General features: G+C 37.1%; 1 pseudogene; it reads left to right on the forward strand.

Annotated features, from left to right (window-relative positions):
- Window positions 1-28,225: 28,225 nt before the first annotated feature.
- On the forward strand, window positions 28,226-47,622 carry LOC149120041 (UBX domain-containing protein 6-like; annotated as a pseudogene).
- Window positions 47,623-70,301: the final 22,679 nt, after the last annotated feature.

The raw sequence follows: 70,301 nt of genomic DNA on the forward strand, positions 1-70,301 counted from the left end.
AATATTAATTTTGTAATCTACCTGTAACTGTTTATTTGTATGGAGTGTAGAGGGGAATTTTTAGGAGGGAAAGTCAAAAGGAATATAACAGATGGTAGGTTTTAAAAGGATTAGTAGAACGATGCCAACTGTCTAAGCCAGGAAAGGGTGTCTCAGGAGAGGGAGCAGCAGAAGTGGTGGTACCCCATTTTTGAGTGAAAAATATATATACTGTCCAGATCACAGATGTTTATTTTTGATATCTTGGACTCATTGATTAGAGAGACTGTCTAGGCAGGGTCAGAATAAGATGTTGAGATGAACAACACAAGTGAATACAGACAGAAGGAGGAGTATTGGAACAGGATCCACATTCAGCTCAGGGTGAAGGTAGATTAGGCGGCAGCACCGGGGAACAAGAGCAGGAGAGGCAGTCAATTCAGTTCTAGAAGACTCCACCCTGCCCAGTTGAGACTGTTGAGGTCTAGATATGATGCTGTCTGTTCACACGTGTTTAAAATTCTCCCCAGCATCTGACACATAAAGGCTGAGATGGATGTAAATTTTGCAGATACAAAATTCTTTGTACACTTTATTATGATTACTTCATTTCTATTAGTAATGTTTTATTGCAACTCAGATAATCAGTATGTAAGGATAAATGATAAACAAAATAAAAAATGTTGAATCCAGTGATTTTTTAGCTAATGACACCAAGTGTTGTGCTTTAGAACATAGATTGTCAGTATGAATTGAAGCACGGATAATTGAGACACAACCTGTCCATTTCCCAGTTGATTTCACAGTACAACAGTGGGCCTGCATGGTTGCAAAAGAGATGGTGTGCACTGCCATGCCTGAAATATTTTCTATCAGTCCTTCCATAGAAAGTTCCCCAGCTTGTGATTTAAAACCTAGGGCAAATGGAACAAGCTGTGTTCTGATTAACTAACATGAAAATAACCACCATAAATTAACCCTATCTTATGTGCCTAGCTCATCATAAGAGGTACTGTCAGTCTCATGGTACTGAAAAGGAAGGCATGCCTCAGAAAAGTTAATATTCTGAATATAATATAACAAGTTACCTGTTTCTACCAACTAATTTCTGTTCATTTTTTTACTTAGCTCCAGTTTATATTTCTGTAATCTCAAAAATGTGATATGAATTCATTTCTAAAGAGAAAATATCGCATGTAAAGCTTTATTATATCACACGTTTTAGACAAGAAGCATAACATGATGAAAGTCATGTTGCACACCAGAAAGCAGCTGTGGGACCAGACCATCATTGTGGAACAGTGTGCTAAGCCACTGCTTGCTGTGCTGACATCCTATATCAGAGTGCCAGTTCAAGTCCCGTTGTTCTGTTTCTGATCTATCTGCCTACTAATGTACCTGGAAAGGCAGCAGGGGATGGCCCAAGTGCTTAGGACCCTAACTCCAATGTGGGATGCAGGATAGAGATCTTGACTCCTAATTTTAGCCTGGCTCAGCCCTGGGTGTTGTGATCATTTGGGGAGCAAATCAGTGGATTCTGTCATTCTGCCTTTCAAATACATAAATCTTTTTTTTAAAAAAAAATCTCAGTGAAATAGAGGTAACAATTAATATAAATGAATTGAAAAGAGATGTTTAAGATTTAAATGTGAAGTAGAGCAACGTAACTAAGCTAGAAATCAGACATTTTATTCTTTCATAATGAACCATGATTACAAGCTAGTGTTTGCAACATATAAGGTTCTATTGAAATCAATCATGTTTTTGTTACCTCTGCCATCCATGGCGGCCTTTTCCCACCACAGTGTGTCATGCAGAGGTACAATAAGTCTTGTTCCCTTTATTCTGTGATTCTGTGATTTTTTTATCACTAAATATTGAGCACTAGACACTACTGAGATAAGAGCTATAGCACTTGCAATTAGTAGTAAGTGGGTTTGAAGAGGATAACTGCCTCTATAGCATAATTTAAAGTAACATCTATAATTTGTGGCAATTTCTTCCAATTGTAACTAATTATAGGAGAATCTAGTGTGTAGCAAGATGCCAAAATTTCCAAATGTGAAAACTCTGGATAGAGTATAGTTCAATAGTAAAATTGTTATTATTTTTACATGTTTTACTCAAAATTCAATTGAACAGTTGATTGTGTTTTCTTTTGCCAAAAGTAAACACTTAACACTTTTAAAATGTTTTGTTAATATAAAGAGAACAGATTTCATATATTTCATAGGAACAATTCTAAGAAGGTAACCATACTTCCTTCCCTCCCCCTTTTCTCTCCAATTCCCTTCCTTCCTTCCTTTTTAAAAATTTTATAATGATATTATTTCAATCCACTGTAATCATAGCTTTAATGCATCACTACCCATAATATTCAACAAATAAAAAGTATAAAGACCACAATTCCACCAGTGTATAAACAAGGGCTAAAAACAACAATGAAATCACAAGATGTTCATTTCATTTTTACATTTTTTTTTGTATTCTGTATTAACTGCCACATATCAGAGAAAACATATTTGTCATTTGGGAACTGGCTTATTTCGCTAAGCATATTGATTTATAGTTGTGTCACTTAGTTGCAAAAGACAGGATTTCATGCTTTTCTTTTTTATGGCTTAATAATACCCAATAGTGTATAAGTACCACATTTTCTTTATCCAGTCATCAGTTAATAGATATCTGGGTTGATCATAACTTAGCTATTGTGAATTGAGCTGTAATAAACATGGGGGTATTGATAACATTTTCATATGCTGATTCAATTTTATTTGGGTAAATTACCAGGAGTAGGATGGCTAGGTTATATGGTAGCTCTATTTTTAGATCTCTGAGGAATCTTCAGATGGTCTCCTATTATGCTTGTACTAGTATTCATACCCACCAATAATGTATTAGAGTTAATTTCCCTCCACATTCTCACCAACATTATTATTTTTTTTAATTCTCCAGTAGTTGCAACTGGGGTGAGGTGAAACCTCACTGTTGTTTTTATTTGCATTTCCTCAGGGCAAATGATCCTGAGCATTTTTCTTGTGTCTGTTGGCAATTTTTATTTCATGTTTTGAAAAATTCCTGTTCATGTCTTTTGCCCATATCTTTACTGTTGTTTTGTTGCTGTTGACTTTCGTGTGCCCTTTATAGGTACTGGATGTTAATACTTTTACGGTTGCATAGTTTGCAAATATTTTATCCTATTCTGTCAGTTGCCTCTTCACATTTCTGTGTGTTTCCTCTGCAATGCAGAAGCTTCTTAGGTTGATGTCATCCCATCTGCCAATTTGGGCTTTCTTTGCCTGTACTTCTGGAATCTTTTCCAAGAAGTCTTGGTTTATGCCAATGTCTTGCAGAGTTTCTCTCTGATATTTTCCTCTAGTAGGTGAGTGGTATCAGGTAATAGATGTAGATCTTTTATCTATTGTGGTTGATTTTTGTGTAAGGTGTAAAATAATGGTCTTGTTTCATATTTCTGCATGTGTAGATCCATTTTTTTCCAACACCATTTCTTGAGGAGAATGTCCTTTCTCCAGGAGTTAATTTTAGCTCATTTGGATTAATTTCTGGAGTTTCTATTTTGTTCCATTGGTCTACAGGTCTCTTTTTGTGCCAGTACCAAGCTGTTTTTTTTAATTAGGTAGTGTTATAGACAGTGAGAGAGAGAGACAGAGAGAAAGGTCTTCCTTCCATTGGTTCACTCCTCAAATGGCTGCTACAGCTGGTGCTGTGCAGATCCAAAGTCAGGAGCCAGGTGCTTTTTCCTGGTCTCCCATGCGGGTGCAGGGGCTGAAGCATTTGGGCCATCCTCCACTGCCCTCCCTGGTCACAACAGAGAGCTGGACTGTAAGAAGAGCAACCGGGACTAGAATTCGTTGCCCATGTGGGATACTGGCACTGCAGGCGGAGGATTAACCAAGTGAGCCATGGCGCCGGCCCCAGTACCAAGCTGTTTTAACTATAAATACCCTGTAATACGTCTTGAAATCTGGAATTATGATGCCTCTAGGTTTAGTTTTGTTAATATTGCATTAGCTATTTGGGGTTTCTTGTGTTTCCATATGAATTTTAACTTTTTTTCTTCATCTGAGAAGAATGTCATTGGTATTTTTTATTGGGATCATATTGGATGTATCAATTGTTTTGAATATTAGGGGCATTTTGATAATATTAATTCTTCCAATCAATGAAAATGGAAGATTTTTCCATTTTTGTGTCTTCTTTCATTTCCTTTAAAATGTTTTCTATTTGCCATTGAAGAGATGCTTCACATCATTTGTTAAATTTATTTCATGGTATTTAAATTTCTATAGATATTGTGAATGGTCTGATCCTATAAATTTGTTCTCACCTATGGCCTTGTTTATGTATACAAGCAAATTTGGTATATAAGGGAACATTTGTTAACACAGTCAAGACAATATATGACAGACCCACAGCCAACATCTCATTGAAGCAGAGAAACTGAGAGTATTTCCACTAAGATCCAGAAACAGACAAGTATGCCCACTTTACCATTGCTATTCAATATCGTTATGGAAATTTTCGCCAGAACCATTTTTCAAGAAAAAGAAATCAAAGGGATACAAATTGGAAAGGAGGAAGTCAAATTGTCCCTGTTTGCAGATGATACGATTCTATCTATAGGTGGACAAAAAGACTCAAGTAAGAGACTATTCAAAGTTGTAAGAGTTTAGTAAAGTTGCAGGATACCTAAAACTGTAAGCCTGAGTTCCAGCCACTGAGTTAACCTTTTTGTTAACAGGGAAACTATTTCATAGACATTGACACAAATAGACTACAGATGAACCATCATAAGCATAGAAATAGTTTCACTTGAGTTTTTATTGCTGTGAAACAGACTATCCCCATAGCCATTCATGCATTAAAAATATGTAGAAACATAATAACAATATCCAGTACATGACATAGGCAAATTGGGTCATCAGTGTTTTATCTCCGAATGGGAGAATTAATAGTTAGAAGGACAGGTTCCTTGTTTTAGATACGGACTCCAAGAAGGCCTATTTTCATTTCTGTTTTAATGGACACTCACCTATACATCGACAAAAACAGGATTTTATATTTTATTTCTTTTATACACTTATCTCTCAGGTGTATTAAAGTAGAGGTTATTTTTTTTTTCTGTTGGAGAACTTTGAAAACAAAAGCTCAGAAATAATGTCACACTTTTGTTTTTGCCAATGATTTTTCTCAGTTAGTTGTCAGAAATTATCCCAGGCTTTGATTTTATGTACAACTCTAAAGTCTTCAGACATCAGAATACAAATAAAACCAGATAGAAAATTAAATCTACTTTTGTGGAAGCTACAACATCGACCACACAACTTTGCATTTTATTCCTATTCCCCTTCTCAATGACTTCTTGGCTTTATGTATCTACCCTAAACTGTCTACTCAGTCAGTAGGGTGCACTCTCATTCTTCTTACCTTGTTGTTTTTCCCATTTCGTTTGATAATGTGGAGCTCAATTTTTCCTTGCAGCATTAGCTGTTTCCCCACCCCAAAGCAGCAGGCAGGACTGATCAAGAAAAATTCTCCCAGTGTGTAGAGATAGGTCATGATCCAGTCTCCTTTTCTGTATGAGTACCATGGGAAGAAATTGATTGGAACCCACTTCCTACTATAAAATCCTTTCTTCTGCTTTAGTATGTGCCATTTCCAAGGTCTGGCTTTTGAGGTCTCCCTTAATTCTCGCAGTTCTTCACTATTCTTCCAATATATCCAGCTTTTTTCTGAAATTTATTAGACAGTAGGTTTCATCTGAGTTGAGTTAAAGAAATATAAATAGCCCAGTCATCTGTCACTGATAGTTGCAGCAGAAATCTGACTATAATAACAATTACTTTGGCTTTCTCACAATAATTAAGATGGAAAATGGCCTATATATGCAAAACTCAAGGAAATTATTTTCTAAATCAAGACATTATTTCATTATTTATAATTACCACCCTGTGGAGAACTAAATGGGATAATTCATTTCAGTTTGAAGGAATGTAGCCTATTTCTAGAAGTATAATATTGGAATTTAAATACACATTTAGTCTCTTAGTGTATTTTTTGATGTTAAAAGTTAAAATTTTACCCACCCTAAATTGACATCTGGTGAACTTCAGATTGAGTCCTGACTGTATTTAAATGAATAGAAAATAATATCTACATTTGGAAAAGCTGAAAGTCTATGAAAAGAAAAGGAAAATTTTAAGTATGTTGTGGCTATATGATAAATTCACCAGAGGATTAAAACAAAGTAATTTTCACTTCCTCTAAAGTTGCTTAAAATTTTAACAAAAATTATTTTTACTTTATATTCTTATTTATTCACCAAATGTTTATCAAGTTTCACAATGATCTAGGCATTATCTAGATGATGAACTTTCTACCCTTCTCAATGTTACATTCTGGTTATAAATTGAAAATATTGTCATCATGTAATAAGAAAAATGGTAATATGTTTGACAATGATAATTCCTAAGGGGAACGAAGTGAGATCAGAGATGCATGTCTGAGCATGAATAAGGAAGGGGCAGATGGAAGATCTGCATGAAGGGAGGGAGAGAGTAATAAGAGATATTGGACACAAAACTGAAAAGCATGAATTTTATCACTACTTGTTTCTTTAAAATCTGTTCCTAGTGCTATGTAACTAGTCATTTAGAAGAGTAATGAGGGGATCATTTTTGACAGTGAGTTGCAATTATCTGTCTGTAGATATAGATAATTTGATGCAGTTGTAGAAAAAATGGTCAGTGTTGGAACTTGGTAAGAAGAGCATTTAAGTTGGGTAGGACTAAGAGTAGTAGCCTGAATGAGAGGCCCAGATCACAAAGGGCCTTGGAAGACTTGTCAGAATACCACTATGTATTCTGAATGAGGTGAGAAGTGGTAAAAAGAATTCTTACAGAAACAGACAACAGTCAAGAAGTAAACATTTTGAAGAGAGATGTACTTATATCTTTGATTACATTGATGTTTTCATAGGAAATGCCCATGGTAATACCCATGAAGTTGTGCACATTAAGGGTGTGCATGTTTTTATGAATTATATCCCAAAAAAGCTTTGAAAAACTTTGTCAGGGAAGTGGTATGATTCAATTAATATCTTCAAAAGATCTTTCAGGAATTGGACAGAACTAGGTAAAGACATAGAATGATAAGTTAGGAACTGCTCCATTTAAGACTTCTTTGTTCACACAAGTTGAAAATTTAATTTTGAGGAAAATGTCTGGAAACAGGAGTCTTTTAAGCAATATCTGATCTTAATTCACTATAAATGTAATTGAAGAAACCTTCTTTAACCATGGGGTTTAGAAGTTCACAGCCATCCCCAATTATTATCTATCAAGGTGGACACTTTGCTCATCCACATAGCATTTATCACCATCTGTATTCATCTGTTTTGCTCTTCATCTACCTCCCCTTACCATAATGCAGTTTTCATAAGTGTTGGAACTGGCTTATCATGTTCACTTTAATAGTGGAATTTATTTTTAAGGCAGAAAAATGTTTATGGAAAAATCACCTGTAAAATGCAGAATATTCCCATATATCACCCCCACCCCCGCACCCTATTATTAACATCTTGCTTTGGTACAGTACACTTGTTACAAGTGTTAAGTCAATGTTAGATCATTTTTGGCAACTAAGTGCATAGTTTTCAAGAAGGTAGTTACTCTTGGTGTTTTATGTTTTGTGAAGCTTGAAAAATGTATATCATATGTGTTCCTCTTACATGTATAATAGTTTAATATAGAATGGTTATACTACACTTTGTTCAACCTCTTCATCTCTTTTCCTATCTGAAATCCTACAGCAACCATTCATTTTTAGAAATGTCTTTTTAAATATAAATTCACATATAAAATTCTGTTTACTCTCTCTAAATTATATAGAAAGAAGACATGCAGATAGAATGGGACACTTTAAATAAGTAAAATATGCCTTATTTCACATAGTAATTATTTTTTGGTGAGAACTTTTACAAATTTAGTAATATAAAAAGAATAGATTCCATGTATTGCATAGAGAGCATTTAACTGAGCATGGTTCAAGCATGCAACATGTGGTCATTAATTATTGTAACACAGTGTGCTGTAGAACTCTTAAACTTAGTATTCTGTGTAACTATGATTTTGTATCTTTTGATCAACATCTCCCCAGTCTATCCCTCCAACAGCCCAACCTCTGCTATCCACTACTATTCTACATATGATTGTACATATGAGTGATAACCTGTAGCATTATTACAGTACCTAAGATATGGAATCAACTTGTGTCCATAAGCAGATGATAGGAGCTAGTATTAGGATGCAAAGGGTTAGGTTGCCACTTGCAATGCTGGCATTCCATGTTGGAGTGTTAATTTGAGAGCTGGCTGCTGTGCTTCTGATCCTGCTCTCTGCTGGTGCACCTGAGAAGGCAGCAGAAGATGGCCCAAATAATTGGGCTCCTGCCACTGATATTAGAGTCACAGATGGAGTTCTGGGATCCTGGCTTTGGCTTGACCCAGATTGGGATATTTCAGCCATCTGGGAAGTTAACCAGTGGATGGAAGATTGGTTTCTCTCTCCCTTCATTCCTACCTGCTTCGTCTCTCCTTCTCTCCATCACTCTGCCTTTCAAATAACTAAATTAATCTTTAAAATGTATAAAGACAAAGTGGCATGTATACACAATGGAATAATTTTCACCCATGAAAATGAAGGAAATCTTCTCATTTGCAGCAATGTGTATGAATCTGGAGGACACTGAATGTAATAATCCAGGCACTAAAACACCTAACACTGGTATTTTTTACTGTCTCCATAATTTTGCCTTTTGAAAAACCCCATATAAAGTCAAACAGGATATAGCTTTTTCAGATAGGCTCCTTTTACTTACCAAAATGTATTTGAGGTCTCTGTTGTTGGTTTATAAATTGATAGTTCATTTATCACTATCACATAAAAATACTCATAGTCCACGATTTAGATTTAATACAGTTTGTTTATTTCTTCACCTCTTAGGAATGACTCTATTGTAGTCAAGGCCATTTGACCTAGTACTTAACATGTCTGCACCCCATATTGAAGTGCCTGCATTCAATATCCAGCTCCAATTGCTAACTCCAGGTTCTTGTTAATGCAGACTCTGGGAGCCAGTAGTGGTGACTCAAGAAAATGGGTTCCATTCACCCATGTGAGAGACCTTAACTGAATTCAGCCTGGCCAAACCCCCATCTTTGAAGGCATTGGGGAGTGAACCACTAAATGGAAGCTACCTCATTCTGTCTCACAAAAATTTTAAAAGTTACTATAAAAAAGTTACACAAAAAAGTTATTATAGATGTCACTGTGCAGTTTTGTGTGAATGTACATTTTCAGCTAACATGGGTAAATAACAAGCAATAGAATGATTGACTCATGATAAATTTGTTGTTGTTTGTTTTGTTGTTGTTGAGTTTCTGTGTATTAATCCTTTATCAGTTGCATATAATTTCTTCCATTCTGTCAGTTACATCTTCATTTTGCTGAATGTTTCTTTTGCAGTGCAGAACTTCCCAATTTGACATAATTCCATTTGTCAATTTTGGCTGTGATTGCCTGTGCCTCTGGGGTCATTTCCAAGGACTCTTTGCCTATGCCAATATCTTGCAGGGTTCTCCAAATTTTCTGTAATAATTTCATGGTATTGGGTTGTAGATTTAGGACTTTGATCCATTTTGAGTGGATTTTTGTATAAGTTGTAAGGTAGGGGTCTTGCTTCATACTTCTGCTTGGAGACAACCAGTTTTCCCAGCACCATTTGTAGAAGGGACTGTCCTTGCTCTAGGGCTTGATTTTAGCTCCTTTTTCAAATATAAGTTTGTTGTAGATGTGTGGATTGATTTCTGGAGTTTCTATTCTGTTCCATTGGTCTAGCCAGGTTCAGCGTAAGGTAAAGTAACATTTAAAAAGAGTTCATCAAAAGTTCAACAAAGGTTAAACACAAGAGAAGTAAAAATTCCCCACAGGGAAAGAGAGAGAGAGAGAAAGAAAGAGAGAGAGAGAGAGACCATTGTCTTTCATTTATGATTATTCTCAAAATAAATGTGATTATTTTCATTTTTCCTTGATTTTTCCCTTTTTAAATATAATTATAATGGTTTCTTTTTCTTTTTTTTTCAGCAACTGCCTTTATATATGGTTGTTGCTCTTATTATTCCTACCAGATTACTCATTTCTTCTCACAGTAATGATGATCAAGATGTCATGAACACATATTACAAAAAAAAAATCTTAGGACTTCTGATAATTCACATTTTCTATAATTATTTTTGCCTGTTCTCTATTTTTGTGAGAATTTATCTTTGATTTCTAAGTGTTTCAATAGAGTATTTCTGTCACATTTTCTTAATTGCTATTCAGGTAACTGGAGTCATATATCTTATTTATTTATTTATTTGAAATCAGAGTTACACAGAGAGAGCAGAGGGAGGGAGAGAGGGAGGGAGAGAGAGAGAGATGTGTTCCATTCAATGGTTCACTCCCCAATTGGCTGCAATGGGCTGGTACTGTGCGGATCTGAAGCCAGGAGCCAGGAGCTTCTTCTGGGTCTCCCACATGGGTGCAGGGGCCCAAGGACTTAGGCCATCTTCTACTGCTTTCTCAGTTCATAGCAGAGAGCTGGGTTGGAAGTGGAGCAGCTGGGACTCAAAATGGTGCCCATATGGGATTCCAACCCTGCCAGCAGCGGCTTTACCTGCTATGCCACAGCACACAGCCCCTACAGGACACCATAAAAAGAGCCAATATATGCATTCTATGAGTTTCAAAAGGCATGGAAAGAGAGAAAGGATTAGAAGGCCTTTTTAGTGAAATAATAACAGAAAACTTCTCTAGTTTGGAGAAAGAAAGGGACATTCAAGTACAGGAAGCACATAGAACTCCTAATAGACATGACCAGAAAAGACCCTCCCATGACACATTGTAATAAAACTCACCACAGTAAAACATAAAGATAAGATTCTAAAATGTGTACGAGAGAAATACCAGATTACTTTCAAAGGATCTCCAGTTAGACTCACAGCAGATTCTCATCAGAAACCCTACAGGCTAGGAGAGAATGATGAGATATAGTAAAAGTCTTAAGAGAAAAAAAAACTGTCATCCCAGAATAATATACCCTGCAAAGCTTTCATTATGAATGAAGGTGAAATGAAGACCTTCCACAACAAACACAAATTGAATTTGTCCCCACACATGCAGCCCTATAGAAGATGCTTAGAGATGTGTTGCACACAGAAACATGGTAATCACCACGAAAGAAGGTAAAGGATGAAAATCTCTCAGTAAATGTTGAAAGGAAATTCCAAGTAAAAAATAGGAATATTTTTGGAAAAATGGCAGAGAAAGTCGTTACTTATCATTAGCCCCTTTGAATGTAAATGACCTCAACTTCCCAGTTAAAAGACAGAATGGCTGAAATGATTGAAAAACAAAACACATCTATTTGATACCTACAAGGAACACATCTCACCAACAAAAATACATGCAGACTGAAAGGGAAAGGATGGGAAAAGATATTCCATGCTAACAGAAACCAAAATAGGGCTGGTGTAGCCATCATAATATCTGACAAAATAGATTTTAACACAAAAACTGTTAAAAGATCAAAGAAAGGCATCATTTAATGATTAAGGGATCAATTCTACAAGAATATGTAACTATTATAAACATCGATACACCTAATTACAGGGCACCTGTCTATTTAAAAGAAAGGTTAAGGGATCTAAAGAGAGACTCGGACTCCAATACAATAGTAACGGAGGACTTCAAGGCCCCATTTTCAGCAAAGGACAGATCAACTGGACAGAAAAACAGCAAGGAAACAGCACATTTAATCAACACTATAGACCAAATGGACCTAACAGATATATACAGAACTTTTCATCCTACAGTTACAGAATACACATTCTTCTCAGCAGTGCATGGAACTTTCTCTAGGATTGACCACATACTAGGCCATAAAGCAAGTCTCAGCAAATTCAAAAAATCAAAATCATACCATGCACCTTTTCAGACTACAGTGGAATGAAGCTGGAATTCAGCAACTCAGGAATCCCTAGAGCATATGCAAACACATGGAGAGAGAACAACGTGCTCCTGAATGAGCAGTGGGTCAGAGAAGTAAACAGAAGAAAACTCAAAACTTTCTGGAAACAAATGAAGATGACAACACAACATATCAAAACTTATGAGATACAGCAGAAGCAGTGTTAAGAGCAAAGTTTATAGCAATAGGTGCCTACATGAAGAAACTGGAAAGGCACCAAATGAATGAGCTATTAATGCATCTCAAGGATCTAGAAGAACAACATCAAACCAAACCCAAAACTAGTAGGAGAAAAGAAATAATTAAAATTAGAGAAAAAATAAACAAAATTGAATCCTAAAAAACAATACAAAAGATCAGCAAAATTAAGAGCTGTTTTTTTGAAAAAAAAAAATTGACACACCATTGGCCCAACTAACCAAAAGAGGAGAGTGAAGACCCAAATCAATAAAATTACATATGAAAAGTGAAATGTAAGAAAAGACACCACAGAAATAAAAAGATTCATCAGAAATGACTAAGTAGACCTGTATGCCAATAAACATGGAATCCTAGAAGCAATGGACATATTGCTGGACACATATAAATATCCTATATTGAGCCATGAAAACATAGAAAACCTAAACAGACCCATAACCAAGACAGAAATCAAATCAGTAATAAAGGCCCTTCTAACAGAGAAAAGACCAGGAACAGATGGCTTCACTGCTGAATTCTACCAGGCATTTAATGAAGAACTAACTCCAATTATTCTCAAAGTATTCAAAACAATTGAAAGATAGGGAATCCTCCCAAAGTCTTTCTATGAAGCCAGCATCACCTTAATTCCTAAACCTGAAATGATGCAACCGAGAAAGAGAATTACAGTCCAATTTCCCTGATGAACATAGATACAAAAATCCTCAAAAAATTCTAACAAATAAAATCCAACAACACATCAGAAAGATCATCCACCCAGAGCAAGTAGCATTTATCCCTGGTATGCAGGGATGGTTCAACATTCCAAAATCAATCAATATGATACATCACATTAACAAACTGAAGAACCAAATTCATATAATTATCTCAATAGATGCAGACAAAGCATTAGATAAAATACAACACCCTTTCATGATGAAAATTCTAAGGAAATTGGGAATAGAAGGAATATTCCTCAACTTAATCAAGGCAATTTATGATAAACCCACGGACAGAATCATATTGAATGGGGAGAAGTTGGAAGCATTCCCATTGAGATCCAGTACCAGACAGGGATGCTCACTCTCACCAGTGCTATTCAATATATTCCCAGAAGTTTTAGCCAGAGCTATTAGGTGAGAAAAAGAAATCAAATGGATAGAAGTTGGGAAGGAGGAAGTAAAACTATACCTATTTGCACATGACATTATTCTATATATAGAGGATCCAAAAGACTCCACTAAGAGACTATTTGAACTCCTTGAAGAGTTTGGTAAAGTAGCATGATATAAAATCAATACACAAAATCAACAGCCTTTGTATACACAGACAATGCCATGGCTGAGAAACAACTTCTAAGTCAATCCCATTCACAACAGCTACAAAAAATCAAATACCTTGGAATAGATTTAACCAGAGATGTCAACGTTCTCTATGATGAGAATTACAAGGCATTAAAAAAGAAATAGAAGATAAAAAACTGGAAAAAATCTTCCATATTCATGGATTAGAAGAATCAATATAATCATAATGTCCATTCTTCTGAAAGCAATTTACAGATTCAATAGGATACAAATCAAAACACCAAAGGTATCTCCATACAGTATTCCACAGTGGCTTTACCAGTTTAAATTCCTGCCAACAGTGGATTAAGGTACCCTTCTCCCCACATCCTTGCCAACATTTGTTGTTTGTTGATTTCTGTATGTAAGCCATTCTAATGGAGGTGAGGTGAAACCTCATTGTGCTTTTGATTTGCATTTCCCTGATGCCAAGCACTACTGAGCATTTTTTTCATGTGTCTATGGGCCATTTGAATTTCCCCTCTTGAAAAATGTCTGTTCAGGTACTTTGCCCTTTACTTATTTGGATTGTTTGTTTTGTAGTTGTTGAGTTTCTTGAGTTCTTTATAGAATCTGGAAGTTAATACTTTGTTGGTTGCATTGTTTGCAAATATTTCTCCCATTCTGTTGGTTGCCTCTTCAAGAAGACTTCCAAGAAGTATTTCCCTATGCCAATGTTTTGTAGGGTTTCCCCAATGTTCTCTAGTAATTTGATAGTATCACTTCATAGATTTAGACCTCTGATTCATTTTGAGTGGATTTTTGTGTAAGGTGTAAGGCAGGACTCTTGTTTCATACTTTTCTGTGTAAAGAACCAATTTTCCGAGCAGCATTTTTTGAAGAGACTCTCTTGGCTCCGGGAGTTGATTTTTGCTCCTTTGTCAAAGATAAGTTAATTGCATGGCTTGATTTTTTTTCTGTGGTTTCAATTATGCTCCTTTGTTCTACAAGGTTTTTTTTTTAAGGCAGTACAGGTTCTTTTGATTATAACTGCCCTGTAGTATGCCTTAGGTCTGGTATTGTGATACCTCAGGTTTTATTTTTGTTATTCAAAATTGCTTTAGCTATTTTGGTCTCTTGTGTTTCCATATCAATCTTAGAAATTTTGGGAATAATTTCTATATAAATTGTGAGAATAATTATGTAGAGTAGTTAATATTTTGATTGGGATTGAAATGAATCTATAAATTGCTTTCAGTAGTTTGCACATTTTGAAGATGTTGGTTCTAACACTACATAACATGGAAGATTTCTCCACTTTATTATATCTGCTTTTATTATTTTCTTAAATATTTTGTAATTTTCACGATACAGATTTTTGATGTCCTTCATTGAATTTATTCAAAGTTATTTAAGTTTTTTGTAGTTATCATGAATGAGATTGATCTTAGAAATTCTTTTTCAGCTATGGCATTGTCTGTGCATACAAAGGCTATTGATTTTTGTGTGTTGCTTTTAACTCCTTCTCCTTTACCAAATTCTTTTATGAGTTCCAATACTCAAAAGATGCTTAAGGACGTGTTACACACAAAAACACAGAAACATGGTCATCAATACAAAAGAAGGTAAAAGAAGAAAATCTCTCAGTGAAAGTTCAAAGGAAGTTCAATGTAAATATTAGGAATATCTTTTTGAAAAATGGCAGGGCAAAGTCATTAGCTATTGTCACCTTGATTGTAAATGGCCTCAACTCCTCAGGTAAAAGGCACAGACTGGCTGAATGGATTAAAAAACAAAAGCCTTCTATTTGCTACCTACAAGAAACACATCTTACTAATGAATATGCATGAAGACTGAGAGTGAGAGGGGAAAAAGATATTCCATGCCAACAGAAACCAAAATACAGCTGACATAGCCATATTAATATTAAACAAAGAGATTTTAACACAAAAACTATTAATGAGACAAAGAAGGGCACTATGTATTGAATAAGGGATCAATTCAACAGGCAGATGTAACTATTATAAACGTATATGCACCAAATTACAGGGCACCTGGCTATTTAAAACAAATGTTAAAAGATTTAAAGTGTGATTTAGACTCCAATACAATAGTATTGGGGGTTTTCAATACTCCACTTTCAGCAATGGACAGATGAACCAGAAAGAAAATTATCAAGGAAACAGCAAATTGAATTGACACTGTAAACCAAATGTTACATGTATCTTACAGACATCTACAGAACTTTTCATCCTACAATTGCAGAATACACATTCTTCTCAGTAGTGCATGAAGTTGCTCTGGGATTGACTACATACTAGGTCATAAAACAATTCTCAGCAAATCCAAAAAAATCAAAATCATACCATGCAACTTCTTAGACCACAATGGAATGAAGCTGGAATTCGGCAACTCAAGACTCTCTAGAGCATATGCATACACATGGAGACTGAACAACGTGCTCCTGAATGAACAATGGGTCATAAAAGAAATCAAAACAGAAATAAAAAACGTTCTGGAAACAAATGAAGACAACGCAACATTTTCAAAACTTACGGGATACAGCAAAAGCTGTGTTAAAGGAAAGTTTATAGTAATACATGCCTACAATGAGAAATTTAAAGACAACATATAAATGAGCTATCAATGCATCTTAAGGGACTAGGAAAACAACAAACCCAACCCAAAATGAGTAGGAGAAAGAAATGATTAAAATCAGAGAAGATATCAACAAAATTGGATCTAAAAAATTACAAAAGATCAGCAAAACGTAGAGCTGGTTTTTTGAAACAAACAAACAAACAAAAACAAAACTGACACACAATTGGGCCAACTAGCCAAAAAAAAAAAAAAAAAAAGAGAAGACTCAAATCAAAAGAAAATTAGAGATGAAAAAGAAATGTAACAAGAGACACCAAAGAAATAAAAAGTCATCAGAATTACTACAAAGAGTTGTATGCCAACAAACTGGGAAATCTATCAGAAATGGATAGATCCCTGGACACATAAAACCTACATAAATTCATAAATTGAGCCATGAAGAACTAACTCCAGCTCTTCAAATAGTTGAAAGAGAGGGAATCCTCCCAAGTCCTTTCTACTAAGCTAGCACCACCTTAATTCCTAAACCTGAAAAAGATGCAATAGAGAAAGAGAATTACAGACCAATTTCCCTGATGAACATAGATGCAAAAATCCTAAACCAAATTCTAGCCAGTAGAATCCAAAATGCAACAGAAAGGTCATCTACTCAGACCCAGTGGGATTTATCCCTGATATGAAGGGATGGTTCAACATTCACAAATCTATCAATGTGATACCCCACAATAACAAACTGCAGAAGAAAAATCATAGATTGGGGCTGGCACTGTGGATCACTTGGTCAATCCTCTGCCTGCAGTGCCAGCATCCCATATGGGCACTGGGGTCTAGTCCCAGTTGCCCCTCTTCCAGTCCAGCTCTCCGCTGTGGCCTGAGAGGGCAGTGGAGGATGGCCCAGGTGCATGGGCCCCTGCACTTGCATGGAGACCAGGAAGAAGCATCTGGCTCCTGGCTTCAGATCGGTGCAGCACCGTCCGTGGTGGCCATTTGGAAAGTGAACCAATGAAAAGAAGACCTGTCTCTCTCTCTCATTGTCTATAACTCTACCTGTCAAATTAAAAAAATCACATTATCTCCATAGATGTAGAGAAAGCATTTGATAACACACAACACCCTTTCATGATGAAAACTCTAATAAATTGCTATAGAAGAAATATTCCTCAACACAATCAAGACAATTTATGACAGATCTACAGCCAGCATCATACTGAATGGGAAAAGTTGGAAGCATTTCCACTGAGATCCAGTACCAGACAGGGAGGCCCAATCTCACCATTGTGAGTCAATATAGTACTGGAAGTTTTAGCCAGAGCCATTAGGCAAGAAAAAGAAATCAAGGTCATACAAATTTGGAAGGAAGAAGTCAAACTAGCCCTATTTGAATATGACATGGTTCTATATATAGGGGATCTAAAAAACTCCACCAAGAAACTATTGGAAGTTTTAGAAGAGTTTGTTTAAATAGCAGGATATAAAGTCAATACAAAAAAGTCAATAGTCTCTGTATACACAGAAAACACCGCAGCTGAGAAGAACTTCAGAGATAAATCCCAATCACAATAGCTACATAAAAAATCAAATACCTTGGAATAATCTTAAACAAGGATGTCAAACATCTCTACAAGGAAAATTACAAAACTTTAAAGAAAGAAATTGAAGAAGATAGAAAAAATGGAAAATCTTCCATGTTCATGGATTGGAAGAACCAATATCATCAAAATGTCCATTTTTCCAAAAGAAATTTACAAAATCAATGCAATACAAATTGAAATACCAAAGGCATTCTTTTCAGATCTGGAAAAAAATGCTGAAATACATATTTAGGCACAGGAGACCTCACATAGCTAAAGCAATCTTACACAACAAAAATAAACCTGGAGGCATTATAATACCAGATTTCAAGACATACTACAGGGCAGTTGTAATCAAGAGTCTACTACTGGTACAAAAATAGATGGATAGACCAATAGAACAGAACAGAAACACCAGAAATCAATCCAAACATCTATATCCAAATTATATTCGATCAAGGAACTTAAACCAATTCCTGGAGCAAGGACAGTCTAATCAACAAATGGTGCTTGGAAAACCAGATTTCAACATGCAGAAAAATGAAGCAAGACCCCTACCTTACACCTTACACAAAAATCCACTCAACAAAGATCTAAATTTATGATCTGACACCATCAAAATATTAGAGAACACTGGAGAAACCCTGCAAGATATTGGCACAGGCAAACACTTTTTGGAAAAGACCCCAGAGGCTGGCCAGCGCCATGGGTCACTTGGCTAATCCTCTGCCTATGGCACCCGCACTGCGGGTACTAGTCCCTGTTGGAGTGCCGGGTACTAGTCCCGGTTGCTCCCCTTTCAGTCCAGCTCTCTGCTGTGGCCTGGGAGGGCAGCAGAGGATGGCCCAAGTGCTTGTGTCCCTGTATCTGCATGGGAGAATGGGAGGAAGCACCTGGCTCCTGGCTTCAGATCGGTGCAGCGCTGGCCCTGGTGGCCATTAGGGGAGTGAACCAATGGAAGGAAGACCTTTCTCTCTGTCTCTCTCACTGTCTATAACTCTCTCTCTGTCTCCCTCTCTCACTGTCTAGCTCTGCCTGGCAAAAGTAAAAGTAAAAATAAAAGACCCCAGAGGCACAGGCAGCCAAAGACAAAATTAACAATTGGTATTACACCAAATTGAGAAGCTTCTGTACTGCAAAAGAAACAGTCAGGAAAGTGAAGAGGCAACCAAAAGAATGGGAAAAGTATTTGCAAATTATGCAACTGATAAAGGGTTGATAACCACAATCTACAAAGAGATCAAGAAACTCCACAACAACAAAACAAACAACCCACTTAAGAGATGGGCCAAGGACCTAAATAGACATTTTTCAAAAGAGGAAATCCAAATGGCCAACAGACACATGAAAAAATGTTCAGGATCACTAGCATTCAGGGAAATGCAAATCAGAACCAAAATGAGGTTTCACCTCACACTGGTTAGAATGGCTTTAATACACAAATCAACACACCACAGATGCTGGCAAGAATGTGGGGATAAAGGTACCTTAATCCACTGTTTTTGGGAATGCACACTGGTAAAGCCACGATGGAGACAGTTTGAGATATCTCAGAAATCTGAATATGCCCTACCCTACAACCCAGCCATCCCAGTCCTTGGAATTTACCCAAAGGAAATTAAATAGGCAAATCAAAGAGCTATCTGCACCTCAGTGTTCACTGCAGCTCAATTCACAATAGCTAAGAAATGGAATCAGCATAAATGACTATGAACAGAAGACTGGATAAAGAAATTATGGGATATGTTCTCAATGGAATACTACATAGCAGTAATAAAAATGAAATCCAGTCACTTTCAACAAAATGGAGAAATCTGGAAAACATAATGCTGAGTGAAATAAGGCAGTCCCAGAGGGACAAATACCATATGTTCTCCCTGATCTGTGGCAACTAACTGAGCACCTAAAAAGAAACCTGTAAAAGTAAAACTAGTACTATGAGAAGCAATGACTTGATCAGCCCTTGTCCTGACTGTTGAGGAATAGCTTACTATTTTATTCTTTTTAGTATTTTCTTTTTCTACTTAGTACTATTCATTGAAGTCTTTACTTAACACAGAATTATTCTCAGGTGTTTAAATCCAATTGAAAATCCATTCCTGTTAAAAATAAGAGTGGGAATAAGAGAGGGAGGAGATGTAGGTTAGCATATGTTCCCTCTGACTTACCCCTAAGGGTAAGTATGTCAGTGTGGGTGCAAACTGTTAAAATCTTTACTTAGTATGCAGTTGATCTTCTGTATCTAATGATATTTAAAAATGAATCTTAATGAAGAATGGGATGGGAGACAAAGTAGGAGGTGGGATGTTTTGGGGGTGGGAGGGCGGGAATGGGGGAAGATACACTATAATCCATAAGTTGCACTTACAAAATCTATATTTATTAATTAAAAGCTTTCTATAAAAAATCAAGGCTCAAAATGTCAATTTCACTTTGATTTATTACATTTTAGATGCTCTATTACATACAAAACATACAGTATTTATCTGTTTAGGACTGGCTTATTTCACTAAGTGTAGTGGTTTCCAGTTCCATCCATTTTGTTATAAAAGATAGGATTTCATTTTTTATCACCGAGTTGTATTCTATAGTGTATATATACCATAATATGAAATGCTTTTTAAAAAGCACCTTAAAGAAGGATATACTTTTTTAAGGTTAACAAAATTAATCTACTAGAGTAAAAATAATTAAGGAAACACAGGGGAAAGTAACACTAACATCCAGTTTCAGAGAATTAAAACAATGCTTTACAGAGAATGTAGCCTTGTCAAGATGCTAAAATTTTATTACAATGTTTAGGAATAAAAATTTAACTTGAGATTAAAATCTACTATATTTTGGACATAAAAGTCTCCAAATCAAATATAATTTAAAATAGTTACACTCTTACTTAAAACAAGCAAATAAAATCACAGTATGAAAACTACCAACCAACCAATTAAAAAGTTACAGAAGCAAAACTTTTGTAAAGAAATACAAAATATTCCAGGGCCAGTGCTGTGGCATAGGGGATAAAGCTATTTCCTGTGGTGCCAGTATCCTATATGAGTGCTGATTTGAGTCCTGGATGCTCTACTCCTGATCCAGCTCTCTGCTGATGGCCTGGGAAAGCAGTGGAAGATGGACCAAGTGCTTGGGTCCCTGTACCAGCGTGGGGGACCTGGAGAAAGCTCCTGCCTCCTGTCTTCAGATCAGCCCAGCTCTGGCCCCTTGTGTCTATTTGGGGAATAAACCAGCAGATGGAAATTCTCTCTGTCTCCCTCCCCCGCCCCCCGCTGCTCTGTACCTCTGCCTTCCAAAAAATAAATAAATCTTAAGGAACAAAGAAAGAAATACAAAATATTCCAAACACTTCTATGTTTCTCAGATGTACCAAGGTGAAATAAGCAGAGAATATTTTCAAATTTATTTGGAAACCCAGCATTACATAGATGATGATGTAAGTTGACCAGAACTTTAAATATGAATTAAGTATAAGCCACTCTTTCATAAACAGATGCATATATTCTTAGAATTTTTATAATAAATAAAATCAGATATGAAAATATAATGAAGGACAAGTGAGATATAAGAAAAAAATGCAAAAGGTTAAACATTTAAACAATTCATTTGAATTTTCCAAGTGAAATTTTTTTTAACTTTTATTTCATGAATATAAATTTCCAAAGTACAGCTTATGGATTATAATGGCTTCCCCCCCATAACTTCCCTCCCACCCGCAACCCTCCCCTTTCCCTCTCCCTCCCCCCTTCCATTCACATCAAGATTCATTTTCAATTCTCTTTATATACAGAAGACCAGTTTAGCATTTACTAAGTAAAGATTTCAACAGTTTGCACCCACATAGAAACACAAAGTGAAAAATACTGTTTGAGTACTAGTTATAGCATTAAATCACAATGTATAGCACATTAAGGACAGAAATCCTACATGAGGAGTAAGTGCACAGTGACTCCTGTTGTTGACTTAACATATTGACACTCTTGTTTATGGCATCAGTAATCACCCTAGGCGCTTGTCATGAGTTGCCAAGGCTATGGAAGCCTTTTGAGTTCACCAACTCCGATCATATTTAGACAAGGTCGTAGTCAAAGTGGAAGTTCTCTCCTCCCTTCAGAGAAAGGTACCTCCTTCTTTGATGACCCATTCTTTCCACTGGGATCTCACTCGCGGAGATCTTTCATTTAGTTGTTTTTTTTTTTTTTTTTTTTTTTTGCCAAAGTGTTTTGACTTTCCATGCCTGTAATACTCTCATGGGCTTTTCAGCCAGATGCGCGTGCCTTAAAGGCTGATTCTGAGGCCAGAGTGCTGTTTAGGACATTTGCCATTCTATGGGTCTGCTGTGTATCTCGCTTCCCGTGTTGGATTGTTCTCTCCCTTTTTGATTCTATCAGCTAGTGTTTGCAGACACTAGTCTTTTTTATGTGCTTCCTTTGGCTCTTAGTCCTATCATTATGATCAATTGTGAACAGAAATTGATCACCGGGACTGGTGAGATGGCATTGGTACATGCCACCCAAGTGAAAAATTTAAGAAGAAAATCACATGACCATTTAGATTTAATGTTAAAAGTGTTTGAAAACAATCAGCGTGAAATATAAAAAAAAAATGACAGCAGTATAGTAAAAAAATGACTTCCATGCTCTTATCAAGATTGTTTAAAAAGAATCTTACAACAAACAACACAATACCTACAGGATCATAGGCAGCTTTTTCCCTGGAAGGAAGGCTAGACCAGGTGCCTCCTCTTTCATCAAATTTTTAATCGGGGAAGTGGAGGGAAAGGAGAGCAAAATTAAAAATAAGGTGTAAAGATTTCTAAGGAATAAAATGTCAATATATTGGAGATATTTAGAGTCCATAAAATCTAAAAACAGATACAACTGATAAAGAATTTAACCAGATTGATGGAAAGATCAATATTTTTAAAATCCATTAGATTACCACGCACCAGCAAGAAACAAATAGAAAATATTAAAGGTCAATAGGCAGAGTAGAAAGCAAATATTAACAGGAGAAACGGGAAAATAATGATTAAATCATGGGATGTCTTTCAGCTTTCTTCCAATCAATATTAAACAGTAACACAAATGACCCAACAGGAAAATGAGTCACAATACGAAGAAAATAAAGCCCAGAGGCCGACGCACAGAACTGTGACTCACTGAAGCAGTTACTGCACCGAGAGCTCCAGCAGGGACCCATCAGGGAGGGCAGGGCCACAGGAGGGACCCGGCAGGTGCAGGAGCAGAGGGGAGAGGCCTCCCACCTGGGGAGGTGGAGTCCGACCTGCACCCAGGCCTCGCCTCCTGCTGCTCCCACCCAGCACAACCTGAAGTCAGGGGCCCATTGCCCTGGAGGATGATGATAGGATGCATCCGTTGCGAGGTTGTGTGTGCTCACGGCCGTGCACGCTGTCCAATCAGGCACGACGACGTCCACGCCACGTCATCACGCGGGGTCCTGACGTCACAGTCATCTTACAGTTCTGGGCAGGAGCGAGGTGCTAGGAGACGGCTCTGCAGGCGCGAGGCTCCCAAAGTGAGTCGGGCTCCGTGGCCTTCACCTTCATCACCGGGGGACGCTGGACACCTGGAGCTGAAAACCGCGACGTGGTGAGTGTGTGCGCCCAGGTGTCGGGAGAGGCGTAAAGCAGCCGTGGAAGCTGCTGAGAAGCTGGCAGGACGCGGGCCTCCCAGAGGTCGTCTCCGAATCTGTGGTGCCATATTGCCGCTGGCCCAGCGCTTCCCTTGGTCCCCTCAGACCCGGGGGTCGGGGTCTGCACTGGCACCCGGGACCCCCGACACCCTGCCCCTTCCCTGCTCACAGCGACTTCTCATCCCCAGAGCCTTCCCCAGGCAGCTGTGTGGCAGCAGCCCCGCGTCTCCCTGACTGTGCAGTGGGCACGGGGTGGTCATTAGGGAGAATGTGGGCTCCGTGTGTGGGGTGCGTGTGGGACGGGAGCTGTAGTTTATGCAGCCCTGGGCTCCTCTGTTCTTCCCTGCCGGGACCTGATTCCCCCCAGTTTTCTAAATATGTGGGCAGCAGGGTCTCTTCCAGGATGCTGAGCTCTCAGCACAGCTGTTTCTAGGGGGTCTCAGTATTTTCTGTTTCCAATAACACAGTCACCTGGGGTGGGTAAGGCTAAAACAAAAGTTCTGTTTGACTTGGCATTTCTGTTCAGGTTTTAGAGGAGCTCAAGTGCCCTGTAATTTGACACTTGGTTATCATCTTAGCCTTTACACTTTCCCTTGACAGCCTGTTGTCTGCATATGCACTTTTAACATAGATAGTTTTTCTGCTTAAATTTATGAGTATTTTAAAAATTATTCTGTTCCATAAAGCCTTTCCAATCACGAAGATATGTCTACTGAGTTTTTTTGAATTTATATTTTGATATGAGAGCCTGGTTCTTTTTGTTTGTTTTACTTTTTCCAGACTGTTGGATATTATTGACAAAATTTGTGTTAATTCAAGTCATGCAACATGATGTTTTGATGTGTCAGGAAACTTTGAAAAATTATGTAACATTCACATTTTTTTTGGAAATATCAACCATCCTTTATTAGCAAACTTGTACAGGTTAACTTGCTGACCTGGCTCAAAACAGCATCGCTAACAAGTTCAGGGTTGGAGGTGCACATGCACTAAAGACTGTCTCTGTAAAAAGGGATTTTTAAAATTCCCTCACCTTAAGCATATTTTTTTAAAAAAATCTCCAGTGTTGCAGAAAAAATACCACAAAGTGATTTCAGTCCATGAAAAAAATATCACATGGGATATATATACATATGTGTGTGTATAAGAAATATATATAAAAAATAAAATACATATTTGTAATATTGAGAAAAGATAAGAGGGTTAATTGGAAAGTTATATCCAACCATGAATTGGACAACTCACTGTGGCACATTGATCAATTTTTCCTTAGTCTATAAATTTGACACCCTGTAGCCCAAATTGAAGAGTGTTTGTAAAGTACATGGCAAATCAGACATAATGACCACATGAAAAAAAAATTAACAACGTTAGCCTCAAGAATATTTCAGAATTGAGCATTCAAAGAAAAATAGTGCAACCTAACAAAGCATCCAATATTCACCACACAAATTTTGAGAGTGATTGCCACAGTATTCTGTTCCACACATTAATTTATCTTTTCCCGAATGTTGCCATTGACATGTGAAATTTTCCATCATGTATTTCTGGGCACTGGTACCATTCCTATAATATACTGTGTAAAGTACACAACTTAAGACATTCTATTTACAAATACTTTATACTGTTTGAAATGGATTCCTTTTTCGCCCATCTCCCTTATATCTGCTAGTGATTTTATTGTAATTCCCATGAAGTTATTTAGTTTTACTTACAGTATTAGTGGTGTATTTTATATTATGAGCAGCCTTTCTGGTTTTGTGATTGCAGTTATTGATATATGGCGTTTTTTTAATTTAATGATGTATTTATTTATTTGAAAGAGTTACAGAGAGAGAGACAGAGACAAAGAGAGACAGAGAAATAAATGTCTTCCATACACTGGTTCACTCTCCAAATGGCTGCAATGGCCAGAGCTCAGCTGATCCAAAGCCAAGAGCCAGTAGCTTCTTCTGGTTCTCCCATGTGAGTACAGGGGCTCAAGGAGTTTGGCTGTTCTCCACTGCTTTCCCCAGGCACATGAACAGGGAGGCAGATTGGAAATAGAACAGCTGGGACTGGAACTGGTGCCAGTATGGGATGGCAGCACTGCAGGCCGGGGCCTTAACTTGTTGTGCCACATCGTCTGTGCCAAGTATGTGTGTACTTAATATCCTTGTTTAATTAAATCCTTGTATTGTGACATTCTGGCTTGACTTTCTTTCACAGTGATGACATCAAATCACTCAAAATTCTGTTAAGTTTTGCTGGCAACATTAATGTATAGTCTCTCTGAAATCTGTTAGGGTAAGCTTAATCTTACACACTTTAAAGTCACACATTTTTAAACTTTCTTAATTTTTATAATTCCAAAATTATCATTCTCTGAATTTTCCCAAAATGTAGCTCTAGATATACATCCTCAGAATTTCTCTAGTAGGTGGAGTGAGTTTTATATTCATTGATTTTTACTTCTCACTTTATATAATTACAATTTATTTTTCACCAAATTCCTTTATTTTTGCATTTTATACAATTTAGTAAATGTAAAGTAACCTTTGATTTTAGAAATTTTCTGTAGTCTATATATCTTTAGATACTTGGATAATTCCTTTAAGATTATTATCTAAAGTGGCTTGAGAAAAGAGATTAGGATTATTTTAGTATGCTTTTCAAATGTAATAGAATATTTTACATGAAAGTCATATATGCATGTCAATCTCAAATAAAATATTTGTAACATGAACATACTGTTCTTTTTGAGTTTTGAAAGATACTTTGCCCATATGAAAAATACTACACAAACACTCTTTTCATTCAGTACTTGAAGGAGGTTTCTGAGAGTCATGTAATTTGTATGAACGCCAACAGTGAATGCTGTTAACATTCTATTGATCCTCTGTTTAAAAAATCCATCATTTTCTTTTACAGGGCTTTTAAGATTTATCTTTATTTCTGGGTTTATGCAGTTTAATTATGATCTGCCTTAGCATGGTGATTTTTTTCCATTCCGTGATTGGAGTGCTGCAATGACCTACTTCATTCTTAAAATTTATAGTTTTGTCAAAACTTTATAATATTTTCTAATGGTTCTTTTGATTTCTGTGTTATATGTTGTTACATATCCTTTTCACCTCTGGTTGTATTGATTTGGGTCTTCTCCCTCTTTTTTTTTTTAGTTGCTCCAATGGTAGAACTATTTTATTTATTTTTTCAAAAAAACAGCTCTTCATTTCACCTATTTTTTGTTATTTTACTGGTTTCATTTTTGTTTATTCTCTCATTTTAATCATTTCTTTCATCTTATTAATTTGGGGTTTGATTTGTTGTTGTTTTTCTAGGTCCTTGAGATGCATTGATAGCTCATTTTTTTGGTATCTTTCCAATTTTTTCATGTAGGCACTGATTGCTGTAAACTTCACCCTTAACACTGCTTTGGCTGTATCCCATTCCTTTTTATATTCTGTACTGATTTCTTGTATGACCCACTGTTAAATCAAAAGCATGTTGTTCAGTCTCGATGTGTTTCCGTGTGATCTAGAGAATCCTGAGTTGTTGAATTCCAGCTTTATTCCATTTCTCATCTGAGACGATGCATGATATTATGTCAAAGTTTTTGAATTTGCTGAGACTTACTTTATGACCTAGCATGTGGTCTATGCTTTTAGAGTACCAGATAAATCAAGCTAAGATGGCATCTGGAATTAAATTGATTTATTGTTCGGGAACAGTCTCTGGTCTTTCCTTATTGTACAATTTTATGGGTTATGGTTGCTGAAATTTTACTTTTACTAATGAGAAGAGTGAGAGTGATAGGCGCATTGTTGGAATTTTAGTACTTTGGACAACTGAAAGTATTGGCTATTTATGTTTATAACTCAACAATAAGACAAACCAATGAGAGAGGAAAATTATGAGAACACACTTCATAAAAGACCACATACCAATAAAAGTGCATGAGGAGCCAGCATTGTGGCAGAGCAGGTAATTCCTCTTCCCGTGATGGCAGCACCCCATATGAGCACTGATTCATGTGCTGGCTGCCAATCCACCTCCTGGCTAATTGCATGGGAGAACAGCTAATTACAGTCTGGTTCAAAGAGAAAGCACAGTTCTTTGATATCCCTTTCTTGGTTGCATTTTACATATCATGTAATGTTGAGCACAATTTGCTAAAAATACTTTCTTGAAGAAAAACAAGGCAAGTCACAGGGCAGAATAAAATACCTTGTCACACTCAGGAGAATGGATCATATGTTTTTAATAATTTATTTTTATTAATTTAAAGAGAACAGATTTCGTGTATTTCAAAGGTACAATTCTAAGGATATAATGACATTTATCTCCTTCCCTCTTCCTTCCTTTCTTTTTGAATTTTTGGGATAACATTTTTGTTTATATTCACAGGCAAAATGCAGCACTAAATAAAGAGTTCAACAAGTCAAAAGTAGAAAGACCGTAGTTCATGGGAGTAGACAAGCACTATCAATAATAATCAAATCTCAACATGACAGTTTCACTCATATACAATAAATTTGTTTATTATTCTGTTTATTAGCGACTACACATCGGAGAAAACATGAGGTTTTCATTTTTCATTTTGAGGTCATCAACTCCCTGTATATTTTGGGTGGTTTCCAGGTAACTGTTATGTTCAAAGCTCTTTAGAATCTTCTAGGCCCTAGTGTCATCATACTCATTGACAGGAAATTTATATTTACTTTCGTGAATATTTAGAAAATGAAAAATTAAACTATCTTAGATTTTTGAAATTGTCCATAATGCACTTCTCTGTGCCCATATTTTTCCTATAAATATAATAATTGAGCCCATCCTGACTGGGCTGTGCCCCCCTCCCCCACCACTACTGCCCCCCCCCCCACGATGAAGAAATTCTTCCAGGAGATCAAGGCAGACATCAAATTCAAGAGTTCAGGGCCTGGTCAGAAACCACAGACTCCCTGGGGGAGAAGGCCCCCAAAGAGAAACCCAACCAGCTGGCTCTGAGGCAGCCCTGCCACGCTGGGGACCCATCGATGAGGTGCAGATGGCGGCGGCTGGAGCAGAAGCAGCCCTGGGCCCAGGGACCCAGGTCCATGGGGAACCAGGTGAGGAAGGAGCAGCGAGCCCAGGCCACTGTCCGTGGGAGCCCCGAGGCACAAGGGACTAACGCGGTCCCTGAGGCCAAAGAGGAGGGTCAGCTCACCTGGTGGTGCTGGGCATGTACTTCACCTGCGCGCTCACGGGGCCACCCTGAGCAGGGACCAGCGGGAGGCCGGCATCAAGGAGGCCATTCTCTCAGAGGCTGTGTCCATCATGAAGATCCACACATTCAACAAAGCCCATGACAGGGTGAAGCTGGGCGTGGACACCACTGCCAAGTACCTGGACAACCTCCACCTGCACCCCGAGGAGGAGAAGTACCGAAGATCAAGCTGCAGAACAAGCTGTTCCCGGAGCGCATCAACTGCTTGGAGGGGGCACATGAGTGTTTTGAGGCCATCGGGTTCCAGAAGGCCCTGCTTCCAGTCCTGATCAGGAGAGCCCGCAAGAGTTCTAGGTGCTGACCCAGGCGGTGGTGGCCCAGCCCCAGAGCCTGCACAGGCACAAGGAGCAGCCGCTGGCCGCCAAGCCTGTGCAGACCACGCTGCAGGCCTCCAAGTTCTAGCTGCCCCGCGGACTTCTTCAGCCTCATGGCAGAAGAGGTGAAGCCAGAGCAGAGGCTCAGGGCCAGTGTAGTGGAGCAGCTGAGTGTGCTGTGGGCTAAGGCCAGGCGCCAGTAGGAGGAGCAGAGGGAGCTGCGGGGGTACAGGTTCACACTGCGCATGCGCCTCCGGGACAGCTGCCTGCTGCAGGAGGCTGGTGGGGGGCGCTGGGGCTTGGGTGCCCCGGGAGGGCTGCGGGCATGGTGCATGCTGTCCAGTCAGCCCTGACCGTCCTGCCCGCGGGGACCTTCTATGCCTGCAAGCGATTGTTGGCGCTGTACAGCTTCCTCTGGGAGGCCTTGGAGAGCGGCTGGCTGTACTTGGAGCTGCTGGCCTCAGGGGGCAGAAGCTGTTGGAGGAGGAGAACCTGGCCTTGAAGGAGTGCACCCTGGGGAGGGGTGCCCAGCCTGGGTGCGGGGCCCTGGAAGTCAGACAGCAGGGCCGCGTGCTGCCCCCCAGCAGTAGGGTGAGGCTTGCTCTGCCCCCAGGTGCCCTTCGCCCTCTTGACCTCGTGGGACCCAGCGGTGCTGGAGGACCTCGGGCTGCTGGCGGAGCCCCACGCGCATGGCTCCTGAAGACCGAGCTCCTGGCAGCCATGGAGCAGCTCTTGTACAACAAAAGCAGAGTTGGCCTCAAAAAAAAACCTATAATAATTGTAACTGTTGAATAATACACGGTGGTATACTTAATTTAACATCATTTCCCTGAGTACCATAAACATTTTAGATTAAATTCCTGCAAATTTTACATTTTTGTAAGTGAAATTTTGGAAATAATTTTCAATCATGTCCATTACATCTGCTTGGGATTCTTTAACCACAACAATAAAATAAAATGCAAAATATCACACCTATTTTGGGACAATTTTGATTTGCAGGTAATGAGATTATTTACACTTCCGTAGCAGTGCTCTGTAGCAGTGCTATTGTCATTACCATGCTATGTTGTAGTATTTTTTTTTTTTTGACAGGCAGAGTGGACAGTGAGAGAGAGGGACAGAGAGAAAGGTCTTCCTTTACCGTTGGTTCACCCTCCAATAGCCGCTGTGGCCGAAGCCAGGAGCCAGGTGCTTCTCCTGGTCTCCCATGTGGGTGCAGGGCCCAAGGACTTGGGCCCTCCTCGACTGCACTCCCAGGCCACAGCAGAGAGCTGGACTGGAAGAGGAGTGACTGGGCCAGAATCCCGTGCCCTGACCGGGACTAGAACCTGGTGTGCTGGTGCCACAGGCAGAGGATTAGCCAATTGAGCCGCAGCGCCGCCTATGTTGTTTTAATTTTAACATGGGGAACCTGGGCTTACCCTGGCCTGCTTTTCATTGGGAGGTGACCATGTCATATCCTTTCATGAAGTGTCTGTGTAACTTTCTTGTTCATAATTTTTCAGAAGCAAATACACATGGCTATATATGCAATATATATACCAAATTGTGAATTGTATGGAAAAGATATTTACCTTGGTTATTTTATTTTCCAAAGTGTAATTCTGTATACTTCTATTCCATTAACTTGACTTTGTTATGAGACATGTTGGTTTCTTGTTTTAAAATATGACAATTTTCTTTTTATTCTTTAAGAGTTAATTTAATTGATATCTTCATCCACTTACTGTATATGTGTTCACTACTTTGTTATCATTCCTAAAGAATGACTCAGTTCTGTTCACAGACATTTTGAATTTTTTTAGCATACTACGTGCATCTAAGTCTTATTTCCTGTTGCATTTTATCGTTTTCATCTATATTTCTCTTCCATCTTCCTTGAAGAGCTAACATCAGACTTTCACTCTTAACTTTTCTTGCCATTTTTATTGTGAGTTCATCATTTCAAACAAAATTCCATACATCATCTCAGAACATTCATTTGCACGTTTCCTGAGAACTGTATTGAAATAGTGGACCATTCACCCTTCCAAGAGTACACATGCTTTAGAACATTTTATAGATTCAATGGTACACATAATTTAATGTTGATCTTGAAAATTTCCACATGCTACATTAACATGCTTTTATCTTTGTTTCCGAATTATTATGCTAAGTAACATTAATTGGTCTAGGGGTCCATGCAGTGGTGTGGCAGGTCAAAGCCCGCCCTGCAGCTGTGGTATCCTATATGGGTGCCAGTTCAAGTCCTGGCTGCTCCACTTCTGATTCAGCTCCCTGCCAATATGCTCGGGAAACCAAGAAGGTGGCCCAAATGCTTGGGCCTCAGCACCCATGTGGGAGACCTGGTACAAGTCCCTGGCTCCTGGAATCGGATTTTAGCAGCCTTTGCCATAGTGCCATTCAGGAAGTGAACTGGCAGATGAAAGTCCTCTCTCTCTCTCTGTCTCTCTCTACTTCTCTGTGGAATTCTGCCTTTCAAATAAATAAAATAAATCTTTAAAAAAATTTTATCTGCATTGTATTCCTGCAATTACGTACTCTTTTGTAAATATAATCTTAGGCCTATTTTTTAAAAATTTCACCTATGTCTGCTTAAAATTCTATAAATACAAACAAATTACAAGTTTCTAGTCACAGTAATTAAAATGTCATGTGCCATGCCATATCTGAATAATTTATTTTTAAAATTACACTTCAGTTGAACATGATCATCAATTTATGTCATTGAATACATACTTTATTCCATTTCTATTTTTGAATTCATTACTACTCCTTTACTTTTTTCATTAATAGTGTAACAATGTCAATGATAGAACAAGTTACCTGTGGCAATCTTGGGTTAATTTACTTTGTAATGTAATCAACTTTACCTAAATTTTTCCAGTTTTCAGACAATGTTCATGCACAACATTGCGTAGAATCATTTTGCATCAGTGTCATCATTCTCCTTTGCAGATCAGATATTTTGTTAAATTTCATGGACTCTTTTGTAACTACACACTTTGACTTGATTCTGGAAATATTTACAAAGTCATTTCTTCATATCAGTATTATAGTTCAAATATATTTTGTTAAGATACTTGAAATATTCTTGTTTTAAGTTCTGTTAAATTTATTTTCTTTCATAAATTTATACATATACATATATGTGTATGTAAATATACATATATATGTTTCTTTTCCACAAAATTCCTGTATACCGTTTTGTCAATAATACATTATTCCCTATGACTTCTACAAAATTATTCCCTAATACTCAATATCAAAATACATGCCAATCATAGCCCTGAAAGCATTTGCTCATTCTAGTCAGCATTCTCTTTTTGAACATCAAGTGGCTCACATTTCTGTAAGTTGTCTCACTCCTTCCATGTACATGATTGTACAAAATTGTGTCACTATAGCAGACCCTTTCAGATGTTCAAGTTAATGAATTCTGTTTACAATTTGCTATTTTTTAGTACTCAAAAATCAAAATTTGACCATAAATATTTATTGGTTAAGGTACTTGTATGCTCACTAGAAGTTAATATATTAGTCATCATGGTCTTTTCCAATTTAGGTTCCTGACATTTTTATTATTTTAATGTAATTTTAAGTTTTGTATTCCTCCATGCCATCTCTATATGATTTTGACTCTTTTTCTCCCAAATTACTAATTTGTACAATATGTAATCAAAATGAACTGTCTTATATAGAGTGTATATCTCTTTATTTTGTCTTAGAATTTACCACTGCCACCTGAATGTGTGATTAGTAACCTGATTTATGACAATACTAGCACAGGGAAACAGTAGGTACCATAGTTTTATGATTTTGTGGTTATAAACTCAATTTAAATGCTGCAAGTTGTCCTAGATACTGTCATGAGTACAGGATTTCTGCACCTTATGGAGCCAGTACCATCATGGTCATCAGCATGGGATACTATATCTTTCTGGATGTTACTGGAGCTGTAAATTATTTTCTGATTTCAGAAATTTTCCAAAATACATGTCCCTGCCATTCTACAATTTTTCCAGTTTATTCTGGACCCTTTTATAGAAATACCCATCCACATGTTTGTCTTTAAATTATGTCTCACACTATAATACTCATTGTTACTTAAGGCAAAGCAAACTTTTCCCTTGCCAGGTGCATCAGGTTTGTATTTTTATTTTCATTTTTAATTTATTACTTTGTGTATATCAATATCCACATGAAATCTAATCTTAGCACTGCCAATGTATGGCATTCTTTTGGGCATTTACCTAATAATGCCATGAATTTACTCAAAATTGTTCAGGTAGTATTAGTAACCTCCATCTTCATGTTCTATAAAATCTCTTTTGGACATTACATTGTTTCACTGTCAAGGACACATGTGTTTTATAGTTTCTTTATTTTTAGAGACTCAAAATTGGCATTCATTTTAAATTTTCCATGCATTAGGTTGAGACACTGTTATCTTGGCTCAAGATTATTGAATTCATTGGCATACAATTTCCTTGATTTAAGAAAGTACACATTTTCTGTAGCTTAAATGTTTATTTAGGGCTGTTTTTATCTATGTCTGTTACATCTTCTTGTGGCCTTATTTCTGCTTCTACCAAATTTGCCATTGGTATATCCAATAGTCAATATACCACATATATAAAATTGTCCCATTTCTCTACTTTTCATGTTGTATTTGATTTTGTTTACTGTAGCCTGAGTAAATAGTCAATAATCTAATTTGTGTCAGTTCTAGTGCAGGAAACTTAAGGCTACCATGATTTTCTTTATCATTGTTAGGGCATCAACTCTTCAATTTCTGGAAGCTTTCCAAACAAATTTTATATTCACAGTACCTGAGAACAAACTAGGGCTGTTCCACCAGTCTCATTAGCTGGGGAGTTCATTTTTAGCCTTATGTACATACATGTAACTTGAAATTAACCATTTACTTCAGAAATTTAGGTAAATTTTTTTGAACCTTGAATTCATTGAACTCACTCTTTTTCACAGATATTCTAGTCTAGGCTAATCCTAGCCCTGTGACCATTGTCTATGATGATTTAAATCTTTATTGTGAGATCACCATCACACTCAACATTCTATAAGTTGTCCTGGAAACATTCAGGTATACAGTGTTTCAGAGCCATCTTAACCAAGCATAGGCATTCTCTCTTCTCAAGGTAATATATACATATACATGAAAAAAAATAATTAGCTATAGGTATATGTGTGTATATATGTTTATACATATATATATATATATATATATATAACTTCTGGATTTTTATGGAACTCTAATTCATTGTTTGATTATTGAGTTTTTTGATTATTCAAATTTTGCACTGTGTGTCTAGATATTGGCACATTTCCTGACAATTATGTGGATAAGTGTCAGGATCTGGATGTGGTTTTGACCTCAAGATTGTATATATTTATCTAATTTTAGAGGTTGGTAGAGAGGGAGAGATGGAAACTATGAGCTACAGCTGGTGGCTTGTTCCCCATTCTTGGAACTCTAAATTATACTTTTTAGATAATAGATTTTATATTTATGTATACATTTCTAAAGTTTTGTTCTATATACAAATATATAAATAAATAAACTATATATATATATATATCTATGGGCTATTTTCCACAAAAATCTATTTAATGTGCTTGTCATTAATATTGTTACTCTTAATTAATCTAATGTTACTCATAATCTTGAAAATATAATATAAATTTTATTCTAACCAATACACCTCTTTGTGTATCTCATTTTGTCTTTGAATGTATTCTTATCACCTGTGTAAATGATTAGTAGTGTAATGAAAGCCCATCCTAGAACCAAACCTATCCATATGTTGCTTGCATTTTATATTGAAAGATCATAAACATACTCAAAATTTTATTAATTTTGTTGGCCATTTTTATATATATAGTTCATCAGAAAGACTTTTGGCTCCTATTCTCATTCTCCCTTTTTAGGTAATATACTTTTATCTTTGGTAGTTTTTGTACATAAGTGTAACTGTAGATGCCAGTATCTTTCATTTAAGGGTTTTTTTTTTTGTTATAAATGGCATATTTTCCTTACTTACAATTATTGATTTCTTCTTTTATTTCTCAAGTTTAATGCAAATTTAATACATGTTGGTTGATCCAATCCTGTTGTATATGCTTGTTATGCTATTGCTCCTACATTATTGCTGTCACTTCCAATAAGCAGATTATGGGTTATATCCTCATCTTTTATTTCTGTGACATGTATACATCATGATGTAGTATATGCTCATCCTAGCACAGAAAACTTAGCTCATCCTGGTTTATTTTTCATTGTGGTTTCATCAATTTGATGAAAATTATTATTTTTTTCCATTTTCCTTATATTGTTTATTGAACTCTTTTACTTAATTTGGGGCTAACTTTACAAACATTAATTAAACTGAAAGTAGATCTTTGAAAATTTAACAGTGGTAATGGGAGAGGGAGGAGGATGAAAGGTTGGAAACTGGATGAAAGGGAGGGTAGGGTGAGAAATATCACAGTGTTTCTAAATCACTACCTATAAAATACATGAAAATTGTATAACATAAATAAAATTTTAGAAAAAGAATGAAAATAAAATTATCAGGATTGTGAAGAGAGATATATGCACAAGGATATTCACTTGATACTTCCAATGGAAATAAGCCAAAAGTTGAAAATGATAGAATAATTAAAGAGTTAAGGCACCAAAAATATTCCTTGATTTACCTTCCTTGATTTTAAAATTTTTCTCATGGTGAAAATATTTACTGGATTATTGTTCACCAAATTCCTTCACGTCTATTGATCACTCTACTATTTATCCTATATTCTAATTACAATCATCAAAATGTAATTCACGTGTAAAATACAATTCACGTGTAAAATGCTCATTTTTTTAATTGTTGTCTTTATTCACTGTGTGACCTGTTTATATCATCAGTATCCTATTTGAGTGGCTTCTTCTTATGACATCAACATGATGGAAATGTTTTGAATTCTCTCTGCAACTATTTTGTGCCCCAAGTGCTCACGCCATCTTAACCCAATCTTTCTCAGTTCCTAGAGGATTTTTTTAGCTTTTCTGGAATTCTGGAGGAATATAAAATTTTAATTTTAATTTTCAAGGATTTAGATACAAATATCTTTCCATCAATGTTTATCTGGTAATTTTCAAAATTTTTGCTTTATTTCCACTCATTCTTCCTGTTTTGCATTTTAAAGAATTCAGTGGACTATTTTTTATGAAATGATCTTAATGTTCTTATTGTAGTTTCACTCCTATAAAAACAGTTCTAGTCATTGTTATCACAATATATTTGTACCCTGATGGAGAAAAGTTTAAACTTGTACTTTGTATTTGAATTTATGACTATTGTCCAATTATATTATCTAATCACAGTATGTACCAATGCTAGCACTGTGAACATGTGGCCATATTTGTTGGCTTTTTATTGTGTTGTCAGTTCTCTCAAAATTTTGTAAGGAACCTAAGAAATGTTTATCTTCAAAACATCCCACATCCATCTGAGACCAGCATTCTCTTTTCCTCTTTCAAGGATGTTTTTAAGTCTTTATTGATTTTATGGATTTTCTTGATGCTGGTGTACCTTTAAAATCACTATGGAAAGGAAATTATCTTTTCTGGATTTTAGTTTCTGAAAATTTCACATGGTTTTTACATGTAATATTAAGGAATAATTGTTCACTAAAAATTGTCACATTTTCTTGGCATTAATTGTGTTTTCTTTTTTACAAAATTACTCTATCCACTTAGAGTTGCCACCATATCATTTTTGTCATAGCATTTAAATTCTTTTTTTCTTTTGCCTTTGAATTTTTTTTTATCTCTTATTTAATGAATATAAATTTCCAAAGTACGACTCATGTGTTACAATGGCTTCCCCCCCCATACCGTCTCTCCCACCCACAACCCTCCCCTTTCCCACTCCCTCTCCCCTTCCATTCACATCAAGATTCATTTTCGATTATCTTAATATACAGAAGATCAGCTTAGTATACCTTAAGTAAGTATTTCAACAGTTTGCTCCCACACAGAAACATAAAGTGAAAAATAATAGATGATTTTTTTTAAATGGTGATGAAATCAGATCAGACCTATTGTCATGTTTAATCCCAGTGAGAGTCAAGTTGGGAATTGATAATTTCTTTCTTTTTTTTTTTTTTACAGAAGATCAGTTTAGTGTAAATTAAGTAAAGATTTCAGTCGTTTGCACCCCCATAGAAACACAAAGTGAAATATACTGTTTGAGTACTCGTTATAGCATTAAGCCTCAGTGTACAGCACGTTAAGGACAGAGATCCTACATGAGGAGTAAGTGCACAGTGACTCCTGTTGTTGACTTTACCAATTGACACTCCTGTTTATGGCATCAGTAATCTCCCTATGCACCAGTTATGAGTTTCCAAGGCTATGGAAGCCCTCTGAGTTCTCCGACTCTTATCTTGTTTAGACACGGTCATAGTCAAAGTGGAGGTTCTCTCCTCCCTTCAGAGAAAGGCACCTCCCTCTTTGAAGACCTGTTCTTTCCACTGGGATCTCACTCACAGAGATCTTTTTGCCAGAGTGTCTTGGCTTTCCATGCCTGAAATACTCTCATGGGCTTTTCAGCCAGATCCGAGTGCCTTTCGGGCTGATTCTGAGGCCAGAGTGCTATTTAGGACATCCGCCATTCTATGAGTCTGCTGAGTATCTCACTTCCCATGTTGGATCACTCTCCCCTTTATTTATTCTATCGGTTGGTGTTAGCAGATACTAGACTTGTTTATGTGCTCCCTTTGACTCTTAGTCCTTTCATTATGATCAATTGTGAACTGAAATTGATCACTTGGAGTAGTGAGATGGCATTGGCACATGCCACCTTGATGGGATTAAATTGGAATCCCCTGGTATGTTTCCAACTCTACCAATTGGGGCAAGTCAGCCCGAGCATGCCCCAAATTATACATCTCTTCCCTCTCTTATTTCCACTCTTATGTTTAACAGGGATCACATTTCAGTTAATTTTCAACACTTAAGAATAACTGTGTGATAAATACAGAATTAAACCAGTCATATTAAGTAGAACAGACAAAAAAAAATACTATGAGGGATAATGTATTAAGTTGTCCATTAGCAGTCAGGGCTATGCTGATCAAGTCACCATTTCTCATAGTGTCCATTTCACTTCAGGAGGTTTCCTTTTTGGTGTTGAGTCAGTTGTCACCGATCAGGGAGAACATATGGTATTTGTCCCTTCGGGACTGGCTTACTTCACTCAGCATGATGTGTTCCAGATTCCTCCATTTTGTTGCAAATGACTGGATTTTGTTGTTTCTTACTGCGGTATAGTACTCTAAAGAATACATATCCCATAATTTCTTTATCCAGTCTACCGTTGATGGGCATTTAGGTTGGTTCCAGGTCTTGGCTATTGTGAATTGTGCTGCAATAAACATTAGGGTGCAGACCGCTTTTTTGTTTATCAATTTAAACACCTTTGGGTAAATTCCAAGGAGTGGGATGGCTGGGTCGAATGATAGGGTTATATTCAGGTTTCTGAGGAATCTCCAGACTGATTTCCATAGTGGCTTGACCAGTTTGCATTCCCACCAACAGTGGGTTAGTGTCCCTTTTTCCCCACATCCTCGCCAGCATCTGTTGTTGGTAGATTTCTGTATGTGAGCCATTCTAACCGGGGTGAGGTGAAACCTCATTGTGGTTTTGATTTGCATTTCCCTGATTGCTAGTGACCTTGAACATTTTTTCATGTGCCTGTTGGCCATTTGGATTTCCTCTTTTGAAAAATGTCTATTGAAGTCCTTGGCCCATCTCTTAAGTGGGTTGTTGGTTTTGTTTTTGTGGAGTTTCTTGATCTCTTTGTAGATTCTGGTTATTAACCCTTTATCTGTTGCATAGTTTGCAAATATTTTTTCCCATTCTGGCGGTTGTCTCTTCACTCTCCTGACTGTTTCTTTTGCAGTACAGAAACTTCTCAATTTGATGCAATCCCAATAGTTGATTTTGGCTTTGACTACCTGTGCCTCCCGGGTCTTTTCCAGAAATTCTTTGCCTGTGCCAATATCTTGAAGGGTTTCTCCAATGTTCTCTAATAACTTAATGGTGTCAGGACGTAGATTTAGGTCTTTAATCCACGTTGAGTGGATTTTTGTGTAAGGTGTAAGGTAGGAGTCTTGCTTCATGATTCTGCACGTGGAAATCCAGTTTTCCCAGCACCATTTATTGAATAGACTGTCCTTGCTCCAGGAATTAGTTTTAGATCCTTGATCAAATATAAGTTGGCTGTAGATGTTTGGGTTGATTTCTGGTGTTTCAATTCTGTTCCATTGGTCTATCCATCTGTTTCTGTACCAGTACCATGCTGTTTTGATTACAACTGCCCTGTAGTATGTCCTGAAGTCTGGTATTATGATGCCTCCGGCTTTGTTTTTGTTGTACAAGATTGCTTTAGCTATTCGAGGTCTCTTGTGCCTCCATATGAATTTCAGCATCATTTTTTCTAGATCTGAAAAGAATGTCTTTGGTATCTTGATTGGGATTGCATTGAATCTATAAATTGCTTTTGGGAGAATGGACATTTTGATGATGTTGATTCTTCCAATCCATGAGCATGGAAGATTTTTCCATTTCTTGGTATCCTCTTCTATTTCTTTCTTTAAGGTTTTGTAATTTTCATCGTAGAGATCTTGAACGTCCTTGGTTAAGTTTATTCCAAGGTATTTGATTGTTTTTGTAGCTATTGTGAATGGGATTGATCTTAGCAGCTCTTTCTCAGTCATGGCATTGCTTGTGTATACAAAGGCTGTTGATTTTTGTGCATTGATTTTATATCCTGCCACTTTGCCAAACTCCTCTATGAGTTCCAATAGTCTCTTAGTAGAGTTCTTTGGATCCTCTAAGTACAGAATCATATCGTCTGCAAAGAGGGATAGTTTGACTTCTTCCTTCTTGATTTGTATTCCTTTGATTTCTTTTTCTTGTCTGATGGCTCTGGCTAAAACTTCCAGAACTATGTTAAATAGCAGTGGTGAGAGTGGGCATCCCTGCCTGGTGCCAGATTTCAGTGGAAATGCTTCCAACTTTTCCCCATTCAATAGGATGCTGGCTGTGGGTTTTTTATAAATTGCTTTGATTATATTGAGGAATGTTCCTTCTATACCCAATTTGCTTAGAGTTTTCATCATGAAAGGGTGTTGAATTTTATCAAATGCTTTCTCTGCATCAATTGAGATAATCATATGGTTTTTCTTCTGCAGTCTGTTAATGTGGTGAATCACATTGATTGATTTGCGAATGTTGAACCATCCCTGCATACCAGGGATGAATCCCACTTGGTCTGGGTGGATGATTTTCCTGATGTGTTGTTGTATTCTATTGGCCAGAATTTTATTGAGGATTTTTGCGTCTATGTTCATCAGGGATATTGGTCTGTAATTTTCTTTCAGTGCTGCATCTTTCTCTGGCTTAGGGATTAAGGTGATTTTGCCTTTGAATTTAATGTTATCACTCATATATAATTTCAGTTTCTTAGGTATACTGGTTCTTGCATTATGAATATGTGGCTTTTTCATTGTAGGTTTACAAGTCGCATGGAAATTTTCTAGGTTATCTTGGAATCTTTCCTGTACATAGTATCTCTGATTGGTCTAACATCAATGTACTGCTTCATGCTATCAGAATCACACAATTTTTTGCTATTTGGAAGTTTTTAGGGATCTCCAAATTTATCACTACTGTTGACATTTTCAATAGCATTATGTTTTTTAACTTTTATTTAATAAATATAAATTTCCAAAGTACAGTTTATGGATTACAAAGGCTCCCTACATAACTTCCCTCCCTCCTGCAACCCTCCCATATCCCGCTCCCTCTCCCATTCCATTCACATCAAGATTCATTTTCAATTCTCTTTATATACAGAAGATCAATTTAGTATATATTAAGTAATGATTTCAACAGTTTGCACCCACACAGAAACAGAAAGTGTAAAATACTGTTTGAGTACTAGTTATAGCATTAATTCACATTGTACAACACATTAAGGACAGAGGTCCTACATGAGGAGTAAGTGCACAGTGACTCTTGTTGTTGATTTAACATATTGACACTCTTGTTTATGGCATCAGTAATCACCATAGGCTCTTGTCATGAGTTGCCAAGGCTATGGAAGCCTTTTGTGTTTGCTGACTCCAATCTTATTTAGACAAGGTCATAGTAAAAGTGGAGGTTCTCTCCTCCCATCAGAGAAAGGTACCTCCTTCTTTGATGGCCCATTCTTTCCACTGGGATCTCACTGCAGAGGTCTTTGATTTAGGTCTTTTTTTTTTTTTCCAGAGTGTCTTGGCTTTCCATGCCTAAAATACTCTCATGGGCTCTTCAGCCAGATCTGAAAGCCTTAAGGGCTGATTCTGAGGCAAGAGTGCCATTTAGGACATCTGCCATATTTTACATGAGGAAATCTTTATGTCAGGGTTCTTCTTTTGGGTTACATTATCTTTTTTTTTTTTTTTTTGACTGGCAGAGTGGACAGTGAGAGAGAGAGACAGAGAGAAAGGTCTTCCTTTGCCGTTGGTTCACCCTCCAATGGCCGCCGCGGCCGGCGCGCTGCGGCCGGCGCACCGCGCTGATCCGATGGCAGGAGCCAGGAGCCAGGAGCCAGGTGCTTTTCCTGGTCTCCCATGGGGTGCAGGGCCCAAGCACCTGGGCCATCCTCCACTGCACTCCCTGGCCACAGCAGAGGGCTGGCCTGGAAGAGGGGCAACCGGGACAGAATCCGGCGCCCTGACCGTGCCTAGTGAGCCGCGGCACCAGCCCGGGTTACATTATCTTAACTTCCTGCAATATGCAATCATTTTAAAAATATGATTTAAGACTATTTTCACTAAATCTCTTTGTTTAGTTGATACTTGGTAATTATTCATACCAAACTGCTCAGTTTTATCCTAATCACAATTTATCCAATGATATGAACATCACTTTTCATTTATTTTTATTTGACTTTATTACTGTCACTATTTTGTAACATCAGTCAATATCCAAGTTGTATGCAAGTGTTAGCATTGTGGGTTACTATTTTTACTGAGAGTTTATTAACTCAAGGAAAGTGTCTAAGCTTTCCTGTCTACTTTAAAGTGCACATTTTTTCTGTACTACCTATGTTCAGTATATTCTTTCCCCCATTCAAGTTCTTTCCCTTCACTGCATCTGGATTGTGATGAGATTCAATTTAACATTGGAATTGAAATATTCCAAAATGTCCTTCTAGATACAGTTGTCTTAAAGTTTTCCATTGATTTACGGAGTGATGTTTTCTTGATTGAAAATCCTGAAGCTCTATATTTATTCTTAAATAAAATTGTGATTGTTTCTTTTTTAAAAGAATTACTTATTTGAAATGCAGAGAGAGAGAGAGAGAGAGATCTTCCCACCCTCTGGCTCACTCCTCAAATCATGGTTGTGGCGATGACTGGATCAGGAACTAGGAGCTTCTTAAAGATCTCCCACAAGGGTGTAAGTGTCCAAGCATATGGACCTTTTCCACTGCATTCCAAGGTGGATTATAAGGGAGCTGGATCAGAAGTGGAGCAGCCAAGATTCGTTCTATTAAGGGTTCTAACAAATTACTCATTCTATTGAGAGTAATCACATTCTATATTATTAATGAGAACATGAATTGATTTTACCTCTGTCATGTCGTAATTACGATTGCCTGTGTATGCTATTAGTATAACAATTTCTTGCAATATTAACACTGTGAATGTGTGGCCATCAATGTTAGCTTTTTCCTGTGTGATAATGAAATCATGAAAAGTTCTGTGATTTACAATGACATCTTTAATGACGAGTTGATCAGAGATTTCTAGATCTGGCATAGTAATTCATGCTATGATCAGAGATTTCTAGATCTGGCGTAGTAATTCATGCTATGATCAGAGATTTCTAGATCTGGTGCAGTAATTCATGCTATGAAAATCATATGTTGATTATAGTCTAAAGATAATAGATAATTCATAATAAATTATTTATTTGTATCTTCTTATACCTATTATTGATATTTAGTCTTAATTTGCAATATTCAAGCCTATGTTAAAATATTAGTTCCTTTTGCATTTCAAAATATTACTATCACATGTATATTATCAACTCTAGTATCAATTTCTACCAATTGGTAGACTAGCAATATCTACCAATGCTAGAATAGTGAACCTGTGACCATCTTGGATGGCCTTCTCATTGAGACCTCACCTACCGGACGGTATTTCTCTACATTCTCCTGAAAATGTTGATGTTCACATTTTCTTTTATTAATTAAAAATCTGAGGAGGATGTAGGGAAAAAGGGAGAGAGAGAGAGACAGAAAGAGAGAGAGAGAGAGATCTTCCATCTAATGGCTCACTACACATAGCTGCACCATCCAGGGCTAGACCTGACCAAGTCCAGGAGCAATGAAATCCATCAGGCTCCCATGTGGGCAGTGCCATGCAGTTAAGTATTTGAGTATCATCTGCTCCCTCCCAGGCACACTAGAAGTGATCCGGATCCAAAACAGTGGAGCTAGGACTCAAATGGGAACTCTGATATGGGATGCAGTGGGATGTCCAATGCATCATTTTACCAACCTGTACACATTTTCGTAGACAAAAGTAATTCTTTTCCTTTTCAAGGTGATTCATTCTTTGCCTTCTCTGTAGTTTTAAAGGACTTCAAATCATCTTTATATTTTTTAAATTAGCAAGTATAATTCTTGATACACATTTCTTTAATATTTTCCTGATAATTGTAGTGAATTTAACATTTTGACTTTTTTGTCATCATCTAATTATCATTTATCTCTATAGAGTTACACAGAGAGTGAAGGAAAGGCAGAGAGAGAGAGAGGTCTTCCATCCTCTGGTTCACTCCAGAATTGGCTGCAATGGCCAGAGATGCGCCGATCTGAAGCCAGGAGCCAGGAACTTCTTCCGGGTCTCCCACCCAGGTCAGGGGCCCAAACACTTGGGCCATCTTCTACTGCTTGCCCAGGCCATAGCAAAGAGCTGGATCAGAAGTGGAGCAGCTGGGACTCGAACTGGTGCCCATATGGGATGCTGGCACTGCAAGCAGCATCTTTATCTGCTATGCCACAGAGTCAGCCCCGAAAGATTTATTTTTAATTCCCTCTTGAAAATCATAGTATGGAACACCCTGGGATATTATATCTTTAAAATGAGTAATGACATGTATTCATGATATTCTGAAAAGGAAAATTCATTGCAGTAATAGCTCCTGTGGGCTAAATCTATTTCATTTCTGTTTTTGTAAAAAGTTTTATTGGAATACAATCCCATCTATTTACCTATAGCTTACACATATTTTAGATGACAGCAGAGACACTACAGTCCACAAAGTCAAAAATACTTACTACCTGGCTCTTTATAGAAAAGTTTGCCGTACTAGGTTAAAATTAAAGATCTTTGGGGGCCGGTAGTGTGGCTCACTTGGTTAATCCTCCACCTACGGTACCAGCATCCCATGTGGGCACCGGGTTCTAGTCCCAGTTGCTCCTCTTCCAGTCCAGTTCTCTACTGTTGCCTGGGAAGTCAATAGAGGATGTCCCAAGTGCTTGGGCCCCTGCACCCACATGGGAGACCAGGAGGAAGCACCTGTATCCTGGCTTTGGATCAGCATATTTCCAGCTGTAGTGGCCATTTTGGGGGTAAACCAATGAAAGGAAGACCTTTCTCTCTGTCTCTCTCTCTCTCACTAACTCTATCTGTCAAATAAATATGTAAAAAAGACTAAAGATTAAGATTAAAGATCAAAGATATTTGGATATGTTCTTGTAGGTTTTATCCAACATTCAGAAATGTTTACAGAATATGTAACATTGTAGGCAAGCCCTCAATAAATTAATTTAAAGGTCTATCATTTGAGCATTCATGCATTGGAAACAAAACCCAGAAATCCCATAACTAGTCTGTTGTTTTGTCAAAACAATACCCATTATGTTTTATATATTATAAATATAATACATTAGAAAAGTTCTTATCAGAGGTGTGCATATGATTCCACAATATCCAGGGTTTTGTGTAGGATCTAATTCCAGTGAAGTTCTTACAAGACAGAAAGGATGCTATGTTTCAAATTTGAAGATATCTTACTAAGTTACCATCTAAAAGAATGTATTAATATCATTAACTAATAGTGTATGAGAATAACATTAACCTCACATTTCCAGCATATTTGATTGAGTCAAATCAATATGATCGGAAAAAATAATTTTTGTTCACTGTATATTTTGTTAGGATATTTAGTTATTTGAAAGTTACAGAGGGAGAGGGAGAGACCCAGAGAGAGAGAAAGCGTCCAACCTGCTGATTTACTTCTCTAATGTCCTCAATGACCAGGGATGGGCTAGGCTGAAGACAAGAGCCATGAGCTTCCTCAGGGTCTTGCACATGTGTGGCAGAATCCCAACACCTGGGCAAAGTCTTTCTTCTTTCTTAGGCCATTATCAGGGAGTTGGATCAGAAGTGAGCAGCCAAGACACCTACTGCACTCATATGGGATCCTGGCATCACAAGTGGTGGCTTTACGTGCAACACCACTAGACCCTTTGTTAAATTTTTTAATGGTTTAAATTCTTTATCTTTTGCAGAACTTCATAGTACAAATTACAAATATCTGCAGATGTTTCTACGTATTTGTTCTAGCTTAATTTGCAACTTGTGTATAGTGAATTATAATTCTTAAAAATATGGGAGCCATGATGAACTAAACATGTTGTAGGCTTTTTTTTTAATGAAATACATTGTTCATACCCAATAAAGTTCATATTTTTCAAAATTTTTTCAGCTGTTAAGCTGTTTATGTTTTCATTGAGTCAAATTGTATGAAAATCTTTGCAACTCATTATTTGATTTGCTTGAACTTATATCAAAATATTTGATATTTCAGTATGTTTTATATATTTGGACTTCTGTGGCCTCAGGCCTCCTTCTTTTGTAGTAAGGTATGGTGAGCACTTGAGAGAGAGGGTTATGTATTTGTATGTGAATTCTTAATATAAATATATAACTGTTTTTTTCACTTCAAGTTCCTAAGTGGTAATTCACAAATATGGTTATATAATAAATATGGGTCTTTCAAGTCTTCGGATCATTTACGAATAATGAATATGTACTTCCAGCATGTAACGCTTACTTTTCTTGTACTTATTTATATTTTGTAAACACCAAACATCTCAACTAACTGTATTCTTATGAATTTTACATGCTTATTTAATAACTGATACAAAAGACTATAATTTGTAGGTTGAGATAGAAGCACAACAAATGAAGACTGAATCCACCACTTGAGATCTAGAAAGTTACAGGCACTGTATTTGCTTGCATACAAAAGAACAAAAGATTTTATTTTACTAAAAATAAACATATAATCTTGTTACGTTTGAAAAAAGCATTTTCAGACAAGCTCCTTAACTGACATCTGCCTTCCTCTTTATTTCTACTTTCCTAAATAGGCATGGAAGGGATCTTACCATTCTCCAATCCTCCCACTACTGGCTCTTGCCAGGAACCATGTATTTGTAAAGCAAAAGCTACAATCCCATCTGAAAGCATAAAATGTAGCAAAAAATGGAATCTTTCTTCTGTAATGGAAGCAAGTGGGAGACATCTTCAAGAAACCATGAGTTCCCCCTCTTCCTGAACTGGGAGGGTTTCACTGTTTATTTGTTCAGGTTCTATCAACTTAACAATGTCTGTGGATGGCACCACCGCTCAATAGGGTAATCCTCCACCAAGCAGCACCGGCACACCAGGTTCTAGTTCTGGTCGGGGCACCAGATTCTGTCCCGGTTGCCCCTCTTCCAGGCCAGCTCTCTGCTATGGCCCGGGAGTGCAGTGGAAGATGGCCCAAGTCCTTGGGCCATGCACCCAACGGGAGAGCAGGAGAAGAACCTGTCTCCTGGTTCCTGCCTTTGAATTGGTGTGGTGCACTGGCTGCAGCGTGCCGGTCGCAGCAACCATTGGAGGGTGAACCAACGGCAAAAGGAAGACCTTTCTCTCTCTCTCTCACTGTCCACTATGCCTGTAAAAAAAAAAAAATGTCTGCAGCAAACAAATGAAACAAATGAGAGTATTGTTCACAACCCACATTTCACATTATATCAATTTATGGGAGACAAATTTCAAAGGATATTTTTGTCCAAAAGTAGAAATCATTACCGAAATTATACTTGAACTTATAAAATGAAACACTCTAAAATTTTGAAACTGTATTTAAAATAAATATCCAGGGTAATTTTTACAAACTGCATTGCAGTTACTCTGGGTAAATATAAGTCCCTATAATTACATAGCCTACATTTTCAGAGTCAACACAAAACCAGAATTTTAAACTGCCACGTACAGAACAGTGAATCCCTTTCAGGAAACAGCCACTGGCAGTGAGGCCGGTGGCAGGGGCAGGCCTGGAGAGGAGTGCAAGCAGGGAGTCTCTGGGCCAGGCCTGCAGCACCCACTTCCTGCACCTGGGGAATTTGCTGGCAGAGCCTGGCAAGGTCACAGTGCCCTGCAGCTGTCTTGATCTGCTGGGAGGCTACCATGCCTGGGCCACACCCATGCCACCGAAACCGAATCTCAGAGCATGGACCCTGTTGCCTACCTTAGCACCATCAGCTCCTACCTCCCATGTTCCTGGCCCATAGGTGGTTGCTGGCCCAGGACACCACATGGGTCACCCTGCACAAGCTGTGAGGAAAGCTTGGTATGAGACAGTGTCATGAGTTTTAGTCTGATGCAGCCCAGAGTATAGGGTTGTCTGTACACAGGGAGTAACCCAGAAGCAGAAAGTCCCTGAAAGGGGTTTGCCTCCAAGGCCTCAGGAAGTAGCCAAACCTTATGGCTGATCAGAGCCATGGACTGACTCCAGTGAGACCCGGTCAAGGGCAAGGGGAGGAACCTCCAAGTACTGCTGGCCACACTGCCCACAGTGCTGTGTGATGTGGAAGCCGCCTGACTCCACGGTGCTGCTTCTGAAGAGGTAGTGCCCGTACTCCATGCTGTTTGTACATTCTCCATTTCAGCATCCCATGTCCTCCTCGAAATGAACTGTGGAGCTGAAGGACACCTGCTCCGAGTTCCAGAACGATGGCTCCCGGTCTCTCTTCTGAGGCCACAATGGTCATGGCTGCACACGGGGCTCTGGAGGCTGACGAATGTTATTTGGGTTGGGTGTGGCCATCAGTGGGGTAGAAGAGGGACGTGGGCTCCCAGTACCACTTGTCCTCTTGTCAGCCCAGGACGCAAGGAGAAAGGGTTCACAGTCTCTCCTGCTGTCCTCTGTTCTTTCTCCTCCTACATGGAGGTACCCACTGTGTGGGGCCTGTCACACTGCCCGTGCTGTAATGCATCACTGACTGGTTTTCTGAAGGAGAAAGCACAGGACTGCTGAGAAGCTGACGAGGCTGCTTCTGAGACCAAGGCAGGCCGCCATTATCTGGAGGAAACCTGACCAAGGCATCTCCAGGCTGGGGAATGCGGAGGCACCTGGGAGACTTCAACCAGAGCTATAGCGTGGAGAAGAAGGAAGGGGACGCTTTGTGGCAGTGAACTGAGAATTCAAGGGACCCAGCCTGGCTGCAGGGTCCCTTCTGAGCCCCCAGCTCCACATGGGAGAGGCCTTCACTGCCCACAGGCCTGGAACGGCAGTCAGGATGCAGGCTCCTTGGTGAACCCCTGTGAGTGCCATCAGAGTAGGATTCTGGCCCCGCCACCCACTGTGTCTCAAGCAGACTGAAAAGGGAGGGATTTTAAGTTCCCAGAATGCACAACAGCCATGATGTACTGCCCACCTTAGGAACACTGATCTAACACACAACCCAGTCTAGTATGACTGTTGATAGGAATAGGGTATGTTTCCTTCTTCCTAGGATGGATTGAGATTCAATCAAAGTAATTTATTTACTATAATATTTAGTCTTACATAATTAGAATTTTTTTTTGATTATATGAGAAGTGGATATGTGTGTCTTTTTGGTAGCTTTTTTGTAACAGAATGATGACAGAAATTTTGTTCTTATCTTCAAAAATTCATAAAAATTAAAAATGTCTATATACATTTAATCTTTTATCATGTGCATTTTGTTGCATCCAGGATCCAGAAACTCCATTCATTTCTCCTGAGTGGGTGGGAGAAACCCAAGGATTTGAACATTGTTTGGTGCTTCTTGTTCAGTTGCAGGAAACTGCATGAGAGGAATGGTGTGTCTGGGACTCTAACCAAGCACTCATATACAGGATGCTGGTGCCCCACGCAGCAGCTTAACCCACTGCACCACCATGCCTGTCCCACGAAGATCATGTTTTCTTATCGCATTCAGGATTATAAGCTTATTTATTTCTATATCTTGCTTTATTGGAATGGTTTTCCCCTCACTTTTTTTGATGGAATAGGTTTCTTGCCTATTTTTTCTTTGTACTTTTGGTTTGTTTCTTTAGTCTTTGTCAAACTATAATCTTTTTTTAAATTAGAATATTAAACAAAGTGCTTATTCAAAACAAAATATAGTGGTGACATATTTTACACATGTATCAAATTATAAGCTCAATAATATACTTTATGATATACTTTAATACTAAAGTTGCTCTGTTAGTTTACACTGTGATCTGTCATTGTTCATCTACAAAATTATATTTAAACACAAAATTTTAGTAGCAAACATTTAGAATTATATATGTTATTGAGAAATATTTGTACAATTATCATATTCAGCTGCTAGAAAAGAAATAGTTCTATTTCTCAAGATTTGAAACTAGAAAAAATCTGTTTAAGGCAAACAATATAACAAATTTTCTTGTCTGCTAGAAAGCTATAAAAACTACACTTGTTTTACCTGTACATTTTTCTTGTAGGTCATTTTTGTGTGATGTGACCATAAAATTAGTGGATTGAAAGGTATTTTATTTTAATAAATTCATTTTTTGTGCTTGATTTGCTAGGTTAAATTTGTTAGCTTTTTTTATTTTATTATTGTTCTACAATTCTTACTGGACAGAACTTTTTTGTTTCAGAATATTTTCATAGTATGCTGAGAACATTATGGATTGAGGCAAGATTTAAACAGAAAGCATTTGGGCTGGTAACTACACTTTCTATTTTTGTTAAATTAGCATGTGATATTTTAGCTCCTTGTTTCATTTGGATTGAGCTGTCTGATTAAGCCTGCTGGAAAGTACCAATACTTAGAAGTTCATATTCTTTTTTAAATATTTATTTATTTGTTTGAGAGGTAGAGTTGCAGAGAGAGAGAGAGAAAGAGAGAGAGAGACAGACAGAAGGTCTTCCATCCACTGCTTCACAGCCCAAATGACCCAAAAGGCCAGAGCTGAGCAACTCTGAATCCAGAAGCCAGGAGTTTCTTCAGGGTCTCCCATGCAGGTGTAAGGACCCAAGCACTTGGGCCATCTCCCACTGCTTTCCCAGGATATAAGCAGAATACTGGATCCGAAGAGGAGCAGCCAGGACATAAAATGACACCTATGTAGAATGCTGGCACCACAGGTGGAGACTTATCCTATTATGCCATAGCACTGAACCCTAGAAGTTCAAATTATTGCAAAAAAGCTAGAACTTTTTTCCATTATTGTTTAGAAATGTATTAGAAGTGCCACTGTGTTTTTCCTCATTCCTTTTTCATGATACATTTTAAACATAAATATATCTTATTTTACTTGATTTTTAATAAATGTTCTGTTCCTTTGTACTTGATATGATTTCCTAGTCAACATTTTTCATATCAATAGTCTAGATAAGAATATAATAGTATTTTATTGTGTAAACCTTACTTTATTTTATCCTATGTAAGCTTTCGATTCTGCAGCTTTGTAAATCTCAGTTCATTCAGACATCCTGAAAGTTATTTTAGGCTAATGTTATACTGATGAAGAGGTGGTGGTTAAACATATTAAAAGCGAGAGTTTATGTACATCATATGAAATAGACTTATGGTAAAATCGATGTAACTGTTAGTTTTTACTTTATTGAAAATAAGCTATAAATAGAGGCTTGAATAGAATAGACAATAGGAATATTCACTAGTAGTAATGCAGCTGGCAGAAGGTTTTATTAATCATGTGAAAATTAACTCTTTAAGAATTGCATGTAATGATTCAGATTAGATTTAGCAGTGCCATTTCCCAGTTCTTTTCATTGGGATGAGTGAACTGACAAGGAATTGTTGCCAATTAATCTTCATAAGTTTATTATTGCCTATATTCCCCCATGTGATAACATATCAGAAGTGGAAGACATTGTAGTAAGAATTTAACCAAACTTTATGCCAAAAGTGCTTATATAATTTGTCAGGCAGAATATCATGTTTTAGCCATCAGATGCCTTTAGTCATTGGCTTGTTACTGTGTATTCTGTCATATCCAATTGAACTTATATTTTAGCCTCAACTGCATATTGGGGATAAAAGTGAAAAGATCTTCATCTGCTTTCAAGAAACTTGCAATCCAGTAGAGAAAACAAACATATTTAAGAGTATGTAATTCAACAGAGTAATCCTGTTAAATGCAGACACTTTCACTACTATGTATTATGTTTTGGAAGATGCTCTTCCGAGTTTGAGTGTTCTTCCGTATAATTGTGTGGGTTTTGTCTTAAAATTTTCTATGTCTTTTGAGGTGATCCTGGATTTTTCTTTGTTTTTTTTTTTTCTGTTATGTTATATTGGATGATTTTCTTGTGTTGAATGATCCTTAAATTCCAAGATATTACACTAATATATATAATTTTATATATAATATATAATTCATTTTTGTATGTTAATTCTGTCTCCTAGAATTTTTGTGGAAGATTTTTATTTATAAATATAAGGGACACTGTTTTACTGTTGCTTGATATCTTTGATTTTTATATGAAGATTGTATTGCCTCATGTTTTAATGAAGTGTTCCTAGCTACTTTTTGAAGGGTTTGCCACAATTGGAGCTGATTCTTCAAGGGTACAAACATATTAGTTGTTTTTTTTTTTTAATTTACTTATTGATTTGAAAGGCAGTTACAAAGAGACAGAGGAATAGAGGGAGAGGTCTTCCATTGTTGGTTCACTTTCCAGGTGGCCAAAATGGCTGGAGGTATGCTGATCTGAAACCAGGAACCAGGAGCTACTTCCAGGTCTCCCATGCATATGCAGGGACGCTAGTACCTGGGACATCTTCTACTGCTTCCCCAGGCCATAGCAGAGAGCTGGATCAGAAGAGGGGCAGCCAAGACTCAACTGATGCCCATATAGGATGGTGACACTGCATGCTTAACTACCTCTGGCACAGCACTGGCCCAAGACTTGTTATCTTTATGTAAATGAAAAAAGGTGTTATAGTGAAAAAAATACATTGATACTGTTTGTCTATGTAATGTTCACTTGTGCTTTTATTTAGTTTACTTATGAAAAAAATCTCTCAATTTTGTTAAAGATAAAAATGATTGTCTAAAGCCCTTGTCTCTACTGTTGAGAAACAGTGTTTGTTTATTTTTTCTCCTTACTATTTCTTGAACTCTTAGAGTAGGGTTAATCTTATGAATATAAAGTAAACTGAAAGTAGATAATTGTGAAAATTGAGAGATGGATTAGGAGAGGAAGGAGAAGAAAGTCTGGGAGTGTGGGCAGGAGGGGTGATAGGGTGGGAAGTGTCACTATGTTCCATAATCTCTATATATGAAATACAAGAGATTTGTTTGAATTTAATAAAATATAAAATAGAATGTCAATTTATACATTCTGAAAGGATAATCTTGCTGGATGTAGAATTCTTGATTGCCTGTCTTTTCCTTTCACTATTATGAATATGTCATCAGTTGCTTTCTGGCCTCCATGGTTTGGGATGAAAAACCAGCTCATAATTTTATTAGGGTCAATATTGTCTGTGTTTTCAAGATTCTACTTCTTTCTTAATATGTTATCAGCTTGCTTACAATTTGTCTAAATGTGGATCTCTTTGACTTTATCTCACTTGTAGGCTGTTTTGTTTCTTGGGTGTTTAGATTTATGTTTTTCAATAAATTAGTGCTATAAATTTACACATTCATTCAAATCAACTAGCCTATGTTTATCTCACAAATGAATACTCTATCAGTCTGATCAATTACCATAATATCCAAGTTCATCAACCATCAGTACCATCATCTTCCTTCAGGTTTCTTTAGCAGTTCTCATTCTTAGTTTCTTTTTTTTTAACTTTTATTTAACAAATATAATTTTCCAAAGTACAGCTTATGATAACAGTGGCTTTCCCCCCCACCATAATTTCCCTCCCTCCCACAACCCTCCCATTTCCCACTCCTTCTCCCATACCCTTCATATCAAGATTCATTTTTCAATTATCTTTATATACAGAAGATCAATTTAGTATATATTAAGTAACAATTTCAACAGTTTGTAGCCACACAGAAATACAAAGTGTAAAATACTGTTTCAGTACTAGTTATAGCATTAATTCACATTGGACAACACATTAAGGACAGAGATCCTGCATGGGGAGTAAGTGCACAGTGACTCCTGTTGTTGATTTAACAATTTGACACTCTTGTTTATGGCGTCAGTAATCTCCCTAGGCTCTAGTCATGAGTTGCCAAAGATATGGAAGCCTTTTGAGTTCGCTGACTCTGATCCTATTTAGACAAGGTCATAAAGTGGAAGTTCTCTCCTCTCTTCAGAGAAAGGTATCTCCTTTGATGGCCCATTCTTTCCACTGGGATCTCACTCACAAAGATCTTCCATTTAGGCCTTGTTTTGTCACAGTGTCTCGGATTTCCATACCAAAAATACTCTCATTGGCTCTTCATCCAGTCCGAATGCCTTAAGGGCTGATTTTGAGGCCAGAGTGCTATTTAGGACATCTGCCATTCTATGAGTCTGCTGTGTATCCTGCTTCCCATGTTGGATCCTTCTCTCCCTTTTTGATTCGATCAGTTAGCATTAGCAGACACTAGTCTTGTTTGTGTGATCCCTTTGACTCTTAGACCTATCAGTGCGATCAACTGTGAACTGAAATTGATCACTTGGAATAGTGAGATGGCATTGGTACAGGCCACTTTGATGGGATTGAATTGGAATACCCTGGCACATTTCTAACTCCACCATTTGGAGCAAGTCCGATTGAGCATTTCCCAAATTGTACATCTCCTCCCTCTCTTATTCCCACTCCTATATTTAACAGGGATCACTTTTCAGTTAAAATTTAAACACCTAAGAATAATTGTGTGTTAATTAAAGAGTTCAACCAATGGTATTAAGTAGAATAAAAAAAATACTAAAAGGAATAAAATAGTAAGTTCTTCCTCGACAGTCAGGACAAGGGTTGATCAAGTCACTGTTTCTCATATTGTCCATTTCACTACAACAGGTTTTCTTTTTGGTCTTGAAATCAGGTATTGTGATGCCTCTGGCTTCGTTTTTGTTGTACAGTATTGCTTTAGATATTCAAGGTCCCCTTTGCCTCCATGTGAATTTTAGCATCATTTTTCCAGATCGGAGAACAATGTCTTTGGTATTTTTAAGTTACATTGAATCTATAAATTGCTTTGGGGAGAATGGACATTTTGATGATGTTGATTCTTCCAATCCATGAGTATGGAAGATTTTTCCATTTTTTGGTATCCTCTTCTATTCCTTTCTTTAAGGTTTTGTAATACTCATTGTAGAGATATATGACACCATAATACACCGTAAGTGTATTACAAAGTATTTGATTATTTTTTCAGCTGTTGTGAATGGGATTGCTCTTAGAAGTTCTTTCTCAGGCGTGGCATTGCCTGTGTATACAAAGGCTGTTGATTTTTGTGCATTTTTTTATTTTATATCCTGCTACTTTGCCAAACTCTTCTATGAGTTCCAATAGTCTCTTAGTAGAGTTCTTTGCATCCCCTAAATAAAGAATCATATCATCTGCAAAGAGGGATAGTTTGAGGTCTTCCTTCCCAATTTGTATCCCTTTCATTTCTTTTTCTTGCCTAATGGCTCTGGCTAAAACTTCCAGAACTGTATTGAATAGCAGTTGAAAGAGTGGACATCCCTGTCTGGTACCAGATCTCAGTGGAAATGCTTCCAACTTTTCCCCATTCAATAGGATGCTGGCTGTGGGTTTTTCATAAATTACTTTGATTGTATTGAGGAATGTTCCTTCTATACCCAGTTTGCTTAGAGTTTTCATCATGAAAGGGTGTTGTTTTTTATTGAGCTTTCTCTGCATCTATTGAGATAATCATATGTTTTTTCATCTGCAGTTTGTTAATGTGGTGTATCACATTGTTCGATTTGCAAACATGAGAATGGTTTAGAACTTTAATAAGAGCCCTCTGTAGGCGTTTGTGTAGTCTTCTTCTTAGCTTTTCAAAACAAAATTATCATAGACTAAGTGGATTAGAAAACAGAAGTTTATTTTCTAATGGTTTTGGTAGAGGCAGTGTATGGTAATGGGTCTTTTACTGGCTTGCACACAGATCTTGCTTGATACAACCTCAAATGACATTTCTTCCATGAATGTGTGAAAACAGAACAGACACACTCTCTGCTGTCTTCCTAGAAAAAGACTAATTCTGTTGGATTATGGCTACATCCTTATGACTCATTTCCTCTTAGTTACTTCTTTTTTTTTTTTTTCTGATGGGCAGAGCGGACAGTGAGAGAGAGAGACAGAGAGAAAGGTCTTCCTTTTGCCATTGGTTCACCCTCCACTGGCGCTGTGGCCGGCACACCGCGCTGATTCGATGGCAGGAGCCAGGTGCCTCTCCTGGTCTCCCATGGAGTGCAGAGCCCAAACACTTGGGCCATCCTCCTCTGCACTTCCTGGCCACAGCAGAGAGCTGGTCTGGAAGAGGGGCAACCGGGACAGAATCCAGCATCCCGACCAGGACTAGAACTCAGTGTGCTGGTGCCGCAAGGCAGAGGATTAGCCTAGTGAGCCACGTCGCCAGCCTTAATTACTTCTAATTACACTTGGGATTAGGGCTTCAAAATGTGAATTTTGAAGTAGATTCAATTATTCAATTCCTGATTCACATTTTCCAGTTTTTTTTTTTTTTTAATTTTGTGTCTATTGCATATATTCCCCAATGTTTGACATCACATCAGGAAGACTCAGGATAAAGCTATTGCTGCTTATTGTTTTTACTAAGGATTCCTAGGGGAAAAATTACTATTAGATGGTTAGCTGAGAGTTTGGTCAATTAAAAATGGGGTTTGCTAATGGACTTTATTTTTTACAGAAGCACTAATCTGGTTAAATAATGGCAACTCTTGTTCTGTAATTAACACACAATTATTCTTAGGTGTTTAAATTTTAACTGAAAAGTGATCCCTGTTAAATATAAGAGTGGGAATAAGAGAGGGAGGAGATGTACAATTTGGGAAATGCTCAATCGGACTTGCTCCAAATGGTGGAGTTAGAAATGTGCCAGGGTATTTCAATTCAATCCCATCAAGGTGGCATATACCAATGCCATCTCACTATTCCAAGTGATCAATTTCAGTTCACAGTTGATCGCACTGATAGGTCTAAGAGTCAAAGGGATCACACAAACAAGACTAGTGTCTGCTAATGCTAACTGATCGAATCAAAAAGGGAGAGAAGGATCCAACATGGGAAGCAGGATACACAGCAGACTCATAGAATGGCAAATGTCCTAAATAGCACTCTGGACTCAGAATCAGCCCTTAAGGCACTCAGATCTGGCTGAAGAGCCCATGAGAGTATTTTAGGCATGGAAAGCCAAGATACTCAGGGAAAAAAAGGGGGGGGGGCACCGTCAAAGAAGGAGGTACCTTTGTCTGAATGGGGGAGAGAACTTCCAATTTGACTAGGACACTCTCTGAATAAGATTGAAGTCAGTGAACTCAAAAGGCTTCCATAGCCTTGGCAACTCATGACTAGAGCCTAGGGAGATTACTGACGCCATAAACAAGAGTGTGAAATTATTCTTAAATCAACAACAGGAGTCACTGTGTACTTACTCCTCATGTAGGATCTCTGTCCTTAATATGTTGTCCAATGTGAAGTAATGCTATAACTAGTACTGAAACAGTATTTTACACCTTGTATTTCTGTGTGGGTGCAAACTGATGAAATCTTTACTTAATATATACTAAATCGATCTTCTGTATATAAAGAGAATTGAAAATGAATCTTGATGTGAATGGAATGGGAGAGGGATCGGGAGATGGGAGGGGTGTGAGTGGGAGGGAAATTATGGGGTGGAGCCATTTTAATCCATAAACTGTACTTTGGAAATTTATATTTACTAAATAAAAGTTAAAAAAATTAAAAAAAAACATTCCTGCACACTTGGTCCATGTGCTCATTTTCTATGTGAGAATGGAATTGTTGGTTTTCAATAGAATTAGTCTGTCCCTTATGGAAATGGCTTGGGACTTATATGGTGAGATTTTGGAATATTCTTAGAATTGAGGAGAAATCTTGGTGGTAGGACTCAAATTTCAAGAGGTATTCACTTATTCATAGGGTGAACATAATTTATACCATATTTTTTAGTATGTCAGCATTTTACTTTTTTAAATATTTATTCTAAAAAAAAGAGTTAGAAGAGACAGAAAGGGGGAAAGAGAGAGGTTTCATCTGCTGGTTGATTCCCCAAATGGCCACAATAACCATTGCTGAACCTATCCAGAGCCAGGAGCCAGGAGATTCTTCTAGATCTCGCATATGGGTGCAGGGGCCAAAGAAAATAGGCCATCTTCCTCTGCTCTCCCAGGTACAATAGCAGGCAGCTGGATCAGAAGTGGAGCAGCAGGGACTCAAACCCGTGCCCATATAGGATGCCAGCTCTGCAGCCTGAAGCCTTAACCCACTGCACCACAGCACAGGCCCCAGTGTGCAAACATTTTGACCATAATAACTTCCATGAGGTCAGGTGTAGGATTTTCTTCTTGTGGTGAGCACTGAGGAAGTTTTGGACTTTGGAGATTTTTGGTTTGGGGTTTTGGTTTAGGGAAATCCAAACTTATACTTTGGAGGAAGGGAGTGGAAGACCTGAATTGAAAACTATTCCAAGTCCCAAATCTCACTTCTTTTACTGAAATTCAGCCACGTTTCTGAGTAAAAACTTCCAAGGATATTGCAAGCATCTATAAAATGTACAGATATGAAGATGTGGATACTTACAGTTTTTGAAAGTCTTCTCATTGTTTTTATACAGGAAATTATTTTTCCCAAATGTTTAGAAATTGCTCTATTCAGTGTTTCTGTTAATCACATACCTTTTCTTTACACTCAAATTCTGTCCGCTGTCACAACTGGTGCATCTTAACTCTGTTGGTCTTATTTCCCCCATCTTTTAATTCTCACTGTCACTGTGCTAGTTGAAATAACAGTTTTTCATTTTTTCTGGATGGTGTCACAGTAGCGTTTAATGTGCTTTCTCCCTTCTGACTTATAAAAAAACAATTCTGTCTTCCTCCATTTATATATATTTAATTGTTCCTTCTAGAAAAAAGAAGTTCAAATTTCCTTAATCTGGCATGAGATTTCTATTTTTTTATTTTCTAATTTCCTATTTGTTCTACTTCATTGCTATTTCAGGAAACATGAAGCAAGTTCATACATTTTTTGTCATTTGTGTATGCTGGGATTCTGTGTCAGCTCTGGTGTCTTATAAGTCACTTTTCTTCAGCACTATGTATCTCATTAATTATCAAAAGACAGCAGTAGCCCTGATCTCTTTTTGTGCAAGAAAATAAAAATATATTAAAGGACAGAGCATGCAGCATAGATATTGGTAATCTCAGCTGACTTTCCTGACCTCCCTTGTATATTCTTGGTCTTTGCTGTACAGCTGTCTTTCCCTATTGCCTCCTTGTTCTTCCAAGAACACAGCAAAAGAATAATTCCAAAGCTATGTTTCTACATTGATTGGGACTTGGAGTAAGAAGAAAAGTGGAGGGCTTCAGGAAGCTACATGCTATGTAAGTAAAACATTCTCAGTGAGTATTTAGCAAAGCAGAACATTTCATCTATAGTGACTGGGATGGATTATAAGTAAATCCAGAATCTTTTGCACAGTATATCAGTTTCTGTACAATCATGAACAATATGGCCATATATAAAAGTGCTTATTTTTTCTGTGTGTATAAATAAATTCTGGTAGGTTACTTAACATCAATAAATTTTACAGAATTACTTCATCAATTTCTTTTATTTTTAAGAAATGTCACTATCGGTTTTATGGAAGAAGGAAAAATACTTGCTATATAAGGGAAAGGAAAATCTATTCATCAGAGTTAAAAGCCTTCAGAAACTTTGGTAGAATACTGTCAATTCTTCCATGGTTGAGTTTACATGACACTAATACACCTCCTATATTTTGTTTTGTTTCCAATTTCTTCATGTATGAACTTATTTTTTCCTTATAACCCCAATTCTTTTGGTGTATTGAAAAGGAAAATGAGTCCTAGACTGCTCCAAATTTAAGTTATTATTAGCAAGAAAGAAATTACAAATCAATAAATACTGGTGAGCATGTGGAGGAAATATTAGCGAGTCCAGTGTTGGTGGAAATGTAAACTAGAACAGCCATTGTGGAATACAGTAAGAAAATTCCTCAGAAAGCTGAAAATAGATCTACCATATGATCCAGTCTTGTCACTCCTGGGAAAATATCCAAACAAAATGAAATCAGCATATGAAAGAGTTACCTGTATCCCACATTTATTGCAGTTCAATTTACAATAACTAAGATATGGAATCAGCCCCGATGCCCATCATTTGATGATTGCATAAAGAAAATGTGGTATGTGTATACTATGGAATATTACTCAGCAATAAAAAACTGAAATCCTGTCTTTCACAACTAAATGTATGCAACTGGAAACCATTATATTTTGTGAAATAAGACAGTCTCCAAAAGAAAAAAAAATATGTTTTACCTGTTCTATGGTAACTAACAGGTGTTCTTTCTATGAAAAATTCACTACAGGTTTTGATTGAAAGATATAGAATACCTAAAGTCTTCAAAATTGTATGCTATTTTATGTACGATTTACACTCAAGTTTTCTGATACATAACTTTTTCTATGCTTTATAAAACATATATTTACAATTACCCAAAAATGACATTCCTTTCCTGGTAACATAGTAAATTAACCTGAGGTTTATGATATCACAGGGAAGCTTTTCACATCCCAATTGATAATGACATCACAATGGTTTTGGCAATATCACAATGAATTATGACACAACAATGATAGTTTAGGACATATTGTGATATTGCTATTGATTATGAGACACAATGATAGGTTTCTGATGTCACAATGGTTTTCATGACAAAAGTTCATAGTGAGAATACAATGGTAGGCTTGTGAAATCACAATTTCATGTATATGTTATCACAATATTGGCATATGTCATCATAATGCTTTTGATGACATCACAATCGATTATAAAATGATAATGGTTTATAACTTTACAACTGATTTTTACAAGTTTATGGCATGACAATAATTTTTATGACTTCACAGTTGGTCATGACATCACAATTTAGTTTATGATATGACAATTTTTGGTTTATAATATTGGTTTATGGTATCACAATGGTATTCACTACATCACAATTTATTATGACATCACAATGGTGGTTTACCACATCAGAAGTTTTATATCACAATGTTAGCTTTATGATATAACAATGGTGAATTATCACATCCCAGTTGATTATGTAATCACAAGAACTTTTACATCATGATTTATTGTGACATGTCAATGGTAATGTCACAATTAATTATGACAGGTCAATGGTAGTTTATAATATCACAAAGTTTTTATGACATCACAATTGATCATAATATCACAATGGTAGCTTTATATTGCCACAATATTTTAAGATTTCTATAACATCATAGTTTATGACACCACAATTTATATGAAATCAGAAGAGTAGGTTTATGACATCATAATGGTTTATGGCATTACAATTGATTATGATACTGCAAAATGGTTATTTATGACATCACAGTGGTTTTTGTGACTCCACAATTGATTATACACCACATTGGTTGGTTTCTGATACAACAACAATGGTTTATCACTCCCAGTTGATTACATCATAACGAGTTTTTATGCCATCACCATGGACTATTGGGTGACAGTGAAAAAAGGTCTTTTTACCTCTCACCAGGTCCTGGGCAAGAATGGACACTCCAAATCACGACACCGCCGGAAGATGGGGGGGCACCCTGGATGAGTTGGTTAACAGCTTCCAGGTGATGGGTGTTAAGTGCCAGCACTTTGTGGAATGTGTAGCCGCAGCTTCCCCAGTTTCAAGTTTTGTGGGGAGTAAGTCTGCCCTGGGAGCCCTTTAGGCCACAGGGCCGGATGTCCACGGAAGGCATTCACGTAAGGTTCCGCTCAGTCCCACCCAGTTACAGGTCTGGTGGGGAGCAAGGGCAAGGGATGCAGGGCAGGAGGGGGCAGCCGTGGCGGTGAAGGAATCATGTCAATTTTTGCAGTCTGACCATCCCTGGGGAAGGCCTCCATGGCCAGCATGTATTATGACATCACAATGGCAGTTTTATTATGTTACAATGGAAGCTAATGGCATCACAATGATGGTTTATGTCATCTCTAGTGATTATAACAACACAATGGCTGGCTAATCACAATTGTTTTATCACTTCAACATTGAGTATGAAAGTTCAATATGGATTTATGACAACATGGTGGTATAACACCACATATGATTATGACATCACATTCTTGTTCATGATATCAAAACATTTTAGGACTTCAAAATCAATTATGGCAATGTAATGGTTGTTTAATGACAAAAATGGTGCATTTATAGCATCAGGATTTTGGTATATGACAATTATTTTCATAACATCACAATTATTACAACACTGTGATTATTTATGATATCACAACGTTCATGGCATCACAGTGTTCATGATATCACAATGGTAGTTTATGAAATTACATTTGATCATGATACTTCATAATTGATTATGACATCAGAGCAGTTGGTTTATAAGTTACAATGGCTTTGTATGGAATATGATATCACATATAATAGTCTATGAAATAACAATAGTGGTTATGACATCACAATTCATTAGTATTTCAAAATGGTAGGTTTACCTCACAATGGTTCAGAATTGTTTATGACTCACAGCTATAGGTTTATGATATAATAATGGTGGCTTATAATATTTGAGTTGATTATGACATGATTTTTGTGACATCACCATTGATTATGACAAAATAATGGTAGCTTTGTAACATGACCATAGATTGTTATGTAAAATACTGGTTTATGACATCACAATAGATTTTATATCACAATTACTTACAATGGTATTTTATGACAGTTCAATTGATTATGATGTCATAAAATTCATCTTCTGATATTACAATTGTTTTATAACTTCACAGTTGATTGTGACATTAAGTGGTAGGTTTAGTACATCACAATGGTGGATTATTAATTATAACATTACAAGGTTTACAAAATTACAATTAATTGTGACACAACAATGGTAGCTTTATTACAGCATGATGGTTTTTATGGTTTCTATGACATCACAATTTATGATAACATCATAATGATATCCTATGACATAACAATTGATAATGAATTTGTCCCAGTTGATTAAGAAATCATGAGGTTTTTTTCAACAATCACAATTGATTATAACAATGGTAACTTTATGACATCACAATATATTTTCACTTCAAAATTCATTTTATGACATCAGAATTGAGTATAATATTAAAATAATGTCTATGCTAGTTTACATATGACATCACAGTAGTTGGTATATGACATCATAATGGTGGTTCCATGGTCGTTTTATGACATCACAATTGATTATGGAAACTCAGTGGTTGGTTTTTGATATCACAATAGAAGGCTTAAAACATCACAATGGCTTTTTACATCAAAATGGTGGCTTATGACATCATGATTGTGACATTACAATGGTAGGTTTATGAAATCAGAGTGGATTATGGTTGGGTTATGATATAAGATTGTGGGGTTACAACATCACAATATGGATTTATGACATCACCATGGTTTTTGCGAATCACGATATTGATATTGACCTCATATCACAAAATTTATATTGACTTCACATGGGTATTTAATACATCACAATTGATTATGACATTACAGTAGATTTATGCTTGTAATATCTTCAAAATAGTAACTCATTTTAAATTCATTTTGTGATGCTACAATTAGGATATCACAACAATATGTCTGATGGCACAATGATAGGTGTATGATGTCACAATAGATTTAGAACTTTACAATTAATCATGACATCATAACAGTTGGATTATGACATCACAATTGTTTGTGTATGGCATCAAATATTGCTTTATGAAATCACAATGGCTTTATGAGATCACAATTTAAATCATTATGGTGGTTTATGACATCACTATCCATTGGAACATTGTCATGATGATTTATGATAAGACAGTGGTAGCATATGGCATTACAAGCAATTATGACATCACAATGTTATGTGTATGAAGCCAGAAGTTTTGATGGCTTCACAATTTACTGTAACATAAATGGTAGGTTTCTGATAGTACAGTGTTTTTGCACATTATTGATGTGTTATAATGTACATTATTGTTTTATGATATCACAAGTTTTTTTTTTTTTGACAGGCAGAGTGGATAGAGAGAGATGGAGAGAAAGGTCTTCCTTTGCCATTGGTTCACCCTCCAATGGGCGCTGCGGCCGGTGCACTGCGGCCGGCCACTGCGCTGATCCGAAGGCAGAAGCCAGGTGCTTCTCCTGGTCTCCCATGCAGGTGCAGGGCCCAAGCACTTGGGCCATCCTCCACTGCACTCCCTGGCCACAGCAGAGAGCTGGCATGGAAGAGGGGCAACCGGGACTAGAACCTGGTGTGCCGGCGCTGCTAGGCAGAGGATTAGCCTGTTGAGCCGCGTCGTTGGCCTATGATATCACAAGTTTCTAAACTTGACTGATTATGGCATCACAATTGGATTATGATGTCAAAATGTTTTGTGATTTCATAAATGAGTATATTAATATGTTAGGTTTATGATGTGACAATGGTGGTTTACCACATCAGGACTGATTATATCACAAAGATTTTTATATTACAATTGATTACATAACAGTTGTAGCTTTATGACGTTGCAATGGATTTTTATGACCCTGCACTAGGTTTTTGACTTATTATTTTTATGATTGCTCAATTCATTTTAAAATCATAATGCTGTTTCATTAAATCACAATTGATTAAGCAATGGTATTATGACATCAAATGCACTATGACATGATGATGGTAGTTTATTACATCATTATAAATGATATCACAATATGTATATGCATCACAATTTTAATAAGTTTATGATTGTTGCATCAAAATCGTACATATATAACAGAAATGGTGGATTGTGTGGCATAAATACTGGCTGTGACCTCACAATAATTGTTATAACATCAAAATTAAATATGATATCACAATCATAGATTTATGTCATCAAAAAGTTGGCATATGACATCGCAATTTAATTATTGTGATGAATTATTGAAGTCACAATCAATTATGACAATACTGCTTTATGACACCTCAGTTTATTATTACATCACAATGGTAGATTTATGATTTCACAATGGTTTTTATGATATAATTGATTATGACACATACAATGCCATATAACTTCACAGTGATTTTTATATCATCCTACACTTGGTTTATGACATCAAAATGGATGTCATATGGATTTTTGTCACAATATAGTTTATAGTTTTAAGTCACAATGTTTATGATATCACAGGAGTTGCTTATGACATCCCACTTCTTTATAACAACACAAGGTTTTTTGGACATAACACTGGTAGTTTGGGACCAGTGCTGCAGTGCAGCAAGTTATTCCACTTCCTGCAGTTCTGGCATCCCATATGGGCACTGGTTTGAGGCTTGGATGCTCCAGTTCCAATCCAGGTCCCTGCTATTGTGCAAGGAGAATCAGTGGATAATGGCTGAATTCCTTGGGCCCCTGCAACCACGTGAGAGACCTGAAAGAGTTTCCTGGCTTCTGGCTTTAGCCTGGCATAGACCCAGTTTTTGTGGCCATTTGGGGAGAGAACCAGTAGATGAAGGATTTCTCTTTCTCTGTCACTCTAACTCCGCCTTTCAAATAAATAAGTAAATGAATAAAACTTTTCAAATGGTAGGTTATGACACACAATTTTATTTTGCCATCACAATTGATTTTGACCTCTCAATGGATTTGTGATGTCACAATTCATTATAACATCAGAATGGCTGTTTTAGGACAGCAAAATGGAGTTCTGTATCACAGTTGATCATGATATCAGAATGACTAATTTATGTTGACACAATTGGGTGACTCCATAATTTATTATGACAGCACAATGGTTAACTTATGACATTATTATGGTACTTTCATGGCATCAGAGTATTGGTATAGGACATGATTTTTTCATATAATAATTGATTTTGCATCATAATAGTGGTTTATGAATTCACAATCAATTATTTCATTATAGTTGTGGTTCATGATCTCACAGAGGTTTTTATGCATTTACAATTGATTATGACATCACATAACAATGCTGTTTTATCCCATCCCCATAGATTATGACATCACAAGGCTTTTTACCACATCACAATTATTATAGGATGATATAGGTCTATAAAAGCACGGTATCTTATTATATCATCACAATATTATTTAAAATGCATTATGGTAACACAATAATTGGTTTATAACATCAAAATGTGTATTAATGACATCACAATATTGGAATATGATTATCACTATAGCTTTTATGATCTCATGATGATTATAACTTCATAGCAGTAGCTTATACCATCAGAGCTGATTATAACATCACAATGGTCATTTATGATGTTCAAGGTCACTAGCAATCAGTGAAATGCAAATCAAAACCACAATGAGGTTTCACCTCACCCCGGTGAGAATGGCTCACATACAGAAATCTACCAACAACAGATGCTGGCGAGGATGTGGGGAAAAAGGGACACTAACCCACTGTTGGTGGGAATGCAAACTGGTCAAGCCACTATGGAAGTCAGTCTGGAGATTCCTCAGAAACCTGAATATAACCCTACCGTTCGACCCAGCCATCCTACTCCTTGGAATTTACTCAAAGGAGTTTAAATTGGCAAACAAAAAAGTGGTCTGCACCCTAATGTTTATTGCAGCACAATTCACAATAGCCAAGACCTGGAACCAACCTAAATGCCCATCAACGGTAGACTGGATAAAGAAATTATGGGATATGTATTCTTTAGAATACTATACCGCAGTAAGAAACAATGAAATCCAGTCATTTGCAACAAAATGGAGGAATCTGGAACACATCATGCTGAGTGAAGTAAGCCAGTCCCGAAGGGACAAATACCATATGTTCTCTCTGATCAGTGACAACTGACTGAACACCAAAAAGGAAACCCGTTGAAGTGAAATCGACACTATGAGAAACGGTGACTTGATCAGCATGGCCCTGACTGTGAATGAACAACTTAATACATTATCCCTCTTAGTAGTTTTTTTTTTTTTTTGTCTGCTCTACTTAATAATACTGGTTTAATTCTATAATTAATACACAGTTATTCTTAAGTGTTGAAATTTAACTGAAATGTGATCCCTGTTAAACATAAAAGTGGGAATAAGAGAGGGAAGAGATGTACAATTTGGGACATTCTCAGGCTGACTTGCCCCAAATGGTAGAGTTAGAAACATACCAGGGGACTCCAATTCAATCCCATCAAGGTGGCATGTACCAATGCCATCTCACTATTCCAAGTGATCAATTTCAGTTCACAATTGATCATAATGAAAGGACTAAGAGTCAAAGGGAGCACATAAACAAGTCTAGTATCTGCTAATACTAACCGATAGAATAAATAAAGGGGAGAGTGATCCAACATGGGAAGCGACATACTCAGCAGACTCATAGAATGGCGGATGTCCTAAACAGCACTCTGGCCTCAGAATCAGCCCTAAAGGCATTCAGATCTGGCTGAAAAGCCCATGAGAGTATTTCAGGCATGGAAAGCCAAAACACTCAGGAAAAAAAAAAAAAAAACCCTAAATGAAAGATCTCTGTGAGTGAGATCCCAGTGGAAAGAACAGGTCATCAAAGAAGGAGGTACCATTCTCTGAAGGGAGGAGAGAACTTCCACTTTGAATATGACCTTGTCTAAACAAGATAAGAGTCAGAGAACTCAAGGGGCTTCCATAGCCTTGGAAACTCATGAATGGAGCATGGGGAGATTATTGAGGCCATAAACAGGAGTGTCAATTTGTAAAGTCAACAACAGGAGTCACTGTGCACTTACTCCTCATGTAGGATCTCTGTCCTTAATGTGCTGTACATTGAGACTTAATGCTATAACGAGTACTCAAACAGTATATTTTACTCTGTGTTTCTATGGGGGTGCAAACTGTTGAAAGCTTTACTTAATGTATACTAAACTGATCTTCTGTAAAAAAAAAAAAAAAGAAGAAGAAATTATCAATTCCCAACTTGACTCTCACTGGGATTAAACATGACAATAGGTCTGATCTGATTTCAGCATCATTTAAAAAATCATCTATTATTTTTCACTTTATGTTTCTGTGTGGGAGCAAACTGTTGAAATCTTTACTTAATGTATGCTAAACTGATCTTCTGTATATAAAGAGAATCGAAAATGAATCTTGATGTGAATGGAACGGGAGAGGGAGTGGGAGAGGGGAGGGTTGTGGGTGGGAGGAACGTTATGGGGGGGGGAAGCGATTGTAATCCATAAGCTGTACTTTGGAAATTTATATTCATTAAATAAAAGTTAAAAAACATACTTAGATTATGTCTTATGTCGAGGAATGTTCCTTTTATACCCAATTTGCATAAGATTTTCATCATAAAAGAGTGTGTTTTTTAATTTTTTTGACAGGCAGAGTGGACAGTGAGAGAGAGACAGAGAGAAAGGTCTTCCTTTTCCATTGGTTCACCCTCCAATGGCCACTCCTGGTACCTGCTGAGAGACATTGCTGGGGAATCAACTTACACTGAAGACAGCACAGATCCATTGTGTGGTCCTTGGAACAGAGCTAATGAATATTATACCCACTGGGGCTAGCACTCAGGCACTGTTCTCCTTTGAGGAGAAGAGCTCAGCTTAGCAGATTATACTTCCCTTCTAATTGAAAACAAAAGAGAGAGAAGATTTACCAAACCAAACCTGGGTTTGTCACCGTAGGCATACCCTTAACCAGAATAAATGACAGAGCCTGCTGGCCAGAAGACAAAGTACAGCAAAGTACACAGTCAAACCAAAAGCAAGAAGTAGAAATTAGAACACTAAATAACACCATTGGGAATCTACAGGATACTAAAAAAAAATTCAATTTCTAAGAGTTCCTGAAGGCATGGAGAGAGAGAAACCATTAGAAGGCATTTTTTAGGGAAATACTAACAGAAAACTTTGAAGGTTTGGAGAAAGAAAGGGACATCCAAGTACTAGAAGCACACAGAACTCCCAATAGCCATCACCAGAAAAGAGCCTCACCATGACACATTGTAAACAAATTCAACATAGTGAAATATAAAGAGAAGATTCTAAAATGTGCAGGAGAAACTCCAGATTACATTCAGAGGATCTCCAGTTAGATTTAAGCAGACTTAAAAAAAAAAACTTTTAATTAATAAATATAAATTTCCAAAGTACATAGGTTTTCAAAGTTCATAGCTCTTCAGAATCTTCTAGGCCCTAATGTTATTATATTAAATGAAAGGAAGTCTATACTTACCCTTGTGAATATTTACAGAACAAAAAATAAAACTATCTTAGATTTTTTTGAAACAGTCCAAAATGTACTTCTATGTGCCCATATTTTTCCTATAAATTTAATGACTGAAACTATGGAATAATACACAGTGGTATACTTTTTTCCTTTGTTTTTGTTTTTTTTTTAACTTCAATAAATAAAAATTTCCAAATTACAACATTTGTACTATAGTGGCTTCCTCCCCATAACCTCCCTCCCAGGCAAAACCATTCCATATCCCACTTCCTCTCCCATCCCATTCTTCATCAAGATTCATTTTTAATTATCTCTTTATACAGAGATCAACTTAGTGTATACTAAGTAAAGATTTCAACAGACTGCACCCAAGCAGACATACAAAGAATAATATTTGAGTAGTAGTCTTACCATTAATTCACATAGTACAACACATTAAGGACAGAGAACCTACATGGAATAAGTGTACAGTGACTCCTCTTACTGATTTAACAATTGACACTCTTATATATGACATCAGTAATCACCAAAGGCTCTTGTCATGAGCTGCCAAGGCTATGGAAGTCTTTGAGTTCACAAACTCTGATTTTATTTACACATGGTCATAATCAAAGTGGAAGTTCTTTCCTCCCTTCAGAGAAAGGTACCTCCCCTCTTTGATGGACCATATTTTCCTCTGGGATCTCTCAGAGATCTTTCATTTAGGTCATTTATTTTTGCCACAGTGTCTTGGTCTGCCATTGCCTGAGATACTCTCATGGGCTCTTTGCTGGATCTTAATGCCTTAAGAGCTGATTCTGAAGCCAGAGTGCTGTTTAGAGCATCTGCCATTTTATGAGTCTGTGTGTATCCTGCTTCCCATGTTGGATCGTTCTCTCCTTTATAATTTTATCAGTTAGTATTAGCAGACTCTAGTCTTGTTTATGTGATGCCTTTGGCAATTAGTCCTATCTTTATGATCAATTATGAAATTAAACTGATCACTTTGACTAGTAAGATGGCATTGGTACATGCCACCTTATTGAAATGGATTTGGAATCCCATAGCACATTTCTAACTCTACCCCTAGGGTAGAGCTACCTAAGAATAATTGTGTGTTAATTAAAGAGTTCAACCAGTGTTGTTAAGTAGAACAAAAAAACCCAAAAGGAATAAAATAATAAGTTGTTCCTTGACAATCAGGACAAAGGCTGATCAAGTCATTGTTTCTCATAGTGTCCATTTCACTTCAACAGCTTTCCTTTTAGGTGCTCAGTTATTGTCACAGATCAGGGAGAACATATCGTATTTGTCCCTTTGTGACTGCCATATTGCACTCAGCATGATGTTTTCCAGATTCCTCCATTTTATTGCAAATGGCTGGATTTCTTTCTTTTTTTTTTTTTTACTGCTGTGTAGTATTCTATAGAGTACATATCCCATTTTCAAAACTTATGAGATACAACAAAAGCAGTGTGAAAAGGAAAATTTATAGCAGTAGGTGCCTACATCAAGAAATTGGATCTGGCTGAAAAGCCCATGAGAGTATTTCAGGCATGGAAAGCCAAAAC

Source organism: Oryctolagus cuniculus, chromosome 20, assembly GCF_051225735.1.
Source record: "Oryctolagus cuniculus isolate XC-2025 breed Fujian yellow rabbit chromosome 20, ASM5122573v1, whole genome shotgun sequence".
In the NCBI taxonomy this organism is placed as follows: domain Eukaryota; kingdom Metazoa; phylum Chordata; class Mammalia; order Lagomorpha; family Leporidae; genus Oryctolagus; species Oryctolagus cuniculus.